Source organism: Ranitomeya variabilis, chromosome 4 (genome assembly GCF_051348905.1).
Source record: "Ranitomeya variabilis isolate aRanVar5 chromosome 4, aRanVar5.hap1, whole genome shotgun sequence".
NCBI lineage: Eukaryota > Metazoa > Chordata > Amphibia > Anura > Dendrobatidae > Ranitomeya > Ranitomeya variabilis.
Window position 1 is genome coordinate 761771411 of NC_135235.1, and position 72089 is coordinate 761843499.

The 72089-nt window shown below is 47.0% G+C and overlaps 1 long non-coding RNA gene across 1 annotated transcript; it reads left to right on the forward strand.

The window, feature by feature from the left end:
• Positions 1-292: 292 nt before the first annotated feature.
• Positions 293-59192, forward strand: LOC143766908 (uncharacterized). The gene is made up of 3 exons (XR_013213662.1): positions 293-1021; positions 3502-3561; positions 59143-59192. It is a non-coding gene; the product is annotated as an uncharacterized LOC143766908 (long non-coding RNA).
• The last annotated feature ends 12897 nt before the right edge of the window (positions 59193-72089 follow it).

The window sequence follows — 72089 nt, forward strand, 5'->3', positions numbered from 1 at the left end:
CACTTCATAGCCAACAACTCCCGATTGCCGACATCATAATTACGCTCCGCAGGCGAAAACTTTCTGGAGAAGAAGGCACACGGTTTCATCAAAGAACCATCAGAACTTCTCTGAGACAAAACGGCCCCTGCCCCAATCTCAGAAGCATCAACCTCAACCTGAAAAGGAAGAGAAACATCCCGCTGACGCAACACAGGGGCAGAAGTAAATTGATGCTTAAGCTTCTGAAAGGCCTCAACAGCCACAGAGGACCAATTCATCACATCAGCGCCTTTCTTCGTCAAATCGGTCAGGGGCTTAACCACACTGGAAAAGTTAGCAATGAAACGGCGATAAAAATTAGCAAAGCCCAAAAATTTCTGAAGGCTCTTCACAGATGTGGGCTGAATCCAATCATGGATGGCCTGGACCTTAACAGGATCCATTTCTATAGCCGAGGGAGAAAAAATGAAACCCAAAAAAGAAACCTTCTGAACTCCAAAATGGCACTTAGACCCCTTCACAAATAAAGTATTAGCACGAAGGATCTGAAATACCATCCTGACCTGTTTCACATGAGAATCCCAATCATCAGAAAAAATCAAAATATCATCCAAATAGGGGGGGCGTGTCCGGATGCTGAGCTGAGCAGAAGTGCGGTGAAGGAGCTCCTGCCATCTCCCAGCTATAAATAGCATATTATCACCCTGCATCACCGGGTTCCACAGTCAGCATGGGGCCCAGGAAACCTAGGACCATACAGCAGCCTGCGGTGGACCAGCCAGCACAGCGGACGGCTCTGGACGCTTTTCTGGGCCTTGAACAAGTCCAGGGAGATACACAGGTGCCATCTTTACAGAGACAGGGCAGTGAGGAGGAAGCCTCCTGGCAAGACGCTCTGCATCAGGACGGCACTCAGGAGACTGATGGCTGCAGAGAGGAGGAGGAGATCTCCCCCTCTACATTGGGGGATGAGCCTTACACAGAAGGAGCAGGACTTCATGGAGATCAGATAAGCACCGCTGCTGTCAGCAGCCACGAGGTGAGGGGGAGGGGTGGTGTTGGGCCCCCACTCCTTTACCCTTCATATCAGCCTACACAAACAAACAGCTCCTCATTACATCAGGAGGTCCATGGACAGAATAATACACAGGACACTGCCTATATCCAACCCCATCAGGGATACTACTCCTCTCATCATCCTGATTATTCAGTTAACTATCCTCTTAACTCACAGCCTGAAGGCAGCTGCAGGGGGCCTGCCCCTCCCTCTCAAGACTGGCAGTTTATTATGGCAACACTACAATCTAAAGGCCCCGTCTCACATAGCGAGATCGCTGCTGAGTCACAAGTTTTGTGACGCAACAGCGACCTCAGTAGCGATCTCGCTATGTGTGACACGTACCAGCGATCAGGCCCCTGCTGCGAGATCGCTGGTCGTGTCGGAATGGCCTGGACCTTTTTTTGGTCGTTGAGGTCCCGCTGACATCGCTGAATCGGTGTGTGTGACACCGATCCAGCGATGTCTTCACTGGTAACCAGGGTAAACATCGGGTTACTAAGCGCAGGGCCGCGCTTAGTAACCCGATGTTTACCCTGGTTACCAGCGTAAATGTAAAAAAAACCAAACAGTACATACTCACCATCTGTTGCCCGTCAGGTCCCTTGGCGTCTGCTTCCTGCTCTGACTGCCGCCGTAAAGTGAGAGCACAGCAGTGACGTCACCGCTGCGCTCTGCTCTCACTGTACGGCGGCACTCAGTCAGAGCAGGAAGCGGACGGCAAGGGACCTGACGGGCACCAGATGGTGAGTATGTAGTGTTTGTTTTTTTTGGTAACCAGGGTAAACATCGGGTTACTAAGCGCGGCCCTGCGCTTAGTAACCCGATGTTTACCCTGGTTACCCGGGTGCTGCAGGGGGACTTCGGCATCGTTGAAGACAGTTTCAACGATGCCGAAGTCGTTCCCCTGATCGTTGGTCGCTGGAGAGAGCTGTCTGTGACAGCTCCCCAGCGACCACACAGCGACAAAACAGCGACGCTGCAGCGATCAGCATCGTTGTCTGTATCGCTGCAGCGTCGCTGTGTGAGACGGGGCCTTAAAGAGGACTTTAAGATCCTCATTAGTGAGGTCAAAGACATGCAGGGCAGAAATAGCCAACGTGAGACGAGATTTACAACACTTAAATGGGAGGATTGAGGCCCTGGAAGAGGAACATGACTCCACAAGAAAACACATGACAGAAATTCACCAGCTAGTGTCCTCACAACAACAAGTGATGGAGGAAATGCAGTCCCACTTGGAGGATTTGGACAATAGGGGACGCAGATGCAACATACGTGTGAGAGGAGTGCCTGAGGTGGAGGTCTCTGAGTCTCCTGATCTGATCCTGCAGGACATCTTTAATAACATTCTGGGTGCACCTCCAACCAATATAACTAAGTTGGACAGAGCACACAGGGCAATACAGCCTAAGCACATGTCTACTCAACCCCGAGATATTATATGCTGTGTTCACGACTTTACTACTAAAGAATTGATCATGTCCAAAGCCAGGACCCGGATCCAGACCCCCTTATTTCGGGGAACAGAGGTTCAGCTCTTCCCTGATCTCTCCCGCATAACCCTGCAGAAGCGGAGACACCTCAGGCCCCTCTTGCTAATACTCCAGGAACACCAAATTAAGTATAGATGGGGGTTCCCATTTGCCCTGACAGCCAGGAAAAATGGAAAGTCCGCGACTCTGCGTACCTCTGCTGATGTGACGGTCTTCTGTACAACCCTGGAGATCCCAGCGGTCAACATTCCACCATGGGTCCTGCATGTACCTGGGGCTCCCCCTCCACCGGTGTGGACCAAGTTGGGGGGAGGAAGGCGCGGGGCGCGTGGGGGAGGTGGGGGGAGAGGCGGCCGCGCCCTGTCTTCCCCCCCGTACCCGTTGACTTGACTTTTAGTTTAGGCTTGTTTAGAACAGGCCGCATATTCTCTTTTTCTCTAAGCCTCCCTTACTGATTGGCCCCTCTTCTTTCTAGCATGTGACTGGAAATGGGACATCCAAACCCCACCTGGGGATGGACACAATGCTGCCTCTGTGTGTCTGGAGCCGCATCATTTACTGAAACAATTGAAGCAGGTCACCCGGGAAGGCAGGTGGCGGGGGCTTCGCCAAGGCCACTTCGGTTGCTTCCCAGTTACCTCTTTCTTTACATTGGAGGGGCGGCTGGCTGGAGATAGACTGGCTCTCTCAGATTCGGAGACTTCCACCTATCCTAGGTCTTCCCTGGGATTGATATTGAGACCGACTTTTCTACCACTCTGGCCCTCCGAGCCAAGAGTGGGTTTCCTCAGGGGATCCCTCTCCGGGTTAAACCCCGGGTATTGTTCTCAATTGTTTTTCTCTGTTTTTTCACTTTTTGGATATGTAATTTACTAACTGAGTGTCTATGTCTTCCCTTTTCCTTGTTGTTCTTACCCTACCCAACCATCCAAATTTTGTTTCCACCCTCGGTTCGATCCTTGACAGCCTTCATCTGGTGGACCAGCCTCGCTGAGACAACCTCTATGTTAACCTACACCTTCAAAGGTAACAGTCCCGACACCTGCACTACACTCCACTTAATGCAACTAAGATGACACGTATTGTATCTAATAACGTGCGGGGTCTTAATTCTCCCCGCAAGAGGAAATTGCTGTTACAGGAGCTGCGCTCTACTAGGGCAGACGTGGCTTTCATCCAAGAGACCCACTTTGACTCTACAGGCTCATTTAAGTTTGCAGCCCACTTATATCCCCAACAATATCTAGCAAGCATGAATACTAAGAAAGGGGGGGTTGCAATCCTGATTGCAAAAAATTGCCCTATACAAGTCACTGGAATTCACTTTGACCCTAAGGGACATTACGTGATCCTGGAGGCACAGGTGGGGGGCTCACCTCATATTCTCGCTAACGTTTATGCCCCGAACGAGGGACCCGATTCGCTTTCTGAGGGGGGTATTTTCACTCGTAAGGGGGCTTCCCCATGCGGCCACTATAGTAGGTGGAGATTTCAATCTTCCATTCTCTGAAACATTTGACAGGCTTTCTCTCGGGGGGCTCCCGCCCTCTGACTCTGTAAAGAAGCTGTCTTTGGGCTTCCAGAGGATTATAAGATCTGAGGTTCTCTTTGACGCATGGAGGGTGGCACACCCTGGAGAGAGGGCCTTTACCTTCTTTTCACACCCACACCAGACCCATACCAGGATCGATTACTTCTTTGTAAACTCTGCTATTCTTAAGAGGCTGGGGGGGGGTGGAACTGGGCTCCATTACTTGGTCGGATCATGCTCCTGTGATCATGGAACTTGAGGGAGCCCATTCTCGACCTAGATTTGGCCACTGGCGCTTAAATTAATCTTTACTCAAGGACCCCGAAGTCAGGGCCTCACTGCATAAGCAACTGGAGGAATTCTTCCAGCTCAATAGTGGGTCAGTCTCTTCCCTGGGAATTCTGTGGGAGGCAGGGCCTAGAGATCCGCGGGGGTCCAGAGGGCACATTTGACTTCTCAACTAAAGCTTCATGAGAGGACACTCGCTGAATCTCCCTCTCTGGCCGCTTTGAAAGAGGTGGTCAGACTAAGGGAAAAATTAAAAGATCTGGCGGTGGCGGGGGCGGAGAAGCTGCTAACTTTCTCTAGACAGAAATTCTATGAAAGGGGCAATAAGGCACACACCCTCCTGGCACGCCAGCTGAAGGAACGCTCCGCGGCTTCATGTCCTCAGGCCTTGCGGGACGCTGCAGGGGTGACGCATTATCACCCTGATGCCATAACTGATATTTTTTATAATTTCTACAAAAAATTGTACAATCTTGGTCCCCCATCGGCTGATGGATCCCAGGGTTCAGGGGCTGTTGAAGACTATCTTGCTACCTTAGACCTCCCCTCCCTACCTATTGAAGCGATTGAATCTCTAAATAGTGCAGTTTCCTCTGAAGAGGTAGAGGAGGTTTTGGAGTCCCTGCCCATGGGAAAATCACCTGGCCCTGATGGTCTGACGTACTTTTACTATAAGACATTCACCAAAATACTTCTCCCTCACTTGGCCTCATTATTTAACTCCTTCTTGCAAGATGAACCAATCCCGTCCACAATGCTACATTCCCACCTCATCCTCCTTCCAAAGCCGCCCAGGGACCCCTTGGACTGTGCAAACTATAGGCCAATAGCCCTTTTGAATACGGATTTGAAGGTGTTCACCAAGCTACTGGCCTCCAGACTTAATAAATGGCTACCCTCGATTATTCATAAAGACCAAGTAGGCTTTATTCCATGCCGTCAAGGCGGTGATAATACCAGGAGGGTTGTGGACTTGGTGGACATCTCGAACCGAAAGAAATTGCAAACACTAGTACTGAGCCTTGACGCCGAGAAGGCTTTCGATCGCCTCTCCTGGCCATTCCTTTTTAGTACGATGCGGGTCTTTGGCATCTCGGGCGGATTTTTGTCCGCGCTGAGATCCCTATACAACCACCCTACAGCAGCCATAAAACTCCCTCTCTGTACATCCAAACCATTCACTTTATCGAATGGCACCAGGCAGGGGTGCCCTTTGTCACACCTCCTGTTTGCCCTCTGCCTAGAGCCCCTGGCAGCGTCCATATGACGGGACCCTAATATTTCTGGGGTGATGGTTGGGAGTAAATCTTTTAAGATCGCACTATTTGCTGATGATGTCCTATTGATGCTCACTAATCTCCACGTGTCTCTTCCAAACCTCATGAGGGCTTTGAGGAGATATGGGGACTTATCTGGGTATAAAATCAATTCCAGCAAAACGGAGGCTATGCCGCTTAACATCCCCCCTGAGGTATAGGACCACCTACGCCTGAATTTTAAATTCAGGTGGAAACAGGATGCTGTGAAATATCTAGGGGTGAATATTACGTCCTCATATGGGATCCTCTACAAACTAAATTACCCCTCCCTCTTTAAAGAATCAAAAGCCCGCCTGACTAAATGGCAATCACTCCCTCTCTCGTGGATGGGTCGGATAGCAGCGGTAAAAAATGAGCCTTTTACCCAGATTGATCTACGCCTTTGAGACCCTCCCAGTTGGAGTTCCGGTCTCGGAATTGAAGTCCCTTCAGGTGGCTATTATTAGGTTCATATGGCAACAAAAGCGCCATAGAGTGGCTAAGGAGGTTCTCACAGCTCATAAGACCAGGGGAGGGCTTTCTGTGCCAAATATTCTTAATTACTACTGGGCTACTCACCTGAGGAGAATCCCCTGCTGGACATCCCTATGGGCCTACAGCAAGTGGAATGAAATAGAGAAATTATGGCTTGCCCCAATACACCCTAACTCTCTTTTATGGTCGCCAGCACAATGCAAGTCCTTTCCACCCCTTTTAGGCCCCATGCAGTTCACCCGTGACATTTGGAATACCTGCACATGGAGATTCGCCCTCATGTCACCTTGCTCCCCCCTGGTGTCCTTTATCTATCATCCACAGCTCCCAAGCAGTTTAGAGTCGCCTATGGTTCACCCTTGGCTTAAAGCGGGCCTATTTAGATTTGCAGATATTATAGACGGGGAGACCATGGAAATTCACTCCTTTGATTATCTTAAGCAACATTTCTCGATTTCCAACAGGGAATTCTTTCAATACCTACAAATCAGAGATTTTGCTAACTCCCTATATGGTAAAGCAGGAGCTTCGATCCCCACGGATTTCGAGAAAATTTGCAGGAGGGGTGTGAACACTAGGGGTCTGATCTCAGAAATTTATAACCTTTTATCGGATCCACGGGATGGGTCTGGTGAATCTTTTCTATACATGCGCAAGAGGGAGGCCGCCCTGGAGCGGCGTATTTCTCCCCGAGAGTGGTCTGTCATTTGGAGGAATGCCGCAAAATCGTCAGTGTGTACTCTCTATAGAGAAAATATCTATAAGATACTAATGCACTGGTACCACACATTAGCTATGTTGCCTCCAAGGCTCAAACCTATGTGAAACCCTCAAAAAGTAAAAGTAACCAAATGTCATTACAGTACGTAACAGCCTATAGTTTATTCAGTTGCACTTGTTCCTATGTGTCTTTATCCGCAGCTTCTCTGTTTTCATATATGATCAAATAGATCGTGTCTCTCAATTTGGTGCACTAATACCTTTCTGGTGCTCGAACCAACTTGGGACAATGTAGCGCCATGTTGTTGGAGTTATTCAGCTATGCTGTCCTCCTCTCTTATGTGGATTTGACCGCTGGTCTATCTTCTCCATGATGGATTTTCGTAACTAGACGTTTGTATTGTAATTTATAAGATTTACATATAGTATCTCATTATTCTTCAAACCATCCATCGCAACATTCTAATTGAATTTCTTTAATATATTTTCCGGTAATAATTATCTAGAATACAAATTATTTCACATGTTTATCATTTTTTAGGTTCCCGACTTCGATACCGTTTAGGATTAAGCCTATTTTTTCATTTCATGTGCCTTGACACATCTATAAACAATTACCATGGAGAACATAGACAACTCTCTAGGCCAATTATTTCACCAGGCTTCCGACTTCAATATCGTTTGGAATTTAACTTGTTCGTTTATCTAACTAGCAGTCCGGCACATTGTAACTCTTTTGATAAGTATCTTTGCATTTAACGAAATTCTGTACATTTTAAATGATAATTATTATTTCTTCTAAGAATTTCGTAATCATATATGTAATATTTTGTGTTCCTTCTTTCCATGTAGCCAAAGTACCGTATATGTTTTTTGTTTGTTTCTTGTTTTTTGTTTCTTGCTGCTAATTGTAGCCTGTATATACCGTCATGTGTCTCCACTTTGTCAGACAACCATTTTAATTAGTTGTAGCACCGGTGTGCCTACCGGATGTTAATATAAAAAGCATGAGACAAGCTGCACAATAGATATCATGATTAAGGGTGCGTTGTCACCAGAAACGCGTTGATATTGTTTTTATCTCCATTGTTGCTGATGTTTTTATCCTCCACCTGATACGAAGTGAATAAAGTACGAGTTTTTTTCACTACCTCGTTGAGCTGGATTTTCCTTTCAATTTTGCTCTCCTCACGCCTTGACACAGCGTTTCCGTGCTCCGAGCCTCCTGGGATATCGATTATGGTGAGCTGGACTTTTCTTTTCTCTATTTTGTATACCAGTGTCCCCGTGCTCCCCTAGATTTCCCTTAACCACTATTGTTAATGTCAAGAGAATTGATTATTTTAACATCAGCACAATAGACTTTGGCTTATAAAAATGGATGTGTCTGGAAGACAAAATAAAGCCGAAAAACTGTTTGCACTAACGGCAACGGAGGAAATCTCACCGCCCGGTAACAAAGAGGCATTGCTAGACAACCTGTTATCTTTAATGCTGAAAGAAAATTGCCTATGGTGGGATCTCAGCTCATTAAAAAACTATAAGGATAAAAATGTGATCCCGAGAGGGCTGAGATTAAAGAAAATTCCTAGTACTGTCTATTCAGACACGTTTGTCCAAGAATGGAACACAATTTTATCTGATTGCTCCTTGAAATTAATTGCACTAATCATTCACCATGAGGAAGACACCTTAATAAATTTACAAAAAGACATTGAAACTGCAACCAAAGACGTCAAGAATAAAATGACATCTGCCCAATTTGATGAGTTTTTAAACACCATTAACTCTAAAATCTCTAAAGCAGAGGAAAATATTATGGACATGAAAAAACGCAAACTGGACCGTGACTTATATGATTATGCTCATGAACAAGTCTATGATTGGGGTAGGTGGGATAAAATGACCCAATCCCAAAAATCAATTCTAAAACCCCAGAAACGCCGCACCCACAGAAATCGCATGCAAAGACAGGTTACATTCAGTTCATCAGAGTTGGATACGTCTACCGGAGTCACAGAGGATTCAAATTCGGAACCCTTTCAGAGATCAAAAAACTCCTACTTCAAGAAAAGCAAGCCTCCACCAATCAACAAAAAAAGGTTTACCAAAGAAAAGGAAGGAAACATCGATGCCAACAAAAATCCTCTGAGATATCATCTCAGATATCAACGTTAGGGCATTTCGATGTTATTAACCTTTCCTCTTTCTCCCTTACAAATGACCAAAAAGAACTCTTATCTCATGGACTGAACTTTGTACCTAGCTGTAACTTTGATCTTTTTCCCACCATCTGTGATGTGAATAGGTTTATTAGAAACATTGCGCTTAAATTGCATTTTAAGGATGATCCAACTGAGGTTGAAGGTAATACTTATGATTGTGACAATGCCTTTAAATCTTTTAACTTTGCCGATCAATTATCACTTATGTGTTTATTAGAACTACAGGACGACGGTCTTAGTCCGGGTGATAATCTAAATTCTCCAAAGAATCATATTAAGGTGCCTAATCCTCATTATTACCCTGTGCAAGCACGTAAACCTGTAATGGACAGGTTTCAAAACGTCATGGAAACACAGCTGAGAATTCTTTCTGAGGGCACTTGTGACGGACGCTTGCACAGTAATAATCTTAAACCCAATTTACAACAAGCATTACGAGAACTACGAGACAATGATGACCTTGTCATTAAAAATTCTGACAAAGGTGGTTCCATTGTCGTTATGGACAGGGACAATTATTGCATGGGTTGATAATATGTTATCGGATTCTGCTGTGTACAAACGTCTGTCTGTTAACCCCACCTCATTGATAAAAGATAAAATCTTTAGGCTTGTTGAGGAGGGCTTCAGTTTGGGTTTTTTCAACAAAAAAGAGAGTGATTATCTCAAAGTTTCCACTCCGGTTACTCCAGTAATGTATGCTCTACCCAAAACACAAAAATTTATATCCACCACCCATGAGACCAATCGTGTCGGGTATTGGGTCTCTGGGTGAGAGGCTGGGAGAGTGGCTAGATCTGCTCCTTCAGCCTCTCGTCCAGAGAACACCTGGCTATCTTAGGGACAGCACAGATGTCCTTAATGTCATGAAGGACTTTACATGGCAATCTTATTTCTCATGGATCACCTCAGACGTTGTCTCTTTGTACACGTCTATACCACATGAGATAGCACTTCATGCACTTAGATTTCATATGGAAAAATACAGTGACTTCTCTTCAGATCTCCAATCCTATGTGATAGAAGTAACTTATTTTCTTATTACCACAAATTTTTTTTGTTTTAATCAAACATATCACATGCAAATTAGCGGCGTCTCAATGGGGGCTAAATACTCGCCATCTCTTGCTAATTTGGTGATGAGCTGGTGGGAGGAATCTTATATCTATAACACTGAGAACCCATTTATGGACTACATATTTTGGTATGGTAGATACATCGATGATATCATCATGATTTGGAATTTCGATGTATCTACCGTACAGGACTTAATTGATTACTTCAATAGCAACCCTTTGAATCTCAGCTTCACTGCTCGTCAGGAACACATGTGCATAGAGTTCCTGGACCTAAAACTCAAAGGCGTATGTGATATCCCTGTGGTTACATCAACCTTCAGAAAAATCACAGCAGGAAATACAATATTGCGGGCAAATAGTCATCATCCTAAACATACAATAAAAAGTATACCTGTAGGTGAAATGGTCAGAGCCAAACGTAATTGCAGCACACAGGAGGATTACTCCAAAGAGGTTGAGGACATTAAAGAAAGACTCACACAGAGAGGATATAGCAAATGGTATTTACAAAGAGCAGAAAAAAATAGTTGAAAAAAACCACGCTTCAAACCTAAACAGAATAAAATTGCATGCTCCACTAATCCCATTACTGTGGTCTTCCAATATAGTAATCAGTTTGCCTCAATTAGTAAATTAATTAGAAATAACTTAACTATTTTGAGGGAAGATCCTGACATAGCTGCTATACTAAAATACGGATGCAGAATTGTGTCAAGAAAAGCACCATCTTTAGGTCATAGCCTATCACCCAGCTCCATAAATACATCTCATGCCCAGCCCTCCAATTGGCTCAGTACCAAAGGCTTCCACAAATGTGGTGTTTCAGCCTGTAAAATTTGTAAATTCACACAAAGATGTCTTGATTTCACGGACGCAAATGATCAGAAAACGTATAAAATAAAAACATTCCTGAATTGCAATACCAATAATGTAGTCTACATTATGGAATGCACAATCTGCCATCTCAAGTATGTCGGGAGCACTATACGCCCACTTAAAACAAGAATCCGTGAACATATCTATGACGTGGAAAATGTCAACACCCATAGAAATATTTCACAAGTTTCACAACATTTCATTAATCAACATCAATCTAATCTTGAGTCACTAAAGGTCTATGCAATTGAAAAAACACACAGACCGTTTAGAGAAGGGGACACTGAGGTGATTCTCAGAAATAGAGAGACTTGGTGGATTTTTAAACTGGGAACTAGAACACCGCATGGCCTTAACAAAAGAAAGGACATCATGCTTTTTTATTAGCAATGTTGCCTCCAAGGCTCAAACCTATGTGAAACCCTCAAAAAGTAAAAGTAACCAAATGTCATTACAGTACATAACAGCCTATAGTTTATTCAGTTGCACTTGTTCCTATGTGTCTTTATCCGCAGCTTCTCTGTTTTCATATATGATCAAATAGATCGTGTCTCTCAATTTGGTGCACTAATACCTTTCTGGTGCTCGAACCAACTTGGGACAATGTAGCGCCATGTTGTTGGAGTTATTCAGCTATGCTGTCCTCCTCTCTTATGTGGATTTGACCGCTGGTCTATTTTCTCCATGATGGATTTTCGTAACTAGACGTTTGTATTGTAATTCATAAGATTTACATATAGTATCTCATTATTCTTCAAACCATCCATCGCAACATTCTAATTGAATTTCTTTAATATATTTTCCGGTAATAATTATCTAGAATACAAATTATTTCACATGTTTATCATTTTTTAGGTTCCCGACTTCGATACCATTTGGGATTAAGCCTATTTTTTCATTTCATGTGCCTTGACACATCTATAAACAATTACCATGGAGAACATAGACAACTCTCTAGGCCAGTGATGGGCAACCTTTTGAGCTTGGTGTGTCAAAATTCGCCAAAAAACCGAGCATAACTTGGGTGGTGTGTCACCTTGATAAAAAACCATAATTTTGCGACATGTATAGTTTAAATAACAAATATGTATAATTAGAATTAACTTACCTGCTTAGTGACTTCTTTGTTCATCTGTCAGTTGGTTTCTTTTGTTGGTCTTGCTATTATTTAACTTGTGTGGGGTGCCGTGAACTAAGATAAGTGAGGGGGAGGGGGAATTCTTCCAGTGATGGCGAACCTGTGGCACTCCAGCTGTTGCAAAACTACAATTCCCATCATGTCTTCACAGCCAAAGCCTTTGCTTTGAATGGCCAGCCATGATGGGAATTGTAGTTTTGCAACAGCTGGACTGCCACAGGTTCGCCATCACTGCCTCCCTCTCACTTATCTCAGTAATGGCCAATGACACCCCACAGTTCACTGGATGATGGTTGCTGTAGTAGTCACAGGGCCTCCAGACAGCAATCACAGGGCCTGCAGACAGCAATCACAGGGCCTGCAGACAGCAATCACAGGGCCTGCAGACAGCAATCACAGGGCCTCCAGACAGCAATCACAGGGCCTCCAGACAGCAATCACAGGGCCTCCAGACAGCAATCACAGGGCCTCCAGACAGCAATCACAGGGCCTCCAGACAGCGATCTCCTCAGGCCTCAGAAGTGCAGCCTGGGACTTCTGGCCGGCGCAGCAGGGAGCAGCGCAATGCCGCCCAAACAACACAGATCCGACGCAGAGGCCTGAGACTTCCGGGAGCTGCGCCTGGCCTACCGGAAGTCCCAGGCCTAGACGCTCTGCACCGGAGCTCTGTTGTTTGGACCCACAGACCTCCTGCATGGCATCCGATCCGATAAAAAATCGGATCGGATGCCATTGTTTAGCATTCCGATACCGCAAGTATCGGGTATCGGCCGATATTTGCTGTATCGGAATTCCGATACCGAGATCCGATACTTTTGTGGTATCGGGTATCGGTATCGAAACAACATTAATGTGTAAAATAAAGAATTAAAATAAAAAATATTGCTATACTCACCTCTCCGACGCAGCCTGGACCTCACCGAGGGAACCGGCAGCGTTGTTTGCTTAAAAATCGCGCTTTTCCTTCCTTACGTGAAGTCCCGGCTTGTGATTGGTCGCGTGCCGCCCATGTGGCCGCGACGCGACCAATCACAGCAAGCCGTGACGTAATTTTAGGTCCTTCAGGATTTTAAAATCACGTTCTGGCTTGTGATTGGTCGCGTCGCGGTCACATGGGCGACGCGACCAATCACAAGCCGGGACGTCACGGGAGGCAGGACAAGCGCGCATTTTAAAAGCCGGGACTTCACGTAAGGAAGGAAAAGCGCGATTTTTAAGCAAACAACGCTGCCTGTTCCCTCGGTGAGGTCAAGGCTGCGTCGGAGAGGTGAGTATAGCTATATTTTTTATTTTAATTCTTTATTTTACACATTAATATGGTTCCCAGGGCCTGAAGGAGAGTTTCCTCTCCTTCAGACCCTGGGAAAGAAGCAATTTCTATGGGGCCGCGGCCGGCGTGTCACTGAAAATGACTACGCGTGTCAGCACTGACACGCGTGTCATAGGTTCGCCATCACTGCTCTAGGCCAATTATTTCACCAGGCTTCCGACTTCAATATCGTTTGGAATTTAACTTGTTCGTTTATCTCACTAGCAGTCCGGCACATTGTAACTCTTTTGATAAGTATCTTTGCATTTAACGAAATTCTGTACACTTTAAATGATAATTATTATTTCTTCTAAGAATTTCGTAATCATATATGTAATATTTTGTGTTCCTTCTTTCCATATAGCCAAAGTATATGTTTTTTGTTTGTTTCTTTTTTTTTGTTTCTTGCCGCTAATTGTAGCCTGTATATACCGTCCTGTGTCTCCACTTTGTCAGACAACCATTTTAATTAGTTGTAGCACCGGTGTGCCTACCGGATGTTAATATAAAAAGCATGAGACAAGCTGCACAATAGATATCATGATTAAGGGTGCGTTGTCACCAGAAACGCGTTGATATTGTTTTTATCTCCATTGTTGCTGATGTTTTTATCCTCCACCTGATACGAAGTGAATAAAGTACGAGTTTTTTTCACTACCTCGTTGAGCTGGATTTTCCTTTCAATTTTGCTCTCCTCATGCCTTGACACAGCGTTTCCGTGCTCCGAGCCTCCAGGGATATCGATTATGGTGAGCTGGACTTTTCTTTTTTCTACTGGTACCACACTCCAGAGTTTCTGCATGGACTGAATCCCTCTGTCCCTCCCTCCTGTTGGAGATCTGGAGGAAGCACTGGGTCCCTCATGCACATATTCTGGTCATGCCCCAAAATTGTGCCTTTTTGGGGTCAAGCTAAGTCCCTCATTGACAAGGTATTGCATACAGATATAGAACTAAACCTGCTGGTGCTTCTCTTGGATCACGGGGCGCCGGGTATGGGCAAACTCTCCAATAGATTATTGCAACATATCCTTACGGCGGCCAGATGCCTGATTGCGCGTTTTTGGAGGCAGCCGAGTCCCCCTTCGCTTCAGATCCTCATTAGACGGATCATGGATGTCAGAAGGATGGAACACCTTATAGCCTTACTAAATGACTCGGTGGTGCGCTTCCAGGCAATATGGTCCCCGTGGGATTATTATGCAGCGGGATCCGACCTGTAGTGCGGCTGAGTTCGAATTTGATTAGTTGATTTAACTGAGGTTTTTCCCCCTTTTTTTTTTTTCTTCCCCACCCCTCCTTCTACTCCTTACTGTCTTGTCTTGTCTTTGTCATTTAGGTTTTTGTAAAATTAAGGTTACTTATAGCCTTACATCGTTTATATTGTTTATTATTGATGCACACTATACAGAAACTAAATACTTGTACGACCCTGTTTTGTTATACCATGTTTAATAAAATAAAAATTTTATGGTTAAAAAAAAAAAAAAAATATCATCCAAATATACAATCATGAATTTATCAAGATAATTCAGGAAGATATCATGCATGAAGGACTGAAACAAAGATGGAGCATTAGAGAGCCCAAATGGCATCACAAGGTATTCAAAATGGCCTTCGGGCTTATTAAATGCTGTTTTCCATTCGTCACCCTGTTTAATACAAACAAGATTATACGCCCCTCGAAGGTCAATCTTAGTAAACCAACTAGCCCCCTTAATCCGAGCAAACAAATCAGAAAGCAAAGGTAAAGGGTATTGGAATTTGACCGTGATCTTATTAAGAAGGCGATAATCAATACAGGGTCTCAGGGAGCCATCCTTCTTGGCAACAAAAAAGACTCCCTTCTCCAAAGACTCCTTAACATAACTCCGCATAGCGGCATGCTCTGGCACAGACAGATTGAAAAGTCGGCCCTTAGGGAACTTACAGCCAGGAATCAAGTTAATAGCACAATCGCAGTCCCTATGAGGAGGAAGGGCACTGGACTTGGGCTCATCAAATACATCCTGGAAATCCGACAAAAACTCAGGAACTTCAGAAGAGGGGGCAGAGGAAATTGACATTAAAGGAACATCACTATGTACCCCTTGACAACCCAAATAGTCACAGACATAGATTTCCAATCCAGCACCAGATTATGTACCTGTAACCATGGAAAACACAGCACAACAACATCATGCAAATTATGCAACACCAGAAAACGACAATCTTCCTGATGTGCTGGAGCCATGTACATGGTCAACTGTGTCCAGTACTGAGGTTTATTCTTGGCCAATGGTGTAGCATCAATGCCCCTTAAGGGAATAGAGCTCTGCAAAGGCTGCAAGGAAAAACCACAGTGTCTGGCGAACTCTAAGTCCATTAAGTTCAGGGCAGAGCCTGAATCCACAAATGCCATGACAGAAAAGGATGACAATGAGCAAATCAGGGTAACAGACAAGAGAAATTTAGGCTGTACAGTACTAATGGTAACGGACCTAGCGACCCTCTTAGTACGCTTAGGGCAATCAGAAATAACATGAACAGAATCACCACAGTAGAAACACAGCCTATTCTGACGTCTGAATTCCTGCCGTTCTGCTCTAGTCAAAATCCTATCACATTGCATAGGCTCAGGACTCTGCTCAGAGGACACTGCCATATGGTGCACAACCTTACGCTCGCGCAGGCGCCGATCAATCTGAATGGCTAGAGACATTGATTCGCTCAAACCAGCAGGTGTGGGAAACCCCACCATAACATCTTTAAGGGCTTCAGAAAGACCCTTTCTGAAAATTGCTGCAAGGGCATACTCATTCCATTTAGTGAGCACAGACCACTTTCTAAATTTCTGGCAGTATACTTCTGCCGCTTCCTGACCCTGACACAGAGCCAGCAAGGTTTTTTCTGCCTGATCCACAGAATTAGGTTCGTCATGCAGCAATCCGAGCGCTTGAAAAAATGCGTCTACATTAAGCAATGCCGGATCCCCTGACTCAAGGGAGAATGCCCAATCCTGAGGGTCTCCGCGCAGCAGAGAGATGACAATTTTCACCTGCTGAATGGGGTCACCAGAGGAACCGTGTCTCAAAGCAAAAAACAATCTGCAGTTATTTTTAAAATTTAAAAACTTGCATCTGTCCCAAAAAAACAAATCAGGAGTAGGAATTGTAGGCTCTAAAGCCGGAGTCTGAGTAACATAATCTTGGATACTCTGTACCCTTGCAGCAAGTTGATCTACACGAGAGAACAAACCCTGAACAACCATGTCAGCGCCAAAATCCTGAACCACCCAGAGATTAAGGGGGAAAAAAAGACAAAACAGGCTGCAGAGAAAAAAAAATAGCTCAGAGCTTTTTTTTCCCCTCTTTTGAGATGCATTCAGCACATTGTGGGCCAGCTGTACTGTTATGACTTGGTGGTTAAGGAGCAACATGGACGAGCTCTGGGGAGGTGGTATCTGTTATGACCGCAGTTCCTGATCCTAACACAACACTAGAAGTAGCCGTGGAATGTTCCTGTCACTCCCTAGACATCTCGTTACAGCCGGAGAACTAACTACCCCTAAAGATGGAAACAGAAAGCTATCTTCCCTCAGAGAACATTCCCCAAAGGAAAGACAGCCCCCCACAAATATTGACTGTGAGTGGAGAGGGAAATGACATACACAGAATGAAATCAGGATTTTAGCAAAGGAGGCCACTTCTACCTAGATAGACAGAACAGGAAAGTATACTGTGCGGTCAGTATTAAAAGCTAGAAAATGCACTGCAGAGTTTACAGAAAAAACTCCACACCTGACTAACGGTGTGGAGGGCAAATCTGCTTCCCCAGAGGTTCCAGCTAAACTGAATATATCATACTGACAAGCTGGACTAGAGAAAACATATAGTGAGCTGAACGATTAAGTCCACAGCAAGTGGACAACAAACGAACAAGCAAGGACTTATCTGTGCTGAACTGGACAGACTATCAGAGAAATCCAAGAGAGATCTGAATCCAACCAAGAAACATTGACAGCTGGCAATGGCTGCAGACCAGAGCCAGGTTAAATAGCAGAACAGGAGAGACGATCAGTGGAAGCAGCTGCTAATGCTCAATCCAAGAAGCAGCAGTTCCACTTAAAACCACCGGAGGGAGCCCAAGGGCAGAATTCACAAAAGTGCCATTTACAACCACCGGAGGGAGCCCAAGAACGGAATTCGCAACAGGGCACCTCCCACCGGCAGCGACACTTTTGCGTACTATGAGGGGCCCTGTGCCAGTGACGTCGCCAACGAGTATGCCCCCCCACCTGATGAAGGAACCTGCACTTTCATCTGCACCTTCCTCTTTGTCCCCATGTAAGGTGGTATAGTATGCGGGAAGGGGAACTGTTGTGAACTGTGTTTCTGGGCTCCCTCTTGTGGTCACAAGCGTTAGTGTATAGTCAGGTCTCTTTGCAGGTTTGGGCCTTCAGCTGTTTCGTTAAGCTGTGGGTGTTTCCTATTTAACTCTCCTGGAGACTCAGTCTCTTGCCTGTTATCGATGTGTTCAGTCCAAATCTGATTCCTTCTGATTCCTGCCATCTGTCTCTAGCAAGAGAAGCTAAGTTTTTGTTTGCTACTTTTGATCATCTGCATTTATAATGTTTTTAGTCCAGCTTGCCAAAATGTGATTTCCTAGCTTGCTGGTAGCTCTAGGGGGCTGATATTCTCCCCTCACACCGTTAGTTGGTGCGGGGGTTCTCGAATACTCAGCGTGGATATTTTACAGGGTTTTCTGCTGACCTCATAGTCCACTTCCTATTTTCTGCTATCTAGTAGTAGTGGGCCTCATTTTGCTGAATCTGATTTCATCTCTATGTTTGTGCTTTCCTCTTACCTCACCGTTATTATTTGTTGGGGGCTTTCTATATCTTTGGGGTTAATTTCTCTAGAGGCAAGAGAGGTCTTATTTTCTCTCTAGGGCAGTCAGTTTCTCGGGCTGGCTCGAGACGTCTAGGAATTTTAGGCACATTCACCGGCTACCTCTAGTGTGTGCGGTTAGGATCAGGTATGCGGTCAGCCCAGTTACCACCTCCCTAGAGCTGGGTCTTTGTTTTGCAAACTTAGCTGGTATTTAGTGATCCTCATCCACTAAGGATCATAACAGTATAACAGGCCAAAAAGAAATGTTTAATGCATCGCAGAAGCGGGATTAAAAAGAAGCTCTGAGTACATTTTTTTTTCTGCAGTCTGTCTAGCTTCTTTTATCCCCTTATACTCTGAGTGGCTTGAAGCTCTGCTGCAGACATGAATGTTCAGATTCTGACTTCTAGTGTGGATCAGCTTGCTGCTAGGCTGCAAAGCATTCAGGATTTTGTTGTCCATAGCTCTATGTCTGAACCAAAGATACCTATTCCTGAGCTGTTTTTTGGAGATAGATCTAAGTTCCTGAATTTTAGGAATAATTGCAAATTGTTTCTGTCTTTGAGATCTCGTACCTCTGGTGATTCCGCTCAGCAAGTTAAGATTGTTATCTCCTTTTTGCGTGGCGACCCTCAAGATTGGGCCTTCTCTTTGGCGCCAGGAGATCCTGCATTGGTGAATGTTGATGCGTTTTTTCTGGCCCTTGGATTGCTTTATGAGGAGCCTAATCTTGAAAATCAGGCAGAAAAGGCGTTGCTAGCTATCTCTCAGGGTCGGGATGAAGTTGAGGTTTATTGCCAGAAATTTCGGAAATGGTCAGTGCTTACTCAATGGAATGAGTGTGCCCTGGCCGCAAATTTCAGAGAGGGTCTTTCTGAAGCCATTAAGAATGTGATGGTGGGGTTTCCCATCCCTACAAGTCTGAGTGATTCAATGGCCTTGGCCATTCAGATTGATCGGCGTTTGCGGGAGCGCAAATCTGCTAATCCCTTGGTGGTGCTGTCTGAACAGACATCTGACTCTATGCAATGTGACAGAATTCTGACCAGAGCCGAACGGCAAAATCATAGACGTCAAAATGGGTTGTGCTTTTATTGTGGTGATTCTACACATGTTATCTCAGCATGCTCTAAACGCTTAAATAAAGTCATTAAACCTGTCACCATTAGTACTTTGCAACCTAAATTTATTTGGTCTGTGACTTTGATTTGTTCTTTGTCATCCTACTCGGTTAGGGCTTTTGTGGATTCGGGTGCTGCCCTGAATCTGATGGATTTGTCGTTTGCCAGGCGCTGTGGTTTTGTCCTGGAGCCTTTGGAATTTCCTATTCCTCTGAGAGGAATTGATGCTACGCCATTGGCTGAGAATAAGCCTCAGTATTGGACGCAAGTGACTATGTGCATGACTCCTGTACATCAGGAGGTGATTCGTTTTCTAGTGCTGCATAATTTGCATGATGTGGTCGTTTTGGGTCTGCCATGGCTATATGCCCATAATCCAGTTTTAGATTGGAAAGCTATGACTGTGTCAAGTTGGGGTTGTCAGGGGATTCATGGCGATACTCCGTTGGTGTCCATTGCTTCTTCTACTCCTTCTGAGATCCCTGAGTTTTTGTCGGACTACCAGGATGTATTTAGTGAGCCCAGGTCCAGTGCCCTTCCTCCTCATAGGGACTGTGATTGTGCTATAAATTTGATTCCTGGTAGTAAGTTTCCTAAGGGACGACGCTTTAATTTATCTGAACCAGAGCATGCCGCGATGCGGAGTTATATAAAGGAGTCTTTGGAGAAGGGACATATTCGCCCATCTTCTTCCCCTCTTGGTGCAGGTTTTTTTTTTGTGGCCAAGAAAGACGGGTCTTTGAGACCTTGTATAGATTATCGTCTCCTGAATAAGATCACGGTCAAATTTCAGTATCCTTTGCCATTATTGTCTGATTTGTTTGCTCGGATTAAGGGTGCCAGTTGGTTCACCAAGATAGATCTTCGTGGTGCGTATAACCTTGTGCGCATTAAGCAGGGAGATGAATGGAAAACAGCATTTAATACGTCTGAAGGCCATTTTGAGTACTTGGTGATGCCTTTTGGACTCTCTAATGCTCTTTCTGTGTTTCAGTCCTTCATGCATGACATTTTTCGGAAATATCTGGATAAATTTATGATTGTTTATCTGGATGACATCTTGGTTTTTTCTGATGATTGGGATTCCCATGTGAAGCAGGTCAGGATGGTGTTTCAGGTCCTGCGTGATAATGCTCTATTTGTGGAGGGCTCAAAATGTCTCTTCGGAGTACATAAGGTTTCTTTTTTGGGTTTTATTTTTTCTCCTTCTACTGTGGAGATGGACCCAGTCAAGGTCCGGGCCATTCATGACTGGACTCAGCCCACTTCTATTAAGAGTCTTCAGAAGTTCTTGGGCTTTGCTAATTTTTACCGTCGTTTTATCGCTAATTTTTCTGGCGTAGTTAAACCTTTGACGGATATGACCAAGAAAGGTTCTGATGTCACTAATTTGTCTCCTGCGGCCGTGGAGGCCTTTCGGGAGCTGAAGCGCCGGTTTTCTTCAGCGCCAGTCTTGTGTCAGCCAGATATCTCTCTTCCCTTTCAGGTTGAAGTTTATGCTTCTGAGATTGGAGCAGGGGATGTTTTGTCGCAGAGAAGCTCTGAGGGCTCTGTGATGAAGCCATGTGCTTTCTTTTCAAGAAAATTTTCGCCTGCTGAGCGGAACTATGATGTTGGTAATCGGGAGCTGTTGGCTATGAAGTGGGCATTTGAGGAGTGGCGACATTGGCTTGAGGGAGTAAACATCGTGTGGTGGTCTTGACTGATCACAAGAATCTGATTTATCTCGAGTCTGCCAAGCGCCTAAATCCTAGACAGGCTCGTTGGTCGTTGTTTTTCTCTCATTTTGACTTCGTGGTCTCATACCTGCCTGGTTCAAAGAACGTGAAAGCTGATGCGCTTTCTAGGAGTTTTGTGCCTGACTCTCTGGGAGTCTCAGAGCCGGCTGGTATCCTCAGAGAGGGAGTGATTTTGTCGGCAATTTCCCCAGATTTGCGACGTGCTGCAGAGATTTCAGGCTGATAGACCTGATCGTTGCCCACCAGAGAGACTGTTTGTCCCTGATAGATGGACCAGCAGAGTTATTTCCGAGGTTCATTCTTCGGTGTTGGCAGGGCATCCGGGAATTTTTGGTACCAGAGATTTGGTGGCTAGATCCTTCTGGTGGCCTTCCTTGTCGCGGGATGTGCGTTCCTTTGTGCAATCCTGTGGGATTTGTGCTTGGGCTAAGCCCTGCTGTTCTCATGCCAGCGGTTTGCTTTTGCCTTTGCCTGTCCCTAAGAGGCCTTGGACGCACATTTCCATGGATTTTATTTCGGATCTGCCAGTGTCTCAGAAGATGTCTGTCATCTGGGTGGTGTGTGACCGTTTTTCCAAGATGGTCAATTTGGTGCCCTTGCCTAAGTTGCCTTCCTCCTCCGATTTGGTTTCTTTATTCTTTCAGAATGTGGTTCGGTTGCATGGCATCCCTGAGAATATTGTGTCTGACAGAGGATCCCAGTTTGTGTCCAGATTCTGGCGATCCTTTGGTGCTAAGATGGGCATTGATTTGTCTTTTTCATCGGCTTTTCATCCTCAGGCGAACCGCCAAACCGAGCGAACTAATCAGACGTTGGAAACTTACTTGAGATGTTTTGTTTCTGCGGATCAGGATGATTGGGTGACTTTTTTGCCATTGGCCGAGTTTGCCCTTAATAATCGGGCTAGTTCTGCTACTTTGGTTTCGCCCTTTTTCTGCAATTCTGGTTTTCATCCTCGTTTTTCCTCGGGTCAGGTTGAGCCTTCTGACTGTCCTGGGGTGGATTCTGTGGTGGATAGGTTGCAGCATATTTGGAACCATGTGGTGGACAATTTGAAGTTGTCTCAGGAGAAGGCTCAGCGTTTTGCCAACCGCCGCCGCGGTGTGGGTCCCCGACTTCTTGTTGGGGATTTGGTGTGGTTATCTTCTCGGTATGTTCCATTGAAGGTCTCCTCTCCTAAATTCAAGCCTCGCTTATAAGATTTTGGAAATCCTTAACCCCGTGTATTTTCGTTTGGACCTTCCATCTTCGTTTGCCATTCATAATGTGTTCCATAGGTCTTTGTTGCGGCGGTACGTGGTGTCCTGCTGTTGAGCCTCCTGCTCCGGTGTTGGTTGAGGGCGAGTTGGAGTACGTGGTGGAGAAGATCTTGGATTCTCGTATCTCCAGACGGAGGCTTCAGTATTTGGTTAAGTGGAAGGGTTATGGTCAGGAGGATAATTCCTGGGTTGTCGCCTTTGATGTTCATGCGGCCGATTTGGTTCTTGCCTTTTACACAGCTCATCCTGATCGCCCTGGGGGCCTTGGTGAGGGTTCGGTGACCCCTCCTCAAGGGGGGGGTACTGTTGTGAACTGTGATTCTGGGCTCCCTCTTGTGGTCACAAGCGGTAGTGTATAGTCAGGTCTCTTTGCAGGTTTGGGCCTTCAGCTGTTTCGTTAAGCTGTGGGTGTTTCCTATTTAACTCTCCTGGAGACTCAGTCTCTTGCCTGTTATCGATGTGTTCAGTCCAAATCTGATTCCTTCTGATTCCTGCCATCTGTCTCTAGCAAGAGAAGCTAAGTTTTTGTTTGCTACTTTTGATCATCTGCATTTATAATGTTTTTAGTCCAGCTTGCCAAAATGTGATTTCCTAGCTTGCTGGTAGCTCTAGGGGGCTGATATTCTCCCCTCACACCGTTAGTTGGTGCGGGGGTTCTCGAATACTCAGCGTGGATATTTTACAGGGTTTTCTGCTGACCGCATAGTCCACTTTCTATTTTCTGCTATCTAGTAGTAGTGGGCCTCATTTTGCTGAATCTGATTTCATCTCTATGTTTGCGCTTTCCTCTTACCTCACCGTTATTATTTGTTGGGGGCTTTCTATATCTTTGGGGTTAATTTCTCTAGAGGCAAGAGAGGTCTTATTTTCTCTCTAGGGCAGTCAGTTTCTCAGGCTGGCTCGAGACATCTAGGAATTTTAGGCACGTTCACCGGCTACCTCTAGTGTGTGCGGTTAGGATCAGGTATGCGGTCAGCCCAGTTACCACCTCCCTAGAGCTGGGTCTTTGTTTTGCAAACTTAGCTGGTATTTAGTGATCCTCATCCACTAAGGATCATAACAGGGAACCTGACTTTCAGCAGGGTCAGATTCTGGCTGTGTAGCATGCAAGGGGAATGTAGTGGTCTGGGTCAATGTACCATAAGACTCATCTAGCACTGGCTGGGCAATGGCTTGGATGAGGAGGAAACACAGATATAGGCCCAAATAATAAAGTGGGCTAAATGCAGTTCAAAACTGCTAGCAGGACTAACCAGGCGGCCTAGCTTGTTTCCGCGGGGGACAGTTGTAATGTGTGGCGTAACAGAGAGACAGACAGAGGCCTAAAATTAAAAAAGGGTGACTTCATGCAGTTCAAAACTGCTAGCAGGACTAACCAGGCGGCACTGCTTTGTTCAGTGGAGGAGAACAGCAAGGAACGGCAGACACCGTTAGTAGGCCCCAACCAAAGAAGTAGGGCAACTGCAGTGTTACATTAAACAACTACTTAATGAGAGATTGAAGGTTGAAACTCAGACAAGGAAACCTGGAGGAGAACACCAAGGAGGAGGAGAACACCAAGGAGGAGGGGAACACCAAGGAGCGGCAGACACCGTTACTAGGCCCCAACCAAAGTAGTAGGGCAACTGCAGTGTTACATTAAACAACTACTTAATGAGAGCTTGAAGGTTGAAGCTCAGACAAGGAAACCTGGAGGAGAACACCAAGGAGGAGGAGAACATCAAGGAGCGGCAGCCAGACACCGTTACTAGGCCACAACCAAAGTAGTAGGGCAACTGCAGTGTTACATTTAACAACTACTTAATGAGAGCCTGAAGGTTGAAGCTCAGGTTTTTCAGTGGAGGACAGCGTGATTGAGTGGCGCAGACAGACAAAGGTATTATGTGTTAACTAAAAAAGTTGGCTCTATGCAGTTTTAAATTGGTTACAGGGGTACACAGGCAGCATTGGTGTGGTCAGCGGAGGACAATTGGAAGGAGGGACCGCAGACAGACTTCCTAGGCCTAAAGTAATAAAATAGGCTCTATGCAGCGTAAATTTGGCTACAGGGGTACACAGGCAGCATTGCTGTGCTCAGCGGAGGACAATTCGAAGGAGGGACCGCAGACAGTAAGTACTCCCAAAAACTAAATAGATGTCAATGTCTCCCCCCCCAAAAAAAAAAGGGGGGCATTCTTCGGAACAGGGTTGGGCTCCTATGCTGACTTTCAGACATTGTAATTTGGCACAAATTTACTGTTGTAAAAGTAGGACAGGGCCCCTGCCTATTTTAAATAGCATCATACATGTCAACAAATTGTTATTGTCAGTGCCAGGCATTGAAGGATTTCAGCGCATAGACTAAACAGTGGTGGAGCAGTGAGGGATAATTTTGCAAGTGGTAGAGCACTGTTTGACCTGGGGGGGGGAAACTCTCTCCTGGCCGGCGGTACAAGCCCAGGGCCACTCATGTTACAACGGTGTGTCTGACGTTGGCCACCACCGCCAGAGACACTTCATTGTACTATGAGGGACCCAGTGCCAGTGCCGTCGACCAAAAGTGGGCACACCCACCTCTTCAGACAAACGGCACTCTGACGGGTGCTTGCGCCAAGTGGCGAGACCACGGCCCCGTGGGGGGAGTTAGGCCATTTAGGGAGGTGTAAACATGTCGTATGCTGCACAAACAGCAGCTGCAAATTAAGAGATTGGAACAGTCAGTAACACCAGTCCCAAAGCAAGACCTTTTTACAGGAAAGCTAGGTGTCAGCCGGGAAAGGTGGGGCAAAATAATTTGAAATCCATGAGTGGTTCATTTTAATGAAGGTTAGATCATCAACATTTTGGGTAGCCAGACGAGTCCTTTTTTCGGTCAGTATTGAACCAGCAGCACTGAATACTCTTTCTGATAGCACACTAGCTGCTGGGCAAGCAAGCTCCTGCAATGCAATGCATATTCAGCCAATTCAGGCCAGGTGTCTATTTTTGATGCCCAGTAATCAAAGGGGAATGACGGTTGAGGGAGAACATCAGTAATGGAGGAAAAATAGTTAGTAACTAGTGTTGAGCATTCCGATACCGCAAGTATCGGGTATCGGCCGATACTTAGCGGTATCGGAATTCCGATACCGAGATCCGATACTTGCCGCGTATCGTATACCGGAATCGGAAGTTCCCAGGATTCAAACCACACAAATTTGCACAAAATCAGCCAATGAGAATGATTCCAAGTGTGGGCACATCCTGTTCAGCATGGAGGGCCTGAAACTACTGGCAAGGCTGTGATTGGCTGCTGAAATGATGTCATGATGCAGTTTAAAAGTCGCTGGCGCCATTTTGCGCTCACTCTGCTGTGAATTCAGTTAGTGACAGGACGCTGTTTGCTGACTGAGGGCCAGTTTAGAGATAGCGATTTGCTTCATTGTTCTTTTCCAAGGCTAATTTAGCAACCGCTGTGTTCACCTACTAATCACCTTGCTTTTGCCTTGCAGCGCTGTTTTCACAGCGATCTGCAAGGTCTGTGTGTGTGTGTGAGTGCAGCCCACTCTCTAGTCTGTGTGCAGCCATAGGCCATCCATAGCTGGTTGTATTCAGTTTAGGGAGGGTGGTTCATTGCCTCATACTGTTCTTTTTTTTTTTTTTCAAGTAGTGTAGTCTGCTGCTCATTTTTTCTAATAATTTCTATTAGTGTCTTTCCACCCGTATCCAGCTAACTTGTGGAAAAACACTACATAGGATAATGTAGAGGAGGGTTTTTGGGCCTTGCAGTGCCGTTTACGGCTGTCTGCACGGTCTCCGTGTGACTGCAGCTCGCCGTGTAGTCTGTGAGCAGCCATAGCCTGGTTGTATCCAGCTCAGGGTTCTTCACTGCGTCATACCGTAAAATCAATTTTCCTTTTGTTTTAAGTAGTGCAGGCTGCTGCACATTTTTTCCAAAAATTCCTATTAGTGTCTTTCCACCCGTATCCAGCTAACTTGTGGAAAAACACTACATAGGATAACGTAGAGGAGGGTTTTTGGGCCTTGCAGCGCCGTTTACAGCTGTCTGCACGGTCTCCGTGTGACTGCAGCTCGCCCTGTTGTCAGTTCAGCCCCCAAAAAATAAATAAATAATAAAGTTCACCAAACACACCACTTTACATTTGTGTAGGCCACATTAGCTAATATTAAAGTCTAGTCCACACTTTAGAAAATTAGTGTTTCTTATACCTGTTAGGAGCTGTTCAGGAATAAGCACACAAAGCAGTTAGTACTTTTCTGCTTATCTTTATCAGTCAACCAAGATGAAGAAGGCAGGGAGTAAGGCACGTGGGCGCGAAGCAGGGAGAGGATGTGGGGATTCTGTGCCTGCTGCGGGCACCGGTGACTCATCAGCACCCAGTTTCACCAGGAAACAGTCCTTCATGCGCAGCTTTGTCGCAGAGCACCGTACACCGCTGCTGCGTGAAGAACAAATTGAAGCCGTTGTCGGATGGATGGCAGCTAACGCATCGACTTCAATTAGTGCCACATCCTCTCAGACACAGAGCACTGGAGAGCAGCCATCTGTCTCTTCACCACCTGCCAAATTGCCCAGGCAGACAGAGAGCCCAGGACAGGAGCCGTCTCTACTTCTGTTCTCTGAATCTCTTGGCTTGGAAACAGGGGGCCAGCCAAGCAGCATTGGAGAAATGGAAGAAGAGGCAGGGTGCAGTGATGCCCAACCGCTTTTTCTCTCTTCCTCTGAAGAGGCGGGTGGGCCAGTGCCTCCAGTCACCACATCGCAGGACGCATCCGCTGATGACACTCAGGTGCCACTTTCTGGTGCGTGCTCTGCTGCTGAGACTACCCAGGAGGAGCAGTTGGTGGCAGAGGGTAGTGTGTCATGATTCCCAATGGCAGGGACATGGGCAAAAACAGGACTAGCTCTAGGAAGATGGAATCTAAGCTGACCGCGATGCTGAACCTAACGCACAACTACCAGTGGCCGGGGAACGTACCTGCGTTTTATCCCTAGACGTCTCGCACCAGCCGGAGATCTAGCTACCCCTAATAGAGGAAACACAGACCTGACTTGCCTCCAGAGAAAACCCCAAAGTAATAGTAGCCCCCAACATATAATGACGGTTAGTTAAGAAGAAAACACATACGCAGTATGAATACAGGTTCAGCAAAGAGAGGCCCACTAACTAGATATCAGAAAATACAAAAGTGGACTTCGCGGTCAACTCAAAACCCTACAAAATACCATCCTGAAATGACTTTAAACTCCGGTATCAACTCATGACACCGGAGTGGTCATTTCAGTTCACTAGAGCTTCCAGCAGCAAGATTCATATAAATGCACGCTGGACAAAAGGTACAAATGATCAAACTTATCTGACTCAGCAGACTTGGAGCAGGTAGCAAGTAACAGAGGAGCTCTGGTAACATTGATAGCCGGCAAGTAAATGAGTGAGAAGCCAGACTATATAGGAAACTCCCATTTCCTGATGGGAACAGGTGCACTGGAGATAGAAGACAGAAGTCAACCAGTACCACCAGTAGCCACCAGAGGGAGCCCACAAACAGAATTCACAACAGTACCCCCCCCTTGAGGAGGCGGCACCGAACCCTCATGAGAACCACCAGGGCGATCTGGACGAGCCCTATGAAAGGCGCGAACCAAATCAGAGGCATGAACATCAGAGGCAGTCACCCAAGAATTATCCTCCTGACCGTATCCCTTCCATTTGACCAAATATTGAAGTCTCCGTCTGGAAATGCGAGAGTCCAAAATCTTCTCCACAACATACTCCAATTCACCCTGCACCAGCACAGGAGCAGGAGGCTCAACAGAAGGAACAACCGGTATCTCGTGCCTCCGCAACAAAGACCGATGGAAGACATTATGAATAGTGAAAGATGCTGGTAGGTCCAAACGAAACGATACAGGATTAAGAATCTCCAAAATCTTATAAGGACCTATGAACCGAGGTTTAAACTTAGGAGAAGAGACCTTCATAGGGACAAAATGAGAAGATAACCACACCAAGTCCCCAACGCGAAGACGATTACCAGCACGACGATGACGATTAGCAAACTGCTGAGTCTTCTCCTGGGACAACTTCAAGTTGTCCACCACATGACTCCAAATCTGGTGCAATCTATCCACCATAGTGTCCACTCCAGTACAATCCGAAGATTCCACCTGACCAGATGAAAAACGAGGGTGAAACCCCGAATTGCAGAAGAAAGGAGAAACCAGAGTGGCAGAACTAGCCCGATTATTAAGGGCAAACTCCGCCAACGGCAAAAAGGCGACCCAGTCATCCTGATCAGCAGACACAAAACACCTCAAATAAGTCTCCAAGGTCTGATTAGTTCGCTCTGTCTGGCCATTCGTCTGAGGATGGAAAGCAGACGAAAAAGACAAATCAATGCCCATCCTGGCACAGAACGCCCGCCAAAATCTAGACACAAATTGGGATCCCCTGTCAGAAACGATGTTTTCCAGGGATACCATGTAGACGAACCACATTCTGAAAAAATAGAGGAACCAACTCCGATGAAGAAGGCAACTTGGGCAAGGGTACCAAATGAACCATTTTAGAAAAACGGTCACACACCACCCAGATGACGGTCATTTTCTGAGAAACCGGGAGATCCGAAATAAAGTCCATAGAGATGTGCGTCCAAGGCCTCTTCGGAATAGGCAAGGGCAACAACAATCCACTAGCCCGAGAACAACAAGGCTTGGCCCGAGCACAAACATCACAAGACTGTACAAAAGTACGCACATCTCGAGACAGGGAAGGCCACCAGAAGGACCTGGCCACCAAATCTCTGGTACCAAAGATTCCAGGGTGGCCTGCCAACACAGAAGAATGAACTTCCAAGATGACTCTACTGGTCCACTCATCTGGAACAAACAGTCTCCCAGGCGGACAACGATCAGGCCTATCCACTTGAAACTCCTGCAAAGCACGTCGCAAGTCTGGAGAGACAGCAGACAATATCACCCCATCCTTAAGGATACCCGTAGGCTCAGAATCACCAGGGGAGTCAGGCTCAAAACTCCTAGAAAGGGCATCTGCCTTCACATTTTTTGAACCTGGTAGATATGAGACCACAAAATTAAACCGGGAGAAAAACAACGACCAGCGCGCCTGTCTAGGATTCAGACGCCTGGCTGACTCAAGGTAAATCAGATTCTTGTGATCAGTCAAGACCAGGGCCGGACTGGCCATCGGCAGTTCTGGCAAATGCCAGAACGGCCGGTCCCTGTAGTGGGCCGCTCGATCTTTTGCCCCCCTTCATACTGTCAGCTCCTGCAGTGAGAAGCGATCGAGCTGCTCTATTAAAATCACTGCCGCCACGCAGGACGAAGTTTGCGGCTGCCCTCTGATGTCCTGATCCCCAGCTGTGGTGTGCAGTGAGGTAACTGAGACAGGTGGGGGTGGGGGTGCGCGCTCTGCTCTTCTCTGCTGCTCGGACTCTGCCACTTGCACTTACTGCTGTTTGCTATCAGGACATCAGACCGCCCACTTCCTCCTGTCCAGCGCGGTGGCAGAGACCTGGGACACAGGGACAGAAAAGATTTAGGAGCTGCTGATACACGAGTGTCCTGAGCAGAAGCACAGAAAGCCCCGGAGTTTTACCATGGAGAAAAGAAGCTGTTTGAAAGGCAAGCATTAATAGAATTAAGAAGAAAAAAAAGCTGTGTCCACTCTGCTCCCACACCACTAAGGCTTCGTGCACACGCTGCAGTTTTTGCTGCGGATCCGCAGCGGATTGGACACTGCGGATCCGCAGCAGTTTTCCATGCGGGGTACAGTACAATGTTACCGTATGGAAAACCAAAACCGCTGTGCCCATGCTGTGGAAAAAGCCGTGCGGAATCGCTGCGGAAAAAAAGGAGCATGTCACTTCTTTCTGCAGATTCCGCAGCGGTTTTCAACATGCACCAATAGGAAAGTGCTGTTGAAAACCCGCAGAGGAATCCGCAGAAGAAACCGCAGGAAAATCCGCAGTGAAAACCGCAGCGGTTTAGCACTGCGGATTTTCCAATTCCACAGCGGAAAAATCCACAGCAGATTCCGCATCGTGTGCACATACCCTAAGGCTATGTTTCCACGGTCGGTATTAGCAGCGCTTCGGACGCAGCTCCATCTTAAGCGCTGCCAGCTTCTGTACGTGCGGTGATTCCGCATGTGTTCATAGAACCGTGCGGAATCACCGCATCCTATACATTGGACTACGCTATTTATCTTGCAGAGACTGAGCATCTCCACAAGATATATAGACATGCTGCGGTCTGGAAAGAAGCCCTGCATGTCCATTTACACAGGGAAGCTGGAGGCGTCTTTGTACACATAGTGGAGACGGGATTTCATAAAATCCCCTCCACTATGGTGTAACATCTGGACACTGCAGATTGGACCCTGCGGCTATACACAGCGTCCAATCCACAGCGTTTACTGACCGTAGAAACGTACCTAAACTCAAAAGGAAATCACCACTCCTGTGGTGAACTATAACTTCCAGCATGCCATAGGAGCTTCTGTACATGCTGGGAGTTATAGTTCTCCTCAAAAGGATAAGGATAGTAGTCAACCATCTAATATAATAATCGCCAGTTAGGACTTCTGGCCGCTGTCCCCAAATCTCATAAGGCATTGCGGCAGTGTCACTCTGGCCTGGGCCCAACACCCTACACTGCAGTCCCCACTCACCTCACAGCCTTCTCCGCCGCCAGCTCGGATACGGAGCCTGCGACACCTCTCGTCAGCCTCCTAGTGAAGCCACCTCGGTCTAGCGGGGGGAGGGGTACAAGCATCGCCTCTGCTGCCCCGACCTGGCAATCTCACCGCCACCTCCCCCACTCAGTCACACTGCAAAGTCCTCAAAATCAGTCCACAATGTCCCGCGCTCCGCCAGCGGAACCAAGCGCCTCTGATGTCACAGGTCCCGGTACGTAACAGTCCCTCCTTTAGCTGCAGTTCTGTCTATGACTCCTCTGCTTCCGGGCAGGAGACAAAACCAAAATACTAGCAGGGCAAAATATGGTGGACGAGGGCCCAGCGAGATCCCACGAGAGGATGCTGTGCTGAAGAGACTGTCTCAGTGCTGTGCTGCCGCCTGTGCAAGTGACATATACATCTCTGCTATTCCCACTATGTCGTTACTACGCATGCTCGGGAATAGCGGTGACGTGTAGGTCACTTGTGCAGGTGCAGTTCATGGCCGCAAGGCCACGAACTGCGCCTTCACAAAAATGCAGAGGGATGATATAAAACAGATATGTTGGAAAGCGCAAACGGTGTGAGACATGTCCGCTGCTCCTGTCAGCACCACTAAGCATCCAGAGATGTTAATTTCACCGCACTCCTGATGCCATAGCACCTATGGAATCTTAAAGGGAATCTGATGGCTGATGCATGCTGCTGGTTCCACAGGCCGCACGTGTCAGACATTGGCTGTATGATTCCAGAAAGGTATGGCTGACTCTGAAATGCTGCTGCGTTACAGGGAAAAACATACTTTAAAAGCCACCAAGGACCAAGGCCACACGGGTGACTAGTCAGACAGGCGGGTCCCTGGTGGCTTCTCCCCATCCGCTCCCACTGAGGGACAAGTTTCTTCCTTTATGCGAGTACAGAGACACACCAGTCATTGGCAGCCGGAGGGGAGAAGTCAGACATGTTTTTCTCTGTGATGCCGCAGCATTTCAGAGACAAACATACCTGACTTAGATCGTACAGTCAGTGCCGGACACATGCTGCCCATGGGTCACACAGCAGATATCAACGGTCAGGTTCACTTTAAGTGTACGTGTAAACATTCAGTATTAGGCAGCGCTTTGGACGCAGTGCATGTCCACTGTGTCCAAAACGCTGCCGGCTTCTGAACGCAGGTGAATCCGCATGTGTTCACTGAACTGTGCGGAATCACCACGTCCAATACATGGTATGGGTGATATTTATCTTGTGGAGACTCACGTCTTGGCAAGAGAAATTAACATGCTGCGGTCTGGAGAGACGCGCCACATGTCCATCTCCGCAGGGAGGGCGCAGGCGCCGGTGCACACATAGTGGACATGGGATTTATTGAAATCCCATCCACTATGCTGTAACATCTGGACGTTGTGGGTTGGATGCTGCAGGTATACGCAGCGTCCAACCCGCAGCGTTTACTGACGATGGGAACATACCCTGAAGTGTTTGTTCAGCGCTGCTTACTTCTGCATTGGGAGGTGAGCAGCATTGAAGACATTCTACAGATACCTGACAGGACAGATGCATGAATGGCAGCTATCATGGCCGTGTCTTGTGGGTATGGTTTCACACAGGATATCAGCACCAATCAGTTCCCAATGTGGAAATAAACAGAGCTGGAGAAACCCTTTAACCCAACTGTATAACAATAGCAACTCTAAACAGAAAAATTACAGTTAGTGGTCAATGATTTTTTTTTCATTTCTTTTTTGTAGAAACGAAAAATGTAAAGAAAAATATAAAATTTATTTTGATATCTTTGTAATCGTATGAAACACCAGAATTAAGTTAACTTGTCATTTATACTTCACAGTCAGCTTAAAAAACAAATTTTATATATATATATATATATATATATATATATATATATATATATATAATCCATATATATTATATTGCACATACATATATACGATTGAAGTCTTACCCCTCTACAGTTTATTGTAAAAGAATACAAACTTCTGCTGCGCTGGCGTCTATTATTGTCTACATCTCTGACATCACGTCGGTAGTGCTACAAAGGATTAGCTGCTGAGCTCCCTGATTGGCTGCAGCACTATTGATGTGACATCAGAACTGTAGACACTGGATCTGCGGAGTGTGAATAAAGTGCAGTTTGTTTGGGGCGTAGTGCTATGTGATATTTTATCGTATAGCACTTGGCCCAGTGTTATTCTATGGGGCAGAGCAGTTCAGCGATTATTTTCTCATGCTGAATCGGCATGAGAGAACAATGGCAGCATACTGCGATTGGCAGCGCACAAATATATATTCACCATGCGACAAGTAGGCCTGTGTAACTTCAAATGCCAGGGCTGAATTTTAGTCCCAGTCCGGCCCTGGTCAAGACCACCACCTGATGCCTAGCACCCTCAAGCCAATGACGCCACTCCTCAAAGGCCCACTTCATAGCCAAGAGTTCCCGATTACCAACATCATAATTTCGCTCGGCGGGCGAAAATTTTCGAGAAAAGAACGCACATGGTCTCATCACCGAGCAATCGGAACTTCTCTGCGACAAAACCGCCCCCGCTCCGATCTCTGAAGCATCAACTTCGACCTGAAAAGGAAGTGAAACATCAGGTTGGCGCAACACAGGAGCAGAAGAAAAGCGGTGCTTAAGCTCCCAAAAGGCCTCCACAGCCGCCGATGACCAATTGGAAACATCAGCACCCTTCTTAGTCAAATCCGTTAGAGGCTTAACGACACTTGAAAAACCAGTTATAAATCGACGATAGAAATTAGCAAAGCCCAAGAATTTCTGAAGGCTCTTAAGGGAAGTCGGTTGCGTCCAATCACAAATAGCCCGAACCTTGACAGGATCCATCTCAATAGAAGAAGGGGAAAAAATATACCCCAAAAAAGAGATCTTCTGAACCCCAAAAATACACTTTGAACCCTTTACAAACAAAGAATTGGCCCGCAAAACCTGAAAAACCTTCCTGACCTGTTGAACATGCGACTCCCAGTCATCGGAAAAAATCAAAATATCATCCAGATACACAACCATAAATTTATCCAGATATTCACGGAAAATATTGTGCATAAAGGACTGAAAGACTGAAGGGGCTTTAGAAAGACCAAAAGGCATTACCAGATACTCAAAATGGCCCTCGGGCGTATTAAATGCTGTTTTCCACTCATCTCCCTGCTTAATCCGCACCAAATTATACGCACCCCGAAGGTCAATCTTAGAGAACCACCTTGCCCCCTTAATACGAGCAAACAAATCAGTCAACAGTGGCAAAGGATACTGATATTTGACTGTAATCTTATTCAACAGCCGATAATCAATACAAGGCCTCAGGGAACCATCTTTTTTACCCACGAAAAAAAAAACCTGCTCCTAAAGGGGATGAGGATGGACGAATATGTCCCTTTTCCAAGGACTCCTTAATATACTCTCGCATAGCAGCATGCTCTGGCACAGACAGATTGAACAAACGACCTTTAGGAAATTTGCTGCCAGGAATCAAATCTATAGCACAATCGCAATCCCTGTGAGGAGGGAGCGAACTAAGTTTAGGCTCCTCAAAAACATCACAATAGTCAGACAAAAATGCCGGAACCTCAGAGGGAGTAGATGAAGCAATGGAAACCAAAGGTACTCCCCCATGAACCCCCTGACATCCCCAGCTTAATACGGACATTGTTTTCCAGTCAAGAACTGGGTTGTGAGTTTGTAACCATGGCAATCCAAGCACTAAGGCATCATGCAAATTATGCAACACAAGGAATCGAATCACCTCCTGATGGTCTGGAGTCATACACATAGTCACTTGTGTCCAGTATTGAGGTTTATTCCTAGCCAATGGTGTGGAGTCGATACCCTTCAAAGGAATAGGGACTTCCAGAGACTCTATACTAAACCCACAGCGCCTGGCAAAGGACCAATCCATAAGACTCAGGGCGGCGCCAGAGTCCACATAGACATTCACATTAATAGATGATAACGAACAAATCAAAGTTACAGACAAAAGAAACTTAGACTGCAAGTTGCTAACTGCAAAAGACTTATCAACCCTTTTAGTGCGTTTAGAGCATGCTGATATAACATGAGCAGAATCGCCACAATAGAAACACAACCCATTTTTACGCCTATAATTCTGCCGTTCACTTCTGGACAGAATTCTATCACATTGCATATTCTCCGGTGCCTGCTCAGAAGACACCGCCAAATGGTGCACAGGTTTGCGCTCCCGCAAACGCTGGTCAATCTGAATAGCCATTGTCATGGACTCATTCAGACCTGTGGGCGTAGGAAACCCCACCATGACATCTTTAACGGCGTCAGAGAGACCCTCTCTGAAATTCGCCGCCAGGGCGCACTCATTCCACTGAGTAAGCACAGACCATTTACGAAACTTTTGACAATATATTTCAGCTTCATCATGCCCTTGAGAGAGGGCTATCAAGGCCTTTTCAGCTTGAATCTCCAAATTCGGTTCCTCATAGAGCAACCCCAGCGCCAGAAAAAACGCATCCACATTAAGCAGCGCCGGATCCCCTGGCGCCAATGCAAATGCCCAATTCTGGGGGTCACCCCGCAGCAAGGAAATAACAATCTTAACCTGCTGAGCAGGGTTTCCAGCGGAGTGAGGTCTCAGAGAAATATACAATTTACAATTGTGCTTAAAATTCAAAAAACGAGATCCATCTCCAGAAAAAAACTCTGGTATAGGAATTTTAGGTTCAGACATAGGAGCATGTATGACGAAATCTTGTATATTTTGAACCTTAGAAGCAAGATTATTCAGATTTGAAGCTAAACTCTGGATATCCATTTCTCAGCAGCTGAGATCTGAGCCATTCAGGGATTAAGAGGAGGGGAAAGAAGCAGACTGCAATTATGGCTAAACAGACTTCAGAGTAAAAAAAAAAAAAAAAAGGTGTCAGAGACTTCTTTTCTCTCCTTCTTCAGCCAATACTTAACACATCGGGCCGGCTATACTATCATGATTCCCAATGGCAGGGACATGGGCAAAAACAGGACTAGCTCTAGGAAGATGGAATCTAAGCTGACCGCGATGCTGAACCTAACGCACAACTACCAGTGGCCGGGGAACGTACCTGCGTTTTATCCCTAGACGTCTCGCACCAGCCGGAGCTCTAGCTACCCCTAATAGAGGAAACACAGACCTGGCTTGCCTCCAGAGAAAACCCCAAAGTAATAGTAGCCCCCAACATATAATGACGGTTAGTTAAGAAGAAAACACATACGCAGTATGAATACATGTTCAGCAAAGAGAGGCCCACTAACTAGATAGCAGAAAATACAAAAGTGGACTTCGCGGTCAACTCAAAACCCTACAAAATACCATCCTGAAATGACTTTAAACTCCGGTATCAACTCATGACACCGGAGTGGTCATTTCAGTTCACTAGAGCTTCCAGCAGCAAGATTCATATAAATGCACGCTGGACAAAAGGTACAAATGATCAAACGTATCTGACTCAGCAGACTTGGAGCAGGTAGCAAGTAACAGAGGAGCTCTGGTAACATTGATAGCCGGCAAGTAAATGAGTGAGAAGCCAGACTATATAGGAAACTCCCATTTCCTGATGGGAACAGGTGCACTGGAGATAGAAGACAGAAGTCAACCAGTACCACCAGTAGCCACCAGAGGGAGCCCACAAACAGAATTCACAACAGTAGTGTAGATGATGAGGTCCTTGACCCATCTTGGCGTGAGGGACAGGAAGGTGGTGGGAGCAGCTCTGAGGAAGAGATTCCCCGAATGGGCCAAAGAGGCAGAGGGAGGGGGAAGACTGCGGATCCTGCAGCCTCCGCTTTGGCACCCGTTCGGAGCATGTCTCTTCCAAAAGCCAAAAAGGGCGCTCCCAAGACTTGCAGTGCCTGGTCCTTTTTTGACACAGTTGCAGATGACATTTGCTATGTCAAATGCAAGGTGTGTCATCACAAAGTCAAAAGAGGTCAAAATGTCAGCAACCTCAATACCTCCAACATGTGGAAACATGTGCGCACCAGGCACGCGGTGGAGTTAGAAAAACACACTGAAGAGCTAGGCCAACCAACAGCGGCAGCTACCACCTCCAGCTCGTGTTGCCTCTTCCTCCAGCTCACACGCAGCTGGTTCGGCTTCCTCACAGGATCGCCGTGGAAGAACCTCTGGCCCTGTTGTCCAGAGACCCACTGTAATTCCACCCGCAGCACCACGTTCCCAGTCATCCACACACTCCCAGCCCAGTCTACAGCCATCGGTAGTACAGGCATGGGAGAAAAGGCGGCCTTTCTCGTCAAACCACCCACGAGCACAGGCTCTGACTGCAGGCATTGCCAAACTTCTGTCACTGGAAATGCTGTCATTGAGGCTGGTGGAGACTGACAGCTTCCGTGACTTGATGTCATTGGCAGTCCCACAGTACAATGTGCCCAGCCGCTTTTACTTCAGCAGGCAAGCTGTCCCTGCCCTGCACAAGCATGTGGAGGGACACATAAAACACGCGCTACTGAATGCCGTCAGTAGCAAGGTCCACCTCACCACCGATGCGTGGACCAGTCAACATGGACAGGGGTGATACCTTTCCCTCACTGCCCATTGGGTTAATGTTGTTGAGCCGGGTACAGATCGTGCGAGTGGCGCAGGACGTGTCCTGCCCACTCCAAGGATTGCTGGAATCCATTCTGTACGCATTGACTTCTCCTCTTACACCAGTTCCTCAGAATCATCGCTGCAGGAGCCGTCACAGTCCACCTCCACATGGACCCGTGATGAACGTTTACCTGTTACGACCGACATGAGCACAGCCGTGGCCAAACGTCAACAGGCCGTCTTGAAATTAATTTCTTTGGGGAATCGAAGCCACACAGCGCAGGAGCTCTGGAATGCCATCAAGCAGGAGAGCGATGTGTGGTTTGTGCCAGCGAATCTCCAGCCAGGCATGGTAGTGTGTGACAATGGCCGAAATCTGGTGGCAGCTCTGGGCCTCGGCAACCTCACTCACATCCCATGTCTGGCACATGTGCTCAATTTGGTCGTGCAGAGTTTTTTGAGGGACTATCCGGATCTTGATGCACTGCTGCACAAGGTCCGCCTAGAGTGTGCTCACTTGCGGCGTTCCAGCACAGCAAAATCGCGCATTGCGGCTCTGCACCGCCGACACCGCCTGCCGGAACATCGCATCATATGTGACCTACCTACCAGGTGGAATTCCACGTTACATATGTTGGAGCGGTTGTGTGAGCAGCAGCAATCTGTAATAGAGTACCAGCTGCATCAGGCGCAAAGAAGTCGCACTCCGCGCCGTTCAGACTTCACAACCACAGAGTGGGCCACTATGAAGGACGTCTGCCAGGTTTTGCGTCCCTTCGATTATTCCACGCGGATGGCGAGTGCAGATGATGCACTAGTCAGCATGACTGTCCCCCTTATCTGCCTGCTTGAAAAATCACTGCAAGCGCTAAGGGATGATGTTGTGGAAGAGGTGGAGGATGAGGATTCACCATTTCCATCATCTTCTGGACAGTCAGCGCCACGTGGTTCCTCACAAACGCGTAGTCAGGGGACACTTTGTGAGGAGGATGAGGAGGAGTCAATGGAGGAGGAAGACATCCGTCCAGAGGAGGGAGTTTCACAATTGTCCAGTACTCAGTTTGTACAGCGAGGGTGGGGTGATGACGAGCGGGCAGAGATCACGCCTCCAGCAGGGGACAGCGTTTCTTGGCCAGTTGGCAGTCTGCAGCACATGGTGGATTACATGCTGCAGTGCCTGAGAAACGACCGCCGCATCGCCCACATTCTCAACATGTCTGATTATTGGGTGTTCACCCTCCTCGATCCTCGCTACCGGGACAACGTAGAAAGCCTCATCACACCATTGAACCGGGAGCGAAAAATGCGGGAGTACCAAGACACACTGGTGAATTCCATCATCTTCTCCATTCCAAGTGAGAGAAGTGCTGCTAGTGCATTACAAAGCAGCTCAGTGCGTCCAGGCAGTGGTGGAGGCTCTGCACAAAGAGGGAGCAGAAGCAGTGCCTCTGCCCAAGGCAAGACCAGTATGGCCCAACTGTGGCACAGTTTTGTGTGCCCGCCACAAAAGTCTACACCATCACAGACGGCTCCGGTCAGCAGGAGGCAACGGTTCCGTCAGATGGTGACAGACTACATGTCTTGCCCTCTTGCTGTACTCCCAGACGGCTCTTCCCCTTTCAAGTTTTGGGTCTCAAAGCTGGATACATGGCCAGAGCTAAGCCAGTATGCATTGGAGGTGCTGGCTTGCCCTGCGGCTAGTGTATTATCGGAACGCGTCTTTAGTGCTGCAGGTGGTGTACTAACTGACCGTCGCATGCGACTATCCTCCGATAACGTTGACCGGCTTACTTTCCTGAAAATGAACAAGGCCTGGATCTTGCAGGAATTTGCCACTCCTCTTCCTGATTATATAAATTAGGTGACTGTCTACAGTATCCAGGTCTTCTGTTGTGTTCATCTTTCTACCACCTGAACTTTAATTCCTGGGCTCCAACACCGCCAGTTGAGGCTCAGAAGTGCCGTCTGCACAGTCAAAACATACGACCCAGTGTTATTGGGTTTCAGTAACGTCAGCTGATCCCCAGCTGTGTAGCCGGCAATGTGTCCTGCGACCGCCACGCTGACACAACAACTTAAATGTAAGGGAACCTGTCCCCCCCCCCCAAGGCGTTTGTTACTGAAAGAGCCACCTTGTGTAGCAGTAATGCTGCACAAGGAAAAGGTAGCTATTTTTGTTTAGCTCCTTGCACACGCAGAACTTAACACTTATAAAATGTGTCCACTGATACCGTAAAACCGTCCCGGAGGTGGGACTTTCCTTCGTAATGTGACGCAGCACAGCCGTCATTCTTACCCCCCCGGCGCCGTGCGCCGGTTCCTCAGCGTTGTTTGATTCTGTCTCGAAGCCTGAGCTGTTATGTTATCCCTTGGCCAGGCACACTTAACGCTGCCCCTCTTCTGACATCATTTGGTGTCAGGCTGACTGCGCCTGTGCGGCCGCGCTGGCCGAGATCTCGCCTTGCAGTGTCTTCTGAGATCCATGGACATGCGCAGTGCATATCTGAACCTCCGCCTCTCACTCATCTCCCTATGCCTTCTTCAGACTGTGCACCGTCAGCTGATCCCTAATAGCATGCCACGGCCGTGACGCCGCACAGTCTGAAGAAGCCGTAGGGAGGGGAGTGAGAGGCGAGGATATGCACTGCGCATGGCCACGGATCCCAGGCCCGCGGTGGGATTACATTAGATGACACTGCGAGGCGGGCTCTCGGCCAGCGCGTCCGCACAGGCGCAGCCAGACTGAAACCAAATGATGTCAGAAGATGGGCAGCGCTAAGTGTGCCTGGCCAAGGGATAACATAACAGCGCAGGCTCCGGGACGGAATCAAACAACGCTGAGGAGCCGACGCACGGCGCCAAGGGGGTAGGAATGACGGCTGTGCTGCGTCACATTACGAAGGAAAGCCCCACCTCCGGGACGGTCTCACGGTATCAGGGGACACATTTTTTAAGTGTTTAGTTCTGTGTTTGCAAGGAGCATAATGAAAAGAGCCACCTTTTCCTTTTGCATCCTTTGTGCTGCACAAGCTGGCTGTTTCAACTACAAACGCCTTGGGGGGGGGTTAAAGGTTCCCTTTCGACTTTCTCCAATCAGGCTTCGGCCTACACTGTGTTCCTCTGCTCCTCCTGCTGTCCCTGGGCTCCAATACCGCTAGTTGCTGTCCAGAAGTGCTGTCCGCACAGTCCCAACAGTCACTCCTCTGTTATTGTGGTTCAGTAACGTCAGCTGTTCCCCAGATTTGTGTGTGTGGCAATCCCTCCTATCTCCTCCACCTCCTCCTCCTCCTGCTGTCCCTGGGCTCCAACACCGCTCGTTGCTGTCCTGAAGTGCTGTCCCACCAGTCGCTCCTCTGTTATTGGGGTTCAGTAACGTCAGCTGTTCCCCAGCTGTGTGTGTGGCAATCCCTCCTATCTCCTCCACCTCCTCCTCCTCCTGCTGTCCCTGGGCTCCAATACCGCTAGTTGCTGTCCAGAACTGCTGTCCGCACAGTCCCAACAGTCACTCCTCTGTTATTGGGGTTCAGTAACGTCAGCTGTTCCCCAGCTGTGTGTGTGGCAATCCCTCCTATCTCCTCCACCTCCCCCTCCTGCTGTCCCTGGGCTCCAACACCGCTCGTTGCTGTCCTGAAGTGCTGTCCCACCAGTCCCTCCTCTGTTATTGGGGTTCAGTAACGTCAGCTGTTCCCCTGCTGTGTGTGTGTGGCAATCCCTCCTATCTCCTCCACCTACCCCTCCTGCTGTCCCTGGGCTCCAACACCGCTCGTTGCTGTCCTGAAGTGCTGTCCCACCAGTCCCTCCTCTGTTATTGGGGTTCAGTAACGTCAGCTGTTCCCCAGATGTGTGTGTGTGGCAATCCCTCCTATCTCCTCCACCTCCTCCTCCTGCTGTCCCTGTGCTCCAACACCGCTAGTTGTTGTCCGGAAGTGCTGTCCGCACAGTCACCAGTCGCTCCTCTGTTATTGAGGTTCAGTAACGTCAGCTGTTCCCCAGCTGTGTGTGGCAATCCCTCCTATCTCCTCCACCTCCTCCTCCTGCTGTCCCTGGGCTCCAACACCGCTAGTTGCTGTCCAGAAGTGCTGTCCGCACAGAGCCAAACACCTCGCCAATGTGTTAGTGGGGTTCAGTAATGCCTGCTGCTCCCCTGCTGTGTATACGGCAACGTGTCATGCGACCGCCACGCAGGCACAACAACATAAATTTGAGGGAACCTGTCCCCCCCCAGGCGTTTGTTACTGAAAGAGACACCTTGTGCAGCAGTAATGATGCAAAAGTAAAAAGTGCCTCTTTTCGTGGTGCTCCTTGCACATGCTGAACCTAACACTTATGAAATGTGTCCCCTCACACGGTTAAACCGTCCGGTCGGTGGAACTTTCCTTTGTCATGTGACACAGCACAGCCGTCATTCTTACCCCCTTGGCGCCGTGCGCCGCCTCCTCAGCGTTGTTTGAGTCTGTGAGTCTGTCCCGGAGCCTGCGCTGTTAGGTTAGCCCTTGGCCATGCACACATTTTGCGCTGCCCGTCTTCTGACATCATTTGGTGTCAGGCTGGCTGCGCCTGTGCGGCCGTGCTGGACGAGATCCCGCCTCGCTGTGTCATCTAATGTAATCACTCTGCGGACCTGGGATCCATGGGCATGAGCAGTGCATATCCTCGCCTCTCATTCCCCTCCCTACGGCTTCTTCAGACTGTGCAACGTCAGCTGATCCCTAATAGCATGCCACGGCCGTGACGCCGCACTGCCTGAAGAAGCCGTAGGGAGGGGAGTGAGAGGCGAGGATATGCACTGCTCATGCCCATGGATCCCAGGTCCGCAGAGTGATTACATTAGATGACACAGCGAGGCGGGATCTCGTCCAGCGCGGCCGCACAGGCGCAGCCAGCCTGACACCAAATGATGTCAGAAGACGGGCAGCGCAAAATGTGTGCATGGCCAAGGGCTAACCTAACAGCGCAGGCTCCGGGACAGACTGAAACAACGCTGAGGAGGCAGCGCACGGCGCCAAGGGGGTAAGAATGACGGCTGTGCTGCGTCACATGACAAAGGAAAGTTCCACCGACCGGACGGTTTAACCGTGTGAGGGGACACATTTCATAAGTGTCAAGTTCAGCGTTTGCAAGGACCATAATTAAAAGAGCTAAGTTTACCTTTTCCAGCATTAGTGCTGTATACGATGGCTCTTTCAGCTACAAACGCCTGGGGGGGGGTTAAAGGTTCCCTTTCAACTTGCTCCAGTGCAGGCTTCGGCCTACACTCTGCTCCACCTGCAGAGCCCGGACGCCAACAACGCCAGTTGGTGCCCGGAAGTGCTGGCTGCACAGAGCCAAACACCTCGCCAATGTGTCAGTGGGGTTCAGCACCGCCAGCTGTTCCTCTGCCGTGTAGCCGGCAATGTGTCCTGCAAAAGCCACGCAGACACAAAGCTGCCGCCAGTGCAGGCTTCGGCCTCCACTCTTCTCCCTCTACTCCTCCTGCTGAACCTGGGCTCTAACACCGCCAGTTGGGGCCCCGAAGTGCTAGCTGCACAGAGAAAAACACCAGCCAATGTGTCAGTGGGGTTCAGCACCGCCAGCTGTTCCCCTGCTGTGTAGCCGGCAACGTGTCCTGCAAAAGCCACGCAGACACAAAGCTGCCGCCAGTGCAGGCTTCGGCCTACACTCTGCTCCCTCTACTCCTCCTGCTGATCCTGGGCTCTAACACCACCAGTTGGGGCCCCGAAGTCCTAGCTGCACAGAGAAAAACACCAGCCAATGTGTCCGTGGGGTTCAGCACCGCCAGCTGTTCCCCTGCTGTGTAGCCGGCATCGTGTCCTGCAAACGCCACGCAGACACAAGAACTGAAATTGAAGGGAACCTGTCCCCCCTCCCCCAGGTGTTTTTATGTTTTACAGCCACCTTGTACAGCAGTAATGCTGCATGTGTGCAAGGTGGCTCATAAACTTATTCTCCTTGCACATGTGGAACTCAACAACACGTCTAAAATGTGTCCTCTGAGACCATTTAAACGTCCCTGAGGTGTGACTTTCCTTTGTAATGACACGCAACAACCACATTGGTAGCGCTGCCCGTCTTCTGGCATCATTGTTTGGCTGGCTGCGCCTCTGCGGCCGCCCTGCCCCACACAACTCTCCTCGGTGTCTTATTTGACTGCGAGGGTGTGATTGACGGGCATGAGCGGTGCATATCTTCACCCACCTGTCACTCATCTCCTTCCGCCTTCTTCAGACTGTCCGGCTTCATGGCCGTGGCATGCGATAAGGGATCAGCTGACGCCGCACAGTCTGAAGCAGGTGTAAGGACCCGAGTGTGAGAGGCGAACATATGTACTGCGCAAGGCCATGAATCCCAGCCCCGCAGTGTTTTAACAATGTAAAGACACTGCGGGGCTGGGATTCATGGGCATCGCGAACTGCACCGGTCGACATCAAATGATGTCAGAGGACGGGCAGCGCTAACAGCGCAAGGCCAAGGCATAACACGACAGCGCAGACTCCTGTGCAGCAAATAACGATGCTCAGGAGGCCGCGCCAAGCACCAAGGTAGCATTTTTGCCAGCTGTGCTGCGTCTCATTACGAAGGGAACTCACGCCTCCAAAACAGTTTGACTGTTTAAGGGCCTAAATGTTATACGTGTTTCTTTCTGCATGTGCAAGGAGCAAAATTAAAAGAGCAACCTTTGACTTGTGCAGCATTACTGCTGCCCAAGCTGTGGCTCCTGTAGTTTGTAACCCCTGAGGGGGGGGTTAAAGGTTACCTTTAAAATCGGTTCAATTAGGCTTCGGCCTACACTCTGCTCCACCTGCAGAGCCCGGGTGCCAACAACGCCAGTTGGTGCCCTGAAGTGCTGGCTGCACAGAGCCAAACACCTCGCCAATGTGTCAGTGGGGTTCAGCACCACCAGCTGTTCCCCTGCTGTGTAGCCGGCATCGTGTCCTGCAAAAGCCACGCAGACACAAAGCTGCAGCCAGTGCAGGCTTCGGCCTACACTCCGCCCCCCCTGCTCCTCCTGCTGACCCTGGGCTCTAACAACGCCAGTTGGGGCCCCGAAGTGCTGGCTGCACAGAGCAAAACACCCGCCACTCTGTCAGTGGGGTTCAGCACCGCCAGCTGTTCCCCTGCTGTGTAGCCGGCAACGTGTCCTGCAAACGCCACGCAGACACAACAGACCCAAAGCTGCCGCCAGTGCAGGCTTCGGCCTACACTCTGCTCCCCCTTCTGACCCTTTGCTCCAACACTGCTAGTTGGGGCTCTAGGAAGACAAGCTTGAATAGGTCCCCATCCTGGTTCCAGCACCGTCAGCTGGTTCCAGGCAGAGCCTTTGGCTTAGGTGCCTCCTTCTGGGTATCCGAGTTCCACCAACGTCAGGTGGTCCTTGGTAGTGCTTTCAGGCACGGGTACTTCCTGCTTAGTAACCGGGTTCCAGTAATGTCAGCTGGTCCTCGGTAGTTCCATTGGCTCTTGGACCTTCGGCTACCCATCCGGGTTCCAGTACCATCAGCTGGTTATCGGCAGTGTCTTTTGCTCTTGTACCTTCTGCTCCACATCCTGGTTCCAGTACCGTCAGCTGGTTCCGGGCAGAGCCTTTGGCTTAGGTGCCTCCCTCTGGGTATCCGAGTTCCACCAACGTCAGGTGGTCCTTGGTATTGCTTTCAGGCACGGGTACCTCCTGCTTAGTAACCGGGTTCCAGTAACGTCAGCTGGTCCTCGGTAGTTCCATTGGCTCTTGGACCTTCGTCTACCCATCCGGGTTCCAGTACCGTCAGCTGGTTCTCGGCAGTGTCTTTTGCTCTTGTACCTTCTGCTCCCCATCCTGGTTCCAGTACCGTCAGCTGGTTCCGGGCAGAGCCTTTGGCTTAGGTGCCTCCCTCTGGGTATCCGAGTTCCACCAACGTCAGGTGGTCCTTGGTAGTGCTTTCAGGCATGGGTACCTCCTGCTTAGTAACCGGGTTCCAGTAACGTCAGCTGGTCCTTGGTAGTTCCATTGGCTCTTGGACCTTCGGGTAGCCATCCAAGTTCCAGTTCCATCAGCTGTTTCTCGGCATTTTCTCAGCCTTCTTGTACCTTCTGCTACATTTCCAAGTTCAAGAGACTAAAGACGATGACCCGGAAGACCACCCCTAAGATGACGACGACACCAGAGACGACAACCACCGAGATGACGACGACCCTGGAGACGATGACCCCGAAGACCACCCCGATGACGACGACCCCGGAGACGACGACCCTAGAGACGACGACGACCTGGAAGACCGAGAAGCAGAAGAACAAAAGGCTGCAGAACAAAGAGCAGAAGAACATTAAGCATAAGACTAAATATCAGAGCAAAAGATATCTAAATTATAAGCAGAAGAAGACTAAGCAGTGTATGGGGGTGAGTCCGTTCCTCCTCGTGGTGCCCCTGGATAAAGCCTGATGCTGCAGGCCAAACTGAACGCGGACAAATGTAACTCTTTTGTGACAGGCAGAACGGAAGGTGTAATCTTCAAACTTTTATAGATAACAACTACGGGAATGCCTGTCACAAATAAGAATATGATGAAGAAGTTGAATATGAAGAAGATAATAGTTAAATAAAAAGAATATGAACAATGTAACAAAAAAAAATAATAGGTAGAAGAAGAAGGTGAATAAGGTGAAGAAGGTGATGTCAAAGAAGCTGATGATGAGGATAATAAAGATGAAGAAAGTGTGGGAGAAGTAAAAAAGAAGGTGAAGGGCGTGGAAGTAGTGAAACATCAATAGCTGACAAAATAAAAAAAAATTAACATAGTCAAAATCTTTCTAACGCCGAACGTCATAAAAAATTTTTAAATTCTGGCTATTCTATTTGATTGGGCTAAACCTCTGTGCCTTTAATGTCTCCGCCACCTCCCCCAATACATCCCACATTATTCTTAGTTGTTTTCCTTCATGTAGAATGAACCTACAAGGAAAGAAAGGGTTTATTTTAATTCCGATATTTTCGTCCCATTGACTTGCATTGGGATCGGGTATCGGTATCGGATTAGATCCGATACTTTGACGGTATCGGCCGATACTTTCCGATACCGATACTTTCCGATATCGGAAGGTATCGCTCAACACTATTAGTAACCATACTGGACAAATGTTGTCTCCTGTCACTTTGAATTGATGCTGCAGTACCTGTCGTGTCTGCGGTCATTGCGAAATCACTCCACAACCTGGTCAGAAAACCCCTCTGTCCTACGCCACTTCTGATTTGTGCACCTCTAACACCTCTGCCCTGTTGCCCCCTGCAGCTCGTGTGAGAACCATAACCGGTGCTGTGTGCTGGGAATGTCTGAATCAAACGGTCTACAAGAGTAGCTTGTTTGGTTACCAATATTTGTTCGAGGTTCTCATGTGGCATGATATTTTGCAATTTGCCTTTATAGCGAGGATCAAGGAGGCAGGCCAACCAGTAATCGTCATTGGTCATCATTTTTATAATGCATGGGTCCCTTTTGAGGATACGCAAGGCATAATCCGCCATGTGGGACAATGTTCCAGTTGTCAAGTCAATGCATATGCTGGGTTGAGGAGCACTTTCGGGCAAATCAACGTCACTTGTCTCCCTCAAAAACCCTGAACCCGGCCTTGCACCACCAGCACTTTCTATTGCCCCCTGAGAAGCTTCCTCATCCAAAAAATACTCATCCCCATCATCATCCTCGTCCTCCTCCTCTTTGCCTGCCACCTCGTCCTGTAGACTTCCCTGAGCAGACAATGGCTGACTCATCAAGGCTTCCCTCGTCCTCGGTTGCAGACGCCTGCTCCTTTATGTGCGTCAAACTTTGCATCAGCAGACGCATTAGGGGGATGCTCATGCTTAATACGGCGTTGTCTGCACTAACCAGCCGTGTGCATTCCTCAAAACACTGAAGGACTTGACACAGGTATTGGAGCTTTGACCACTGCACAGCTGACAACTCCATGTCTGCCATCCAACTGCTTGCCCGTGTATGTGTATCCTCCCACAAATACATAACAGCACGCCTCTGTTCGCACAGTCTATGAAGCATGTGCAGTGTGGAGTTCCACCTTGTTGCAACGTCGATGATTAGGCGATGCTGGGGAAGGTTCAAAGACCGCTGATGGTTCTGCATACGGCTGGAGTGTACGGGCGAACGGCGGATGTGAGAGAAAAGTCTGCGCACTTTCAGCAGCAGGTTGGGTAACCCCGGATAACTTTTCAGGAAGCACTGCACCACCAGGTTTAAGGTGTGAGCCAGGCAAGGAATGTGTTTCAGTTGTGAAAGGGCTATGGCAGCCATAAAATTCCTTCCGTTATCACTCACTACTTGCCTGCCTCAAGATGTACAGTGCCCAGCCATGACTGAGTATCTTTCTGCAAGAACTCGGACAGAACTTCCGCGGTGTGTCTGTTGTTGCCCAAACACTTCATTGCCAATACAGCCTGCTGACGCTTGCCACTAGCTGTTCCATAATTGGACACCTCGTGTGCAACAGTGGCAGCTGCAGATGGAGTGGTCGTGCGACTGCGGTCTGTGGACGAGCTCTCGCTTCTGCTGGAGGACGAGGAGGAGGAGGGGGGATGAACGCCTACAGCCAACTGTTTCCTAGACCGTGGGTTAGGCAGAACTGTCCCAATATTACTGTCCCCTGTGGACCCTGCATCCACCACATTAACCCAGTGTGCCGTGATGGAGACGTAACGCCCCTGGCCATGCCTACTGGTCCATGCATCTGTTGTCAGGTGCACCTTTCTACTCACAGATTGCCTGAGCGCATGGATAATTCGGTCTTTTACATGCTGGTGGAGGGCTGGGATGGCTTTTCTCGAAAAGAATTGTCGACTGGGTAGCTCATAGCGTGGTACAGCGTAGTCCATCAGGGCTTTGAAAGCTTCGCTTTCAACTAACCGTTAGGGCATCATCTCTAACGAGATTAGTCTAGCAATGTGGGCGTTCAAACCCTGTGTACGCGGATGTGAGGATGAGTACTTCCTTTTCCTAACGAGAGTCTCATGTAGGGTGAGCTGGACTGGAGAGCTGCATATGGTGGAACTAGCGGTGGTGCCGGTGGACATGGCAGACTGAGAGGGTTGGTTATGGTATTCTTGCTGTTGCCCTATATACAGTGTTTCCTACCACGAACCTGGTGATTTCCTGACTGCTTTGGCCTTGCGACAAAACCTCCACATTTACTGCAGGTGGTGTGGTAAACGGTGGGCTTACAGTGAGGGAAGGGATGTAGCGTTGTTGACTAGCTTCATTGTGAGAGGGTGCTCCAACGTTAAGGGACGTTTGGTAGTTAGTCCAGGCTTGCAAGTGCATGGTGGTTAAATGTCTATGCATGCAACTTGTATTTAGATTTTTAACATTCTGACCTCTGCTTAAGGCCCTTGAGCATTTTTTACAGATGACTTTGCACTGATCATTTGGATCTTGGCTAAAAAAATGCCAGACTGCACTCTTCCTACTATCGGATACCTTTTCAGGCATTGCACACTGAGCTACTTTAACCGGATGGCCATGCTGTCCTATAACTGGTTTTGGATTTGCCACACATTTTTGGCCAGATACGGGCCTGCCAGATGGAACCTGTTGTGATGTTGTTGCCTGCTGCGGCTCCTCCTCCGCTTCAGGGCTACTGCCGCCTGCACCCTGTTCCCCCAATGGCTGCCAATCGGGGTCAACAACTGGGTCATCTATCACCTCCTCTTCTATGTCCTGTGCACCTTCCTCTGTGTCACCGTGTAAGCCGGTGCTATAGCATTCGTGACGGGGCTCAATAGTCTCATCAGGGTCAGATTCAGGATCAGTACACTGCGAGGGCAATGTTCTGATCTGAGTCAAAGGAACAGCATAATAATCTGGCTGTGTCTGTGCATCTGTGCAATCCATGTCTGATTCATCTTGTAATGGGCATGGCCTGTTAACAATTTCCCTTTCTAACCCAGGCACGGTATGTGTAAAGAGCTCCATGAAGTAACCTGTTGTGTCGCCTGACGCATCCTTCACTGTTGTTCTAGGTGAAGGACACAAGGAAGCGACTTGTTCCTGACCGGGAGCATCCACTGACGACGCACTGCTCTGACATTTGGCACTTTCCGAGGAGGAGGCGAAAGAGCTAGAGGCAGAGTCAGCAATGAAAGCCAATACATGTTCCTTCTGCTCCGGCTTCAAAAGCGGTTTTCCTACTCCCAGAAAAGAGAGCCTTCGAGGCCTTGTGTAGCCAGACGATGACGCTGGCTCAACAACTCGAGACTTAGGGGCTATATTGATTTTCCCATGACCACCTGATGCTCCACGACCACCACCACTACCATCATTACCAGCTGGCAATGACCGCCCATGGCCACGACCTCTTCCACCAGACTTCCTCATTCTTGGAAAAATGTAACCAAATTAACAACCGTTATGTGGTCCTGTAAAACCAGGTAGAAGGTGTACGTGAACTTGTTGTGAATTGAAATCTCCCTTTTTTATGTGTGGGAGAATGCAGGGAAAAATCAGGCCCACTGTATTACACTACACCGTTTGATTGGCAGAAAGAGGCTGGCAGATATGGCACTAACAGGACTGACGCAGATAAAAACACTGGCAATAGAAATGTCCCTCTTTTTTTGATATGGGAGACAAGGGATTTAATCAGGCCCACTATATCACAGTATAGTTCCTGTGGCACAAAATGACTGACAGATACCACAGACAGCACTGGCACAGATTTGGCAAGATTATTCTCCCTTTATTTTAATTTTTTTTTTGGATATGGGAGACAAGTGATATAATCAGGCCCACTGTTATACAGTAGGTTTTCTGTGGCAGAAAAAGAAAGACAGATGCCACACACAGGACTGGCACTGATGCAGATTTGCCAATCTTAATCTCCCACTTGTTTTATTTTTTCTGGGAGACTAGTGATTTAATCAGGCCCACTGTTATACAGTAGGTTTTCTGTGGCAGAAAAAGAAAGACAGATGCCACACACAGGACTGGCACTGATGCAGATTTGCCAATCTTAATCTCCCACTTTTTTTTTCTGGGAGAATTGTGAAGAAATCAGGCCCACTGTTATACAGTAGGTTTTCTGTGGCAGAACATGAAAGACAGATGCCACAGACAGGACTGGCACTGATGCAGATTTGCCAATTTTAATTTGCCCCTTTTTTTTTCAGGGAGACTAGTGATTAAATCTGGGCCACTGTATTAGAGTACGGTATATTTTCTGTGGCAGAAAGTGGCTTGAAGAGATATAACAAAAAAAAAACAAAAAAAGGGACTGTACTACAATTACTATCTCCCTACAGTAATCTCAGAAAAGTATGGCAGGCAGCAATAACAAGGACTGCTGCACACAAAAGTCAAAAGTGTGGACAAACAAACAAGATAGCTGTGCAGAAAGGAAGGAGCAACTGGATTTGTGCTTTGAAAAAAGCAGTTGGTTTGCACAGCGGCGTACACACAGCAGCGCAGCTATCAGGGAGCCTTATAACCTACAGAGCTGTTGCACAGAAATATAGCCTCCACTGTCCCTGCAAAGAAAAGGTGGTGTTGGACAGTGGAAATCGCTACAGCACAAGCGGTTTGGGGGTGAATGGACCCTGCCTAACACTATCCCTGCTTCTGATGAAGCGGCAGCATCCTCTCCCTATGCTCAGATCAGCAGCAGTAAGATGGCGGTCGGCGGGAACGCCCCTTTATAGCCCCTGTGACGCCGCAGAAAGCAAGCCAATCACTGCCATGCCCTTCTCCAAGATGGTGGGGACCAGGACCTATGTCATCACGCTGCCCACACTCTGCATGCACCTTCATTGGCTGAGAAATGGCGCTTTAAGCGTCATATGAAACGCGACTTTGGCGCCAAGATAGTGTACCGCATGGCCGATCCCACGCTGGGATCGGATCGGGTTTCATGAAACCCGATTTTGCCAAAAGTCGGTGACTTTTGAAAATGACCGATCCGTTTTGCTCAACCCTAGTCTAGTTATTCTTAACCCCTTAGTGACAGAGCCAATTTGGTACTTAATGACCGAGCCAATTTTTACAATTCTGACCAGTGTCACTTTATGAGGTTATAACTCTGGAACGCTTTATCGGATCCCGCTGATTCTGAGATTGTTTTTTCGTGACATGTTGTACTTCAAGTTAGTGGTAACATTTCTTCGATATTACTTGCGATTATTTATGAAAAAAATGGAAATATGGCGAAAATTTTTAAAATTTTGCAATTTTCAAACTTTGTATTTTTATGCCCTTAAATCAGAGAGATATGTCACAAAAAATAGTTAATAAATAACATTTCTCACATGTCTACTTTACATCAGCACAATTTTGGAAACAATTTTTTTTTTTGTTAGGGAGTTATAAGGGTTAAAAGTTGACCAGCAATTTCTCATTTTTACAACACCATGTTTTTTTTAGGGACCACATCACCTTTGAAGTGATTTTGAGGGGTCTATATGATAGAAAATAACCAAGTGTGACACCATTCTAAAAACTGCACCCCTCAAGCTGCTCAAAACCACATTCAAGAAGTTTATTAACCCTTTACGTACTTCACAGGAACTAAAACAATGTGGAAGAAAAAAATTAACATTTTACTTTTTTTGCAAACATTTTACTTCAGAACCATTTTTTTTAATTTTCACAAGTGTAAAAACAGAAATTTAAACACAAATTTTGTTGTGCAATTTTTCCTGAGTACGCCGATACCCCATATGTGGAGGTAAACCACTGTTTGGGCGCACCGCAGAGCTTGGAAGTGAAGGAGCACCGTTTGACTGTTTCAATGCAGAATTGGCTGGAATTGAGATCGGACGCCATGTCGCGTTTGGAGAGCCCCTAATGTGCCTAAACAGTGGAAACCCCCCACAAGTGACACCATTTTGGAAACTAGACCCCCCAAGGAACTTATCTAGATGTGTGGTGAGCACTTTGAACCCCCAAGTGCTTCACAGAAGTTTATAACGTAGAGCCGTGAAAATAAAAAATCGCATTTGTTTTCACAAAAATGATTTTTTCGCCCACAAATTCTTATTTTCACAAGGGTAACAGGAGAAATTAGACCACAAAAGTTGTTGTGCAATTTCTCCTGAGTACGTCGATACCCCATATGTGGAGGTAAACCACTGTTTGGGCGCACCGCAGAGCTTGGAAGTGAAGGAGCACCGTTTGACTTTTTCAATGCAGAATTGGCTGGAATTGAGATCGGATGCCATGTCGCGTTTGGAGAGTCCCTGATGTGCCTAAACAGTGGAAACCCCCCACAAGTGATACCATTTTGGAAACTAGACCCCCCAAGGAACTTATCTAGATGTGTGGTGAGCACTTTGAACCCCCAAGTGCTTCACAGAAGTTTATAACGTAGAGCCGTGAAAATAAAAAATCTCATTTTTTCTACAAAAATGATCTTTTTGCCCCAAAATTTTTATTTTCACAAGGGTAACAGGAGAAATTAGACCACAAAAGTTGTTGTGCAATTTCTCCTGAGTACGTCGATACCCCATATGTGGAGGTAAACCACTGTTTGGGCGCACCGCAGAGCTTGGAAGTGAAGGAGCACCGTTTGACTTTTTCAATGCAGAATTGGCTGGAATTGAGATCGGATGCCATGTCGCGTTTGGAGAGTCCCTGATGTGCCTAAACAGTGGAAACCCCCCACAAGTTATACCATTTTGGAAACTAGACCCCCCAAGGAACTTATCTAGATGTGTGGTGAGCACTTTGAACCCCCAAGTGCTTCACAGAAGTTTATAACGTAGAGCCGTGAAAATAAAAAATCTCATTTTTTCTACAAAAATGATCTTTTTGCCTCCAAATTTTTATTTTACCAAGGGTAACAGGAGAAAATGGACCCCAGAAGCTGTTGTACAATTTGTCTTGAGTACGCCGACACCCCATATGTGGGGGTAAACCACTGTTTGGGTGCATGGCTGAGCTCGGAAGCAAAGGAGCGCCATTTGACTTTTCAATGCAAAATTGACTGGAATTGAGATCGGACGCCATGTCGCGTTTGGAGAGCCCCTGATGTGCCTAAACAGCAGAAACCCCCCAAAAGTGACCCCGTTTTGGAAACTAGACCCCCCATGGAACTTATCTAGATGTGTAGTGAGAACTTTGAATGCCCAAGTGCATCACAGAAGTTTATAATGCAGAGTCGTGAAAATAAAAAATATATATTTTTTAACAATAAAGATTTTTTAGCCCCCAAGTTTTTATTTTCACAAGGGTAACAAGAGAAATTGGACCCCAAAAGTTGTTGTCCAATTTGTCCTGAGTATGCTGGTACCCCATATGTGGGGGTAAACCACTGTTTGGGCGCATGGCAGAGCTCGGAAGGGAAGGAGTGCCATTTTGGAATGCAGACTTTGATAGAATTGTCTGCGGGCGTTATGTTGCCTTTGCAGACCCCTAATGTACCTAAACAGTAGAAACCCCCAACAAGTGACCCCATTTTGGAAAATAGACCCCCCAAGGAACTTATCTAGATATGTGGTGAGAACTTTGAATGCCCAAGTGCTTCACAGAAGTTTATAATGCAGAGTAGTGAAAATAAAAAATATTTTTTTTCCCACAAAAAAGATTTTTTTAGCCCCCAAATTTTTATTTTCACAAGGGTAACAAGAGAAATTGGACCCCAAAAGTTGTTGTCCAATTTGTCCTGAGTATGCTGGTACCCCATATGTGGGGGTAAACCACTGTTTGGGCGCACGGCAGAGCTCGGAAGGGAAGGAGCGCCATTTTGCAATGCAGACTTTGATAGAATTGTCTGCGGGCGTTATGTTGCGTTTGCAGACCCCTAATGTACCTAAACAGTAGAAACCCCCACAAGTGACCAAATTTTGGAAACTAGACCCCCTAAGGAACTTATCTAGATATGTGGTGAGAACTTTGAAAGCTCAAGTGCTTCACAGAAATTTATAATGCAGAGTAGTGAAAATAAAAAAATATATTTTTTTCCAACAAAAAAGATTTTTAGCCCCCAAGTTTTTATTTTCACAAGGGTAACAGGAGAAATTGGACCCCAAAAGTTGTTGTCCAATTTATCCCGAGTACGCTGATGCCCCATATGTGGGGGTAAACCACTGTTTGGGCGCACGGCAGAGCTCAGAAGGGAGGGAGTACCATTTGACTTTTTTAGCGCAAAATTGGCTGTCGTGTTTGGAGACCCCCTGATGTACCTAAACAGTGGAAACCCCCCAATTCTAACTCCAACCCTAACCCCAACACAGCCCTAACCCTAATCTCAACCCGATCCATAATCCTAATCACAACCCTAACGATAATCACAACCCTAACCCCAAAACAGCCCTAATCTCAACCCTAACCATAACCCTAATCAAAACCCTAAATCCAACACACCCCTAACCCTAATCCTAACCCTAATCCCAACCCTAATCCCAAACGTAACACTAATCCCAACCCTAATCCAAACCCTAACCCTAATCCCAACTCTAACCCTAACTTTAGCCCCAACCCTAACTTTAGCCCCAACCCTAACCATAACTTTAGCCCCCGTCGTCACAAAAAAAGTTCAATGTAACCTTTTTTTTGTACGTCGCGTCCGCCATTTCCGCGGATGCGTGGCCGTAACTCTGCCCCCTCCTCCCCAGGACATAGACTGGGCAGCGGATGCGTTGAAAAACTGCATCCGCTGCCCACGTTGTGCACAATTTTCACAACGTGCGTCGGTACATCGGGCCGACGCATTGCGACCGCCCCGTACCGACGCAAGTGTGAAAGAAGCCTTAGGCTACTTTCAGACATAGCGCATTTTTGAGCGCTATTTTGCGGGCGCTTTTCAAAAATGCGCAATGTCATTTTCGTCTGCCGGCAAAGTGAATGAGAAATTCACTTTGCCGTTCAGACACACCGCAAAAAAACGTGGCGCTTTTGTCTGCAAACACGCCGGCGTAAAAAGAATTGACATGTCAATTCTTTACGCAGCGGCGTGTCTGCGTATCCCCCTAGGGCCCCATATTACCTTCCACACACATCGCCTTTGTCCTGGGTGTCGGCGTCTTTGTACGGAGGGGTTGACACCCAGGACCGGACGTGACGTCGGACAGGAAGAGGGAAGCCCCCGCCCCCCAGTGAAGCAGCATGGAGTCCTTCTGTGTGTGTGTGTGTGCGTGTGTGTGCGTGTGTGTGCGTGTGTGTGTCCCCATGCGACGCTAGTGCCACCATTGTGCTAAGTCGCCGTATGGGACTACTACTCCCATCCGGTATTAGGATGGGAGAGTTGTCCCTGTGTCCGGCGACTTAGCACAATTGTAAAGTTACACAAAACACCTACACACAATACACATACATGACACACAGTACATACAACATATAACACAGAGTATATACTCACCAACAGCACACTTGTAGGCGAAGCCCTCGATCCTCCAGGAAAAAATCCAAAAATAATAAACCAAATTCATACTCCCTGTCCGCAGAATCCATAAAACGAGTGTCCCACGCCGATCGGCTGCTCTCCGGCGATACACTGCCAGGAGCGAAGCTCCTAGCAGTGTATCGCGTACTGTTCCGGAGTTCAATGACTCCGGCGTCTCGGTTAACAGCAGTACAGCTGCGTTGAACTTTCCCACGCAGCACTGCCGCTAAGCGAGAGTGCCGGGGTCAATGACCGCCGGTAAACTCGCTCGCGCATGCGCAGTGACACACCGACAGGAACTATGGCTCCTGTCAGTGTGTTGCTGCAGCCGTGGAGAGCAGACATATCTCTGGATGTGTCTGTTCTCCATGGAAAATCTTGATACGTGGCACTTAAATATGTGGCAATTAAATACGTGACACGTGGCACTTATACGTGATACGTGTCACTTAAATACGTGGCACTGAAATACGTGGCACGTGGCACTTTGATACGTGGCACGTGGCACTTTGATACGTGGCACGTGGCACTGTGGCACGTGGCACTTTGATACGTGGCACTGAAATATGTGGCACGTGGCACTTTGATACGTGGCACGTGTCACTTAAATACGTGGCACGTGGCACTGAAATATGTGGCACGTGGCACTTTGATACGTGGCACGTGTCTCTTAAATACGTGGCACGTGGCACTGAAAGATGTGGCACGTGGCACTTTGATACGTGGCACGTGGCACTTTGATACGTGGCACGTGGCACTGAAATATGTGGCACGTGGCACTTTGATACGTGGCACGTGGCACTTTGATACGTGGCACGTGGCACTTTGATACGTGGCACGTGGCACTTTGATACGTGGCACGTGGCACTTTGATACGTGGCACTGGAATATGTGGCACGTGGCACTTTGATACGTGGCACGTGGCACTTTGATACGTGGCACGTGGCACTTTGATACGTGGCACGTGGCACTTTGATACGTGGCACTGAAATATGTGGCACGTGGCACTTTGATACGTGGCACGTGTCACTTAAATACGTGGCACGTGGCACTGAACTATGTGGGACACGTCGCACAAAAAAGTTACATGTAGTTTTTTTTGTGTCGACGGTCCGCCGAAGCACGACGCATCCGTCGCACGACGGATGCGACATGTGGCAATCCGTCGCAATGCGTCGCTAATGCAAGCCAATGGAGAAAAAACGCATCCTGCAAGCACTTTTGCAGGATGCGTTTTTTCTCCAACGACGCATTGCGACGGAAGCCAAAAAACGCTAGTGTGAAAGTAGCCTAACCCTAACCCTAGCCCTAACCCTAAATTTAGCCCCAACCCTAACCCTAACCCTAACCCTAACTCTAACCCTAACCCTAACCCTAACCCTAATTTTAGCCCCAACTTGTCTTCTCCTGCCGGCCGGCAGATGGCAGCAGATGGCGGGCGCACTGCGCATGCGCCCGCCATGATGAAAAAGCCGGCTGGCAGGAGAAGACAGAAGAGGACCCAGGGACCCCGGGTGAGTATGATAGGGTCCCCGAATCCCCCTATTTCTCTGTCCTCTGATGTGCGATCACATCAGAGGACAGAGAAATAACTGATCGCTTTTTTTTTTTTTTTTTTTTTTGCGGTCGCCGGTAAACTGTTAATTACCGGCGATCGCAAAGCAGGGGTCGGTGCAAATCGACCCCGATCATGTTCTTTGGGGTCTCGGCTACCCCCGGCAGCCGAGACCCCAAAGAACATCCGGGTGCCGGGCGGCGGGCGCACTGCGCGTGCGCCCGCCATTTTTTCCCGGAAAAAAGATGGCGGCGCCCATGGGGAGACACGAGGAGCACCGGGGGAGGTAGGTAAGTATTGGGGGGCTATTGGGGGCCATCGGGGACCACATTTCTCTGTCCTCCGATGTGCGATCACATCGGAGGACAGAGAAATTAAACGGCAAATCGCGTTTTTTTTTTTTTGTTGCGACCGCCGGTAAACGGTTAATTACCGGCGATCGCAACTCGGGGGTCGGTAAAAACCCCCCGAATCATGTTCTCTGGGGTCTTGGCTACCCTCGGCAACCGAGACCCCAGAGAAAATCCGACTCTGGGGGGCGCTATTCACTTTTTCCACAGCGCCGTTAATTAACGGCGCTGTGGTTTAAGTACCCTTAGCGGCCGCCGTTAAAAGGCGTATCGGCGGTCGTTAAGGGGTTAAAGGGATCCCTTTGTTGACCCGGGATCCCTATTGTTTTTGAGTTTTGCCCAAGTTTATTGCTATTTTGAAAGAGACTGTGGAATCATGGTCGGTGAATGGTTCACAAACTGTTGCTGTATATAGTTTGCACCTTCTTAAAGGTGCCCTCTACTGGTTTTACAAAAAGAAGAGCTTTTTGAAGAGACTGTTCCTGATTACAGCGCAAAAGTTCTTGCTTTAAACAAACTTGCAAATTCATGGTTTGCACTGCCTCAGAAGGGACTTGGTTCCCTCTTAAAGGGAATGTTCAGTTGTTGCACTTAGTTGAAACATGATAATGTTGCCTTAAATAGTTAGATAGTAATGTTCTTACATAGTAGTACTATGTAGCTAGCAGTAGAAACGTTAACAATGTTCTTGAATAAAACTGAGGACAAAGTGATTATTAGTATTGATAATAGACAGCCAAAGAAAGATGCAGTAGGCCCGTAGGGAGATAGTCCTGCATACGTGAAAGAGAAATAAAGAGAATGTTGATTTGCACTTAGAATAAGAAAAATGTTAAATTATTGTTATAGCACTTAGTTAGATAGTATACCTTTAGTGGATACACGTACTTAAAGGGAAAGTACTGTTTTGCACTTGTAGTTAGTAAGTAGAATACCTGTATGGGTACTAATGGTTATTTATAGTAAGTTAAATAATAAGTGTTATTTAAAATCTTAAGCACAATGTAAATATGTTTTTGTTTGTAAAGTTCAAGTGTCCTCACCTCCCATAAAGGGACGCACTGTTATATTTGCTTGTTTATAGCATTTCAAAATGTTGTATGTCTTTTGCTAACATGTATTGTTGTTCTTCTTTTCCCAGTCCGGGAGTACTGGATTTAACGGGGGGAGTGCAGTGAGAACCGAAGTCTTAGCAATAAGGAGATAACACCAGAAGGAGTCCTGCCTTAAGATCTCGGCAACATCCTTCTGAGGCACGTAGCCGGTGGCCGGAACACCGAGTTTGTACTGACTCTACGCATTACTCTAAACAACGGCAGGACAGTCAATTCCAAGTTGGCTGCCCAACCTAAATACCTAAGAAGACAACGGAGGCAACTGTGGGAGAGGGGCATCACAAGGGTCCCTATAAATTAACTCCAGGCCTACCCCGTCATACGGGTTGTCCTAGCCATACCATCTGGGGGACAGAGAGAGAGAACATCAGAAACATCTACAAAGGTTGTGAGGGCTTTCCCGTGGTGCCAGGTACCCCATTGCCCTGGGCCTGGGGGCGATCCACTATTATTCTTGTTTATTACATGCTACCAAAGATACATAAAAGACTTGATAAACCACCAGGGAGGCCAATTGTTGCTTCGACTGATTCTATTTTATCCCCATCAGCAAAACTATTGGAAAAGGTCCTGACACCCCTCCTCAAAACTACTCCATCTTTCCTTTTGGATACAGGGGATTTTTTACAAACCATTAAGAATCAGGGACAATTACCTGAGGGAACTCTACTTGCCTCTTTTGATGTAAATAATTTGTATACTTCTTTACAGCATGAGAAAGGTATCAAGACAGCTAAACAGTTATTGGAACAATCCTCAATTGATACTGAAGAAATTACCTTCTTAATTGACCTACTTAAATTGGTTTTAACAGATTTTTTTTTCTTACTGAAAACACAGTTTATCTTCAAATTCAAGGCACAGCTATGGGGTCCAATGTGGCCCCACCATATACAATCTGCTTTAAGGCTTTTTTGAATCAGAATTTGTATATCCAAACACATTATATCAATCACATTGCCTGTTATGGTGGAGATATATAGCTGATGCTTTTTGCTTATAGAGAGGGACCCCTGAGACGTTAAATCTATTTTTAAACAACATAGGATCCGAACTTACTTTCACATTGAATAGCCATCAAACAAATTAATTATCTTGCTACTAAGATTATACAAGATACCCAAGGTAATCTAACCGCTGACCTTTACATTAAAGACACAGATAGGAATAATTTGTTGTTATATCAAAGTTGTCATCCAGTGGCAGTAAAAAAAATCCATTCCTACTTCTCTGTTGTGAATTTGGATTCTGGGCTCCCCCGGTGGCTACTGGTGGAATTGAACTGGTGTCTTCATCTTCTCTGTTCACCTGTTCCCATCAAGATGTGGGAGTCGCTATATAACCTTGCTGCTTTGTTAGTTGCTTGCCGGTCAACAATGTTATCAGAAGCCTCTCTGTGCTTGTTCCTGCTCCTAGACAACTACTAGATAAGTTGGACTCTTGTCCATGTTTGTTTTTGCATTTTTGTTCCAGTTCACAGCTGTAGTTTCGTTACTGTGTCTGGAAAGCTCTTGTGAACAGGAATTGCCACTCTGGTGTTATGAGTTAATGCCAGAGTTTTAAAGTAATTTCTGGATGGTGTTTTGATAGGGTTTTTAGCTGACCATGAAAGTGTTCTTTCTGTCTTCTGCTATGTAGTTAGTGGACCTCAAATTTGCTAAACCTATTTTCATACTACGTTTTGTTATTTCATCTTAATTCACCGCCAATACATGTGGGGGGCCTCTGTCTCCTTTCGGGGTATTTCTCTAGAGGTGAGCTAGGACTTATTTTCCTCTGCTAGCTTTATTTAGTCCTCCGGCTGGTGCTGGGCATCTAGAATCAACGTAGGCATGCTACCCGGCCACTGCTAGTTGTGTGTTAGGTTTAGTTCATGGTCAGCTCAGTTCCCATCTTCCAAGAGCTAGTTCCTATATATGCTGATGCTATGTTCTCTTGCCATTGAGATCATGACAGTTTGACCGGCCCACAAAGTGTTAATTGTTTGGGCTGAAGCAGGAGATAGAGAAGTGTTTAAGGGAAATTTTTTTTTTTTTTTTGTTTTTTTCCCCTTCAGAGTTTTGCTGTCTAGCCCTTAATTGCTGTCTAGCTGCTTCTTACCTCCTCTTAACCCTTGAATGGCTCTGTGTCCACCTGTTTGTAATGGATCTTCAGAGTGTAACTGCAGGTTTGAATAATCTCGCCACGAAGGTACAAAATTTGCAAGATTTTGTTTGTCATGCACCTGTATCTGAGCCGAGAATTCCTTTGCCGGAATTTTTCTCGGGGAATAGATCTGGGTTTCAGAATTTTCGAAATAATTGCAAATTATTTTTGTCCCTGAAATCTCGCTCTGCCGGAGACCCTGCACAGCAGGTCAGGATTGTGATTTCCTTGCTCCGGGGCGACCCTCAAGACTGGGCTTTTTCATTGACACCAGGGGATCCTGCGTTGCTCAATGTGGATGCGTTTTTTCTGGCCTTGGGGTTGCTTTATGACGAACCTCATTTGGAGCTTCAGGCAGAAAAAACTTTGATGTCCCTATCTCAGGGGCAAGATGAAGCGGAAATTTACTGCCAAAGATTCCGTAAATGGTCTGTGCTTACTCAGTGGAATGAGTGCGCCCTGGCGGCGACTTTCAGAGAGGGTCTCTCTGATGCCATTAAGGATGTTATGGTGGGGTTCCCTGTGCCTGCGGGTCTGAATGAGTCCATGACAATGGCTATTCAGATCGATAGGCGTTTGCGGGAGCGCAAACCAGTGCACCATCTGGCGGTGTCCACTGAGAAGTCGCCAGAGAGTATGCAGTGTGATAGAATTCTGTCCCGAAGCGAGCGGCAGAATTTTAGACGGAAAAATGGGTTGTGTTTCTATTGTGGTGATTCTACTCATGTTATATCAGCATGCTCTAAACGCACTAAAAAGCTTGGTAAATCTGTTTCCATTTGCACCTCACCGTCTAAGTTTATTCTATCTGTGACCCTGATTTGCTCTTTGTCATCTATTACCACGGACGCCTATGTCGACTCTGGCGCCGCTTTGAGTCTTATGGATTGGTCCTTTGCCAAACGCTGTGGGTATGATTTAGAGCCTTTGGAGACTCCTATTCCTCTGAAGGGGATTGACTCCACCCCATTGGCTAATAATAAACCACAATACTGGACACAAGTAACTATGCGTATTAATCCGGATCACCAGGAGATTATTCGCTTTCTGGTGCTGTATAATCTACATGATGATTTGGTGCTAGGATTGCCTTGGCTGCAATCTCACAACCCAGTCCTCGACTGGAGAGCTATGTCTGTGTTGAGCTGGGGATGTAAGGGGGCTCATGGGGATGTACCTGTGGTTTCCATTTCATCATCTATTCCCTCTGAAATTCCTGAGTTCCTGTCTGACTATCGTGACGTCTTTGAAGAATCCAAGCTTGGTTCGTTACCTCCGCACCGAGAGTGCGATTGTGCCATAGATTTAATCCCGGGTAGTAAATACCCAAAGGGTCGTTTATTTAATCTGTCTGTGCCTGAACATGCTGCTATGCGAGAATATATAAAGGAGTCCTTGGAAAAGGGACATATTCGTCCATCGTCATCTCCCTTAGGGGCCGGTTTTTTCTTTGTGTCAAAAAAAGACGGCTCTTTGAGACCATGTATTGATTATCGGCTTTTGAATAAAATCACTGTTAAATATCAATACCCATTGCCGTTGCTGACTGATTTGTTTGCTCGCATAAAGGGGGCCAAGTGGTTCTCTAAGATTGACCTTCGTGGGGCGTATAATTTGGTGCGAATCAGGCAGGGGGATGAGTGGAAAACCACATTTAATACGCCCGAGGGCCACTTTGAGTATTTAGTGATGCCTTTTGGTCTTTCAAATGCTCCGTCAGTTTTCCAGTCCTTTATGCATGATATTTTTCGCGATTATTTGGATAAATTTATGATTGTGTATCTGGATGATATTCTGATTTTTTCGGATGACTGGGACTCTCATGTCCAGCAAGTCAGGAGGGTTTTTCAGGTTTTGCGGTCTAATTCTTTGTGTGTGAAGGGTTCTAAGTGTGTTTTTGGGGTACAGAGGATTTCCTTTTTGGGATATATTTTTTCCCCCTCTTCCATTGAAATGGATCCTGTCAAGGTTCAAGCTATTTGTGATTGGACGCAGCCCTCTTCTCTTAAGAGTCTTCAGAAATTTTTGGGCTTTGCTAACTTTTATCGTCGATTTATTGCTGGTTTTTCGGATATTGCTAAGCCATTGACCGATTTGACTAAGAAGGGTGCTGATGTTGCTGATTGGTCCCCTGATGCTGTGGAGGCCTTTCGGGAGCTTAAGCGCCGTTTTTCCTCTGCCCCTGTGTTGCGTCAGCCTGATGTTGCTCTACCTTTTCAGGTTGAGGTCGACGCTTCTGAGATCGGAGCTGGGGCAGTGTTGTCGCAGAAAAGTTCTGACTGCTCCGTGATGAGGCCTTGTGCCTTCTTTTCCCGTAAATTTTCGCCCGCTGAGCGGAATTATGATGTTGGGAATCGGGAGCTTTTGGCCATGAAGTGGGCTTTTGAGGAGTGGCGCCATTGGCTTGAGGGGGCCAGACATCAGGTGGTGGTATTGACGGACCACAAAAATTTGATTTATCTTGAGACCGCCAGGCGCCTGAATCCTAGACAGGCGCGCTGGTCATTATTTTTCTCTCGGTTTAATTTTGTGGTGTCATACCTACCGGGTTCTAAGAATGTTAAGGCGGATGCCCTTTCTAGGAGTTTTGAGCCTGACTCGCCTGGTAACTCTGAGCCCACAGGTATCCTTAAGGATGGAGTCGTATTGTCAGCCGTTTCTCCAGACCTGCGGTGGGCCTTGCAGGAGTTTCAGGCGGATAGACCTGATCGTTGCCCACCTGATAAACTGTTTGTTCCTGATGATTGGACCAATGAACACCAAAACCACCAAGGATAGGAGACTACCAGAAAATAAATGAGCATGGGAATAAATTTAGAGAATATGCCTTTATTAATAAGATTGGCAACAATTACATAAAATTTGTATATTGTATTTTAAAAATAACAATTAAAAACATATATAGTTTTTGTTTGCAAAGTCCAGGAAATATATACTCTTAATTACACCACTCCCAGTATAATAGCTTCTTTTTAGGCTATGCTATCATAAGGTACACAAGGTTAAAAAGAGTGATATAACACCCAAAAGGTTAAAAAATTAAATAATGTGCAAATAGCACGAAGGACATAAATCCGAAACGCGCGTCGGGCGCACGCAGGTCCAGGTCTCTTCTACCCCCCAGGTATATATGACAATATATTTCTTCCATATAGTGCTGTGCTACCTATTATCCACATATAGTTATGGACTGTTTGGTCTGACCACAGTCAGTTACACGTGTGCACTTTATACTATTAGGTTGTTTATATCCCTTGCTAACAAGCACCCTTTTGCACTATCTTGCACAGTATTTTGGAGCACTTTTTTTGCAATTTTTGCACAGCTTTACAAATTTAAATTGCTATTTGCACATTATTTAATTTTTTAACCTTTTGGGTGTTATATCACTCTTTTTAACCTTGTGTACCTTATGATAGCATAGCCTAAAAAGAAGCTATTATACTGGGAGTGGTGTAATTAAGAGTATATATTTCCTGGACTTTGCAAACAAAAACTATATATGTTTTTAATTGTTATTTTTAAAATACAATATACAAATTTTATGTAATTGTTGCCAATCTTATTAATAAAGGCATATTCTCTAAATTTATTCCCATGCTCATTTATTTTCTGGTAGTCTCCTATCCTTGGTGGTTTTGGTGTTCATTTTTCCATTACAGTGGTTTCCACTGGTGATAACTCACAGTGCACCCTGACCACGGCTATAACTTTATTAAGAATATTCTTTGGATCTAATTAATTCTGTGGATTAGTTTGGGTAATCTGTGTTTAACAACTGATGATTGGACCAGTAGAGTAATCTCTGAGGTTCATTCTTCTGCGTTGGCAGGTCATCCTGGCATTTTTGGTACCAGGGATTTGGTGGCAAGGTCCTTCTGGTGGCCTTCCCTGTCACGAGATGTGCGAGGCTTTGTGCAGTCTTGTGACGTTTGTGCTCGGGCCAAGCCTTGTTGTTCTCGGGCTAGTGGATTATTGTTGCCCTTGCCTATTCCTAAGAGGCCTTGGACGCACATCTCGATGGATTTTATTTCAGATCTGCCTGTTTCTCAGAAGATGTCTGTCATCTGGGTGGTGTGTGACCGTTTCTCTAAGATGGTCCATTTGGTTCCTCTGCCCAAGTTGCCTTCTTCTTCCGAGTTGGTTCCTCTGTTTTTTCAAAATGTTGTTCGTTTGCATGGTATTCCTGAGAATATCGTTTCTGACAGAGGGACTCAATTCGTGTCTAGATTTTGGCGGGCATTCTGTGCTAGGATGGGCATAGATTTATCTTTTTCGTCCGCTTTCCATCCTCAGACGAATGGCCAGACCGAGCGGATTAATCAGACCCTGGAGACATATCTGAGGTGTTTTGTGTCTGCTGACCAGGATGATTGGGTTGCTTTTTTGCCATTGGCGGAGTTCGCTCTCAATAATCGGGCCAGCTCTGCCACTTTGGTGTCCCCGTTTTTCTGTAATTCGGGGTTTCATCCTCGATTTTCCTCTGGTCAGGTGGAATCTTCGGATTGTCCTGGAGTGGATGCTGTGGTGGAGAGATTGCATCAGATCTGGGGGCAGGTGGTGGACAATTTGAGGTTGTCCCAGGAGAAGACTCAGCTTTTTGCCAACCGCCACCGTCGTGTTGGTCCTCGGCTTTGTGTTGGGGATTTGGTGTGGTTGTCTTCTCGTTTTGTCCCTATGAGGGTCTCTTCTCCTAAGTTTAAGCCTCGGTTCATCGGCCCGTATAAGATATTGGAGATTCTTAACCCTGTTTCCTTCCGTTTGGACCTCCCTGCATCCTTTTCTATTCATAACGTTTTTCATCGGTCATTATTGCGCAGGTATGAGGTACCGGTTGTGCCTTCCGTTGAGCCTCCTGCTCCGGTGTTGGTTGAGGGTGAGTTGGAGTACGTTGTGGAGAAAATCTTAGACTCTCGTGTTTCCAGACGGAGACTCCAGTATCTGGTCAAGTGGAAGGGATACGGCCAGGAGGATAATTCTTGGGTGAATGCATCTGATGTTCATGCCTCTGATCTGGTTCGTGCCTTTCATAGGGCCCATCCTGATCGCCCTGGTGGTTCTGGTGAGGGTTCGGTGCCCCCTCCTTGAGGGGGGGGTACTGTTGTGAATTTGGATTCTGGGCTCCCCCGGTGGCTACTGGTGGAATTGAACTGGTGTCTTCATCTTCTCTGTTCACCTGTTCCCATCAAGATGTGGGAGTCGCTATATAACCTTGCTGCTTTGTTAGTTGCTTGCCGGTCAACAATGTTATCAGAAGCCTCTCTGTGCTTGTTCCTGCTCCTAGACAACTACTAGATAAGTTGGACTCTTGTCCATGTTTGTTTTTGCATTTTTGTTCCAGTTCACAGCTGTAGTTTCGTTACTGTGTCTGGAAAGCTCTTGTGAACAGGAATTGCCACTCTGGTGTTATGAGTTAATGCCAGAGTTTTAAAGTAATTTCTGGATGGTGTTTTGATAGGGTTTTTAGCTGACCATGAAAGTGTTCTTTCTGTCTTCTGCTATGTAGTTAGTGGACCTCAAATTTGCTAAACCTATTTTCATACTACGTTTTGTTATTTCATCTTAATTCACCGCCAATACATGTGGGGGGCCTCTGTCTCCTTTCGGGGTATTTCTCTAGAGGTGAGCTAGGACTTATTTTCCTCTGCTAGCTTTATTTAGTCCTCCGGCTGGTGCTGGGCATCTAGAATCAACGTAGGCATGCTACCCGGCCACTGCTAGTTGTGTGTTAGGTTTAGTTCATGGTCAGCTCAGTTCCCATCTTCCAAGAGCTAGTTCCTATATATGCTGATGCTATGTTCTCTTGCCATTGAGATCATGACACTTCTCAATTTGAAAGAGAATTGCTAGTTATCCTATAAAATGGTCTCAATGGTTGGATGATATGGAAGAAATTTTATCAGAGGGGTTATCCCCGTCGGTTACTACAATGTTCGTGCAATGTCACATGTCCTTAACACAACTCAATGGTAAATCAAAGGATACAATTTGTCCATACGCTTCATCCTTTTATGTACAGACTCCATAAGAAAATCCATAAACGTTGGCCAACACTTAAAAATAGTCTTCCGGAGGTCCCTGAATTTCAGGTACCTTTTCTCCCATGTTTCCGAAAACCGAGTAATATCAGAAACAAAATTCTTCAAGCAGATTTTGGTTCAGCAATAAAAATCCCTAGACAAACATTTTTACAATCACAAAGGAAAGGCACATTCCCTTGCCTCCAATGTGCCCATGTCTTAGAAAGGGTTAAACAAAACACAGATATTGAAATAGATAATCGATGGATTGTACCTTACTCTCCACTGCTTTCAAAAATGTTTGATGCACACATTTACGTAGAATATTGTAACTCTGTTAAGTTAGTTAAATACATTTGCAAATATGTATAAGCAGCAAAGTTTTGAGATATGTGAACGGCACTAGGCTGTGTTGCACGAATTCTTAATGAAAAAAACGCTGGATCCTGTTAGGACTCGTGCAGCAAGTATGATAGCAGTATTACAAGGGGGTGCTCAACAAAAGAAAAACGAGTAATGTCCATGAAATGCAAAAAGAAGATGTAGCACTCACCCCAATGAACTGCTGAATCAATGTCCTTTATTCGTCATAAAATAAGACAAACACCACTTGGAGAGGCGGCTGGGATCGGGTTATGGTGCGGGGAGTGAGGAGGAGGACCATCCTCCTCCTCACTCCCCGCACCATAACCCGATCCCAGCCGCCTCTCCAAGTGGTGTTTGTCTTATTTTATGACATTTGCAAATATGTTAACAAGGACAGTGATATGGCAGCTTTCCAGCCAGAGAATCCAAAATGTACATCTGATGAGATTATGCTGTATCAGATGGGAAGGTATATAAGTAGTAATGAAGCCGTGTGGCGATTACTAAATTTTGCCATCCATGAAAGACATCCTACTGTCGTTCATCTCCGTGTCCATCTTGAAAATGGACGAGTATATTTTACTCACGACAATATGTGATCGATATGTGATGCAGTGACCCCTGTTACAGGTAGGGGGTGTTGCATGGTCTCCCCACTATACGCACGGAGGTGTATTGAGGCCGTGAGAGTGCATGGCAGTTGCATGCATGGATGTGATGGTGAGATAAAGTCCGGCATTGTTGTGAATGGCTGGTAAGTGTGTTGCAGAGGAAGAAACTCTGCACTGCCAGCTTAAAGCGATGTTGTGTTCTGTGACCTGTAGTCCTACAAGTATAGTGTTGTATAATAGTCAACGGAGGCTGACAGGGCTAGTTATGAGATGGGCAGGTCAAACTAGCCACACACTCCCACCTAGGGGGAGTGGTTACAGGTAGATAATGTGACCAGGGTGTGGGTCATATGTTCCTGAGTGGTTCCTGTGTATGTATCTAAATGGTCTGTGCTGAAGACCCGGGAGAACCTATGTGTTGGGAGTGCTATCTCCCTGAACAGCACATGGTGGAGGTTTGGACCTGGTGGCCTGGGGTGTTGAACGAACCTACTGAATAGCACCCGGACAGGCCACATGCCTGTGTGTTGGACGGTCCCCGATTGGGACGGACGTCCTGAATAGCGCACTGAGTAGCCTGTGTTGGAAGTCCTGGGAGTAGGCTTCCTGAAGAGCACAACCTGTGTTGGATGTCCTGGGAGTAGAAGTCCTAATGAGCACATGCCAGTGTGTTGGACGTCCTGAATAGCGCACAGTGAGACTGTGGTCCTGGACAGTCTGTGTTTGAAGCCCCTGTGAGTGGAGTCTTCCTGGAGCACCTGTGAGACCATGGACCGGGCCGGTCTGTGTTGGGGAAGCTAACATCCTTCAGTGGCTCTGGACTGACTGATGTGTGCCTGCCAGGCAAGTTGGTGAACCCCGTAAGGCAGTTTCCTCAGGAGAGAGGACTGATGAGGAGTCAGCAGCTTGAGTAGGAGCTCCCATAAGGTACCATAGACTATTGGTGCTTGTAATAATCTATGAACTGTGTGGTAACCCACGGCAACTGGTCAGAGGAGAAGCAGCGTGTTTAGTTGCCGCAACCTGATAATGTGAAGCTAATGAGTTAAAGCCATATCTTGCTGTGTTAAATAAAGGACTATGTGTAAGCTGTGGCTTACGGTGCGGTTTATGACGCTTAAATATACCGTATGGACTGTGTTAAAGTGGAAAAAACGTGCCTGTCTGTTTATCCCGCTGCCAAGCGAGTATTCCCCGACCCATTAGTAAGTGCTATCTTACAAATAACTTTATTATATTCAGATGTTCCAAAATATTATACATGAAATAAAATCTAGAAATGTATTTTGCAAGCGGAAACAAGGTGTAAGGGTCCCAAGATGGGACGGACAGTGATGCTCTTGGACGCGTGTATACAGTACATCCAAACAACGCAGAGTGTTACTACCTCCGATTACTGCTTCACACTGTCCATGGGCCAACTTCTTTCACAGACACAGCTGTGTCAAACTTATAGGGAAGCATGCCAAAAGCGTGGTCTGATCGAAGACCATCAACACTGGGACATGACATTGCAGGAAGCATCTCTCACTCGCTTTCCACCTCAACTAAGAGACCTGTTCGCTCTAATAAGTACAACCTGCGCACCTTCCAATCCCTGTGCGCTTTGGGACAAATACATAGAATATCTTAGTGAAGATAATCTTAGCATGCAAAGGAGAGTTAATCCAGACTTAGACTTAATTTCGCTGCTGACATATTCAACAAAGCCCTCGTGATGTTAGAAGAAAGGTGCATATCTATCAATAGTAAAACTCTAGTAGAATTAGGTTTACCAGCACCAAATCGACCAGACTTTGATATTATGAGCAGAGATATTCTGCAAGAAAAAAGCTATGATTTGGAAAAATGTAAAGAATTTGTCATTGAATTAAATAAGCCTCTTTCGGTTGATGACAAAAGATCGGCCTATATGGCCGTTATAGCTCAGATTTCCAGTGGAAATGGGGGGCTATTTTTCCTAGATGCATCAGGAGGTACTGGTAAAACATTTTTAATTAATTTGCTGCTTGCAGAAATTCGCTCAAACAATGACATTGCCTTGGTGTTGCATCATCTGCAGAGGCGTAGCTAGGGTTTTGGTTCAGGGGGGGTGAAGCTTCTAAGTGGGCCCATAACCAGGTAACCTTTATTTCAACTTGGTGACGCGCCCTAATACTGAAGGAGAACCGCAGCAGATGACTGCGCTGATACTGAAGATAACCTCTATATAAAGACCAATATGGATATTACTGCCATATGGTCAGTGGTAGATACCAGCCCTATAGAACATATAATAGATCACAGCACAGTTACAGATAATGACTTACCGCTGATGTTCTTTCTGATGGAATCGTTCATTTTTCCCGTCTTTTCCATCTGGCCCAGACCAATATGACAACTTCATCCAGCAACGACTCACCTGTAGAGATTACAACAAAGACACATTTCACTTCTCACATTCCAGCCCCATCACCACCTATTCCCAACCTGCACAAACTCCTCATCCTGCTGATACCCCAATAGTGAGCCGCTGCTGCCGTATGTGTCCCTATTACTGTTCCTGATACCCCAATACTGAGCCGCTGCTGCCGTATGTGTCCCTATTACTGCACCTGATACCCCAATACTGAGCCGCTGCTGCCATATGTGTCCCTATTACTGCACCTAATACCCCAATACTGAGCCGCTGCTGCCGTATGTGTCCCTATTACTGCCCATGATACCCCAATACTGAGCCGCTGCTGCCGTATGTGACCCTATTACTGCACCTGATACCCCAATACTGAGCCTCTGCTGCCGTGTGTCCCTATTACTGCACCTGATACCCCAATACTGAGCCGCTGCTGCCGTATGTGTCACTACTACTGCACCAGATACCCCAATACTGAGCCGCTGCTGTCGTATGTGTCCCTATTACTGCCCCCGATACCCCAATACAGAGCCACTGCTGCCGTATGTGTCCCTATTACTGCCCCTGATACCCCAATACTGAGCCACTGCTGCCGTATATGTCCCTATTACTGCACCTGATACCCCAATACTGAGCCGCTGCTGCCGTATGTGTCCCTATTACTGCACCTGATACCCCAATACTGAGCCGCTGCTGCCGTATGTGTCCCTATTACTGCCCCTGATACCCCAATACTGAGCCGCTGCTGCCGTATGTGTCCCTATTACTGCCCCTGATACCCCAATACTGAGCCGCTGCTGCCGTATGTGTCCCTATTACTGCCCCAATACCCCAATACTGAGCCGCTGCTGCCGTATGTGTCCCTATTACTGCACCTGATACCCCAATACTGACCCGCTGCTGCCGTATGTGTCCCTATTACTGCACCTGATACCCCAATACTGAGCCGCTGCTGCCGTATGTGTCCCTATTACTGCACCTGATACCCCAATACTGAGCCGCTGCTGCCGTATGTGTCCCTATTACTGCACCTGATACTCCAATACTGAGCCGCTGCTGCCGTATGTGTCCCTATTACTGCCCGATACCCCAATACTGAGCCGCTGCTGCCGTATGTGTCCCTATTACTGCCGCCGATACCCCAATACTGAGCCGCTGCTGCCATGTGTCCCTATTACTGCACCTGATACCCCAATACTGAGCCGCTGCTGCCGTATGTGTCCTTATTACTACACGTGATACCCCAATACTGAGCCACTGCTGTCGTATGTGTCCCTATTACTGCCCCTGATACCCCAATACTGAACCACTGCTGCCGTATGTGTCCCTATTACTGCCCCTGATACCCCAATACTGATCCACTGCTGCCGTATGTGTCCCTATTACTGCCCCTAATACCCCAATACTGAACCACTGCTGCCGTATGTGTCCCTATTACT